The sequence below is a fragment of the Gastrolobium bilobum genome, unplaced genomic scaffold (assembly GCF_033153095.1).
Source record: "Gastrolobium bilobum isolate Gb01-03AN ecotype WA unplaced genomic scaffold, APGP_CSIRO_Gbil_v1 utg5726, whole genome shotgun sequence".
NCBI classification, from domain to species: domain Eukaryota; kingdom Viridiplantae; phylum Streptophyta; class Magnoliopsida; order Fabales; family Fabaceae; genus Gastrolobium; species Gastrolobium bilobum.
In genome coordinates, this window is record NW_026896804.1 from 967,625 (window position 1) to 1,039,713 (window position 72,089).

General features: G+C 33.2%; 2 protein-coding genes across 2 annotated transcripts; both read right to left on the reverse strand.

Annotated features, from left to right (window-relative positions):
* Nucleotides 1–5,435: 5,435 nt before the first annotated feature.
* Nucleotides 5,436–8,995, reverse strand: LOC133302134 (protein HOTHEAD-like). Its single transcript, XM_061501881.1, has 6 exons — nt 8,908–8,995; nt 8,073–8,412; nt 7,649–7,950; nt 7,170–7,537; nt 5,589–6,154; nt 5,436–5,490 (listed from the first exon to the last, which is right to left on the reverse strand). The coding sequence occupies exons 1-6, from the start codon at nt 8,993–8,995 to the stop codon at nt 5,436–5,438; spliced, it is 1,719 nt and encodes a 572-aa protein (XP_061357865.1).
* A 21,143-nt stretch (nt 8,996–30,138) lies between these two features.
* LOC133302095 (DNA-directed RNA polymerase IV subunit 1) lies at nt 30,139–43,627 on the reverse strand (the record flags this gene model as incomplete). Its single annotated transcript, XM_061501823.1, is given in 17 exon segments — nt 30,139–30,814; nt 31,858–31,969; nt 33,213–33,460; nt 34,088–34,225; nt 34,325–34,498; nt 34,598–34,857; nt 35,364–35,494; nt 36,679–36,690; nt 36,745–39,020; nt 39,109–39,204; nt 39,321–39,479; nt 40,148–40,363; nt 40,474–40,527; nt 42,879–43,003; nt 43,108–43,231; nt 43,399–43,596; nt 43,598–43,627. Coding segments are annotated over 17 exon segments (4,524 nt in total), but the record flags the coding sequence as incomplete, so codon positions are not given.
* Between the last annotated feature and the right edge of the window lie 28,462 nt (nt 43,628–72,089).

Below are 72,089 nucleotides of genomic sequence, written 5' to 3' on the forward strand. Positions count from 1 at the left end.
GTGGAGGATACAGGAAAATGAAAGAGTATCGTGAGAATGAACACATCATTAGGTTCTTAAAGGGACTTAATGACCAGTATACGCAAGTGATCATGCTTATTACTCCATTGCCTGATGCCTCTAAGGCATTCTCAATGGTAGTTCAACAGGAAAGACAGTTCCAAGGAGAAAGTCGACCTGTTAATTCTCAAGTGTTTGCTGCAATGACTGATCAAAATTCATACCAGAGAAACCATGGAGGCAGAGGCTTTCGTGGACGAGGAAGAGTCTTCGTAGCTGGACGGAGCCAAAGTAGTAACAAGATCTGCACACATTGTGGCAGAAACAATCATACCATTGAAACCTTCTTCTATGTCCATAGATTTCCTCCTGGATTTAAGTTGAAGATGGCTGCGAATGCACATCACATAAGTCGAGAGCCGTTTTCTGATCGCACCACAGAGTCATCAGACAGCCAATCGGTTTCATTTTCTAATATCAATATCAGAAAATCCTGAATCTTCTTGAAAGGAGCAACAACTCCTTAACTGAGCTAAACACTCATTCTGCCAATTTCACTCAAGTTTCTAGTGTCCAAACTGAAAGCATGCTTAATCCAGGTATCCAAGGTGTCCAATGGATTCTGGATACAGGTGCTACCGATCACGTTACTTGCTTTAAATTTCATTTTTCCTTTATCCAAAGAATTAAACCAGTTTCAATTACTCTTCCAAATGGTCATTTTGTTGTTGCTTCATATTCAGGCACAATTCCTATTTCTCATTCACTGATTTTGTCAAATGTTTTGTACGTACCTGATTTCAAAGCGAACCTTATTTCCATTACCAAATTGTTAAGTCATAATTCATATTATCTGATTTTTCGTCCATCTTTTTGTCTCATCCAGCAGCTCCTTACCCGGGTGACGATTGGTACTGCTGAACAGAAGAATGGACTATATGTGATAACCAACAAGATAAAGAAGAGGAAGAACTGTGTAGATTCAGTTAGGAGTATTGACAGTACTTGTAATAGCACAAATAGCTACAAAAGAAATAACGGTGATCCCACATTGTGGCACCAAAGACTTGGTCATGTATATGAGAATATTTTACATGCAATGTCTCTTCAATTCCCTTTCATTTCCTTTCATCGAGATATTGTATGTGACCCTTGCCACTATGCAAAACAAAGACGTCTTCCTTATAAATACAGTGACAACACATCCTCTAAGATATTTCAGCTTGTACATGATGATATCTGGGGACCATATTCGGAGTCATCCATAGAAGGGCACAGATATTTTCTCACTCTAGTAGACGATTATTCTAGATTCACATGGATAATTCTAATGAGAAACAAGTCTGAAACTCGCCAACATATCCAAAATTTCCATGCTTTCATCGAAAATCAGTTTCAGACTTCATTACAAACTCTTCGAAGTGACAATGGAGCTGAGTTTTTGATGACAGATCTGTACTCAAAGAAAGGAATTATCCACCAACGAACCTGTGTTGAATGCCCCCAACAGAATGGTACCGTGGAACGTAAGCATCAACATGTGCTCAATGTAGCACGAGCTTTGTTATTCCAAGCTCAAATGCCTACCAAGCTATGGTCCTTTGCTGTTACCCATGCTATCCATCTCATAAACAGAACCATATCCCCTATTCTCCTAAACAAGACCCCTTATGAGGCTTTACATGGAGTCTCACCTTCCTTGATTGACCTTCGAGTCTTTGGGTGCTTATGCTATGCATCTACCCTTCAAGCACATTGCACAAAGTTCGATCCTCGTGCACGAAAGGCTGTCTTTCTTGGCTTTAAAGCTGGTGTTAAAGGCTATTTGCTTTATGACTTGAATTCCCATAAGACTTTCCTATCCAGAAATATGGTGTTTTATGAGGCTGTGTTCCCTTTTCACAGCAATCCTACCCATATAGCTGACAGTTCCACTCCATCACCTATCACCACATGTCCTTTGGATTTTGACACTTTCTTTAACCTCACACCATTTGATCCCTCACACAACCTATACACATCACGACCAGCAAGCCTGTCACTATTTCCCCTACTGTACCCATTCCTTCTATTATCCCAAGGTCCATAGCTAGTACTCATACTGCCAACGCTGATGTCCCAGGGTCCATAACAGGTACTGATACTGCTCAAGGTGCTCAGTTACAACATCCTTCTTCTGACCCCTGCACAGCCCTCTACTCACACTGATCTACGCAGGTCTTCACGTCTTAGAACATCACCCAAATATCTTGCAGATTATCACTATAGTCCTTCTACTGTCCACCATGCCAATCTTTGCCATGGTACCTCTCCCAACTCCTCTCAATATCCACTGCATAATGTTTTATCTTACCATAATTGTTCTCCTGCTTTTCGTCATTTTTGTTTGAACATTTCCACATTTGTTGAGCCTAAGTCCTATGGTCAAGCTGTAAAGTCTGGTGACTGGTGCAAGGCAATGGACTCCGAGTTACAGGCTTTGGCTCAAAACCACGCTTGGGACTTGGTTGCTTTGCCTCCTAATAAACATCTCATTGGCTGTAAGTGGGTTTATAAGATCAAGTACAAATCTTATGGATCTATCGAGCGGCTAAAGGCTCGTCTTGTGGCCAAGGGTTTCACACAAATGAAGGACATTGATTTCTTTGATACCTTTAGCCCAGTGGCCAAACTCAGTTCCATCAGAATCTTACTAGCGATTGCTGTTGCTAAGGGATGGTTCTTGCATCAACTTCATGTCAACAACGCCTTTCTTCACGGTGACTTGCATGAGGAGGTGTTCATGGAACCTCCACCAGGTTTGCCACATGTTAAGCCTGGCCAAGTATGTCGTCTCAAGAAATCATTGTATGGCCTTCGTCAAGCCAGTAGACAGTGGCATGCTAAGCTCACTGCCTTTCTCTTCTCGCTTGGCTATCAGCAAGCAAATGCAGATCATTCCATCTTCACACGACAGAAGCATTCCTCCTTCACTATCCTCCTTGTCTACGTTGATGACATTGTCTTGTCGGGTAATGACTTTCCCGAAATATGTCGAGTGAAGCGTTTGTTGGATGCTCAATTTCGCATTAAGGACCTTGGGGAATTGCGTTTCTTCCTTGGTTCGGAGGTATCACGTTCTTCTCAGGGTATCGTTCTCAGTCAACGGAAATATGCCCTGGACATTATTGCTGACTCTGGTCTTCTTGGTAGTAAGCCAGCTCGCACTTATATGGATGCAGCAATCAAACTCAGTGCATCAGAAGGTTGTTTCCTTGCTGATCCTTCTCCTTATAGGCGTTTAATTGACCGGTTGTTGTACCTTACTACCACCAGACCTGATATTTGCCATGCTGTAAATCACCTCAGTCAGTATGTGTCTCAACCGACTGAGGTTCATTTCACTGCTGCCAAGAGAATTGTTCGATACTTAAAGGCTGCTCCTGGGAATGGTTTGTTTTTTCCTTCGGTAAATGATCTCCATGTCAAGGCATTTGCTGATTCGGACTGGGCCACTATCCCAGATACCAGGAAATCGACTTCAGGTCTTTGCATCTTTCTTGGTCCAGCCTTGGTCATGTGGAGATCCAAGAAACAATCCATTGTCAGTCGTTCTTCCTCTGAAGCTGAGTACAGGGCCCTTGCCAGCCTCTCTTGTGAGCTCCAATGGGTTCAATACCTTTTCCATGACTTACAAGTCCCTTGGTCCAAGCCTGCTTCCGTATATTGTGACAGTCGATCGGCCATTTACCTTGCCCATAATGCCACCTTCAATGAACGCTCCAAGCATATCGAAATCGACTGTCATGTTACTCGCAATAAAATTCGTTCAGGCTTGCTGCACTTGCTTCCCATTGCCACTGCTGATCAGGTTGCTGACTTCCTTACTAAGTCGTTGTTCTTTCCTCTATTTACACTCGCTCTCTCCAAGTTGGGCATGCATGATGTATATCGCCCAACTTGTGGGGGGGGGGGGGGTATTGGATGACAAGTTGTATCAGCATCAGAATATGCATACTAAGTCAGTTACACCAGCAGCCACTACATGTAACCCACGTCAGCAAGCAAATGCAGTTCCACTAATTGCGGGTTTAGTTAGATCTAGTTAGTTATGACTCTGTTAGTTTAGCTAGATCTAATCCGATGTATAAATATATGAACACATTTAATATTTACACACTTCTTGATAATGAATTTTTTCATCAGTTTCTAGAACACTTATTTCCACCAGGATACGGTTCCGTATCCTGATGTGTGTTTTTTTTATTCCAGGATACAGCTTTGTATCCTAGTGTTAAAAATTTGCTGCAACTTTTCTCATCTGCAGCGATAGCAGAAACGAGCAACCCTTATATGAAAACATCGATTTTCACGTGAATCAAGGCTTGGTTTCGTGGTGAGTTACGAGAAGATGGCTCTGCTTGCTTGGTTTTATGAGAAGTTTGGATAGGTTCAGGTTTTCTTCATGTGCATTAAATAAAGTAAAAGATATTCTCATGCTACATGAGATAAGTTTTCTTCCTACACATCGTTCGATAATTGTACCACTTTTTTTTTTCCTTTTTTATTTTTTCAGGTGGTAGAACTCACAAATTTATTTCTATGACATGAGATAACTTATCTCCTTTAACATGAGATTAATAAAACCTTTAAATAAATGAGATTCAATTATTATTAATGAAAAAAGAGATAGACACAAATTTCACATGAAATTTTAACATTAGATGATCCATTCCCTTTGCAGAAACTCACTTACCCTGGGTAATTGGAGATTAATTCCGCCGTCTGACCCAATTCGAGCATTTCCTCTCTACCCACCTTTAATTTCTCTGTTATATTGGCCATAACCCATGAGGCCATGATTCTTAATACTTACTGCAAACCTTCCAATCATAACCGCAATTACGCCAAGCACAAATATTACGATTAGAACCCCAACGACGGAACCAAGGGAGTTATGTTGTGAATGCACCATTATCATTTATAGGATTCTTGTGCCACGGTGAGAGGTCGTCTTGAGTGTAATGGGGTGTTTTACGTGTAATTATGTATTAAAATTCAAAGAAGTTTAGTTTCACTTTTTAAGTTTGGTTAAGTTATCATTAAAGTTTGATACTTTGATAAATGAGTTTATATAATAGAGTACTCACACTAACTAATAATTTCATATATTAGTTTATCTTATGATATTTAATAGGGCATACAAAACGGATCCTTTGTATATATCTTTGATTCCGGCTAATAACATGTATAATTAAGAATAAAAAAACAAGTGAATTATACAACCATTCTGATTGAAACAATGAAAAGTAGATTCTTCAATTCTTTTGGCGATGATTGAGAGCAAAGGACAGTATTTCATTCCTCATTAATGATCCCATATTGTGAAGTAACTTGATAACAATCTAAATATCGTTTAGGTAGATTCTCATTTGATGAACCTCAAACAAAACTTATTAGTCTTTTTCATCGCCAGCAAGTCTCTCTCTCAATATTTTTACTCCCATATATCTGGACCAAATAAAGAAAATAAAAGTCAACAACCATTAAAATATCTTAAATCTTAGGAATATGTATATTTATATATTAATGGAACACGTATATTATACCTTCCAAGCATCATAACAGTGGCTTGAGGATTAGTTCCGGGAGAATAATTAAAGGTAGAACCGTCGATAACACGCAGTGCATCCACACCAAGAACCTTATAATCACGATCAACAACTCTCCCAACTTGGCAGCCCCCATGATAGTGCCATATGGTCATTACAGTGTCTCTGCAGAACTGCTCCAGAGTCGTTGAAGCATTCGTGTGTTTAGGTAATAAATTCACCGGGGAACTTGTAGTCATGTTAAGTAACACGGACAACGGCATATTTTGGTATCTGAATGGAGAGAAAGCCTTGGATTCGAGTATTTTCTCAATGGTGCGCATGCCTTGGACACATCTCTCCAAGTCCCTGGGTTCTTGGAAGTAGTTGAAGGTCACCAATGGGTTCTCATTTGGATCACTGTTTCTTAGCTCCAAATAACCCGTTGAAATTGGACCCATGATTTTCTCCAGAATGAATCCCCCTCTGAATGCTGCCTGGTCAAGGCTTTCCATCATCTTTATTGCTTTTGCCAGTGCTTCTTGTGTCCTTTGCTTTGGGGGCACCTTCGAGAATTGACCAATCTGCATTTATAAATTACCATCTAGTTGTGAGGTGTGTTGTTCATGTTAATAAAGTATTTAATTGGGTATCGGTGTATAGTACAAACTAGTAGTGAGTTGTATATAATTGGACTTATCAAATTTAAGATGAATATATATATGGGTTTCTCACATGAATATATATATGGGTTTCTCACTTGTGATAGTAGATAAATTTTTTTACAGCAAGGATATTTACACCAAAATTCACATACATATCTTGGCATTTAAAAAAAAAATTAGAACTCTCGTGCGAATTCTGAATTTTTATGTGTTTCTGCAAAATGTCTCATCTGCAGTCACATAAGAAATATATTTTAAAATTTTTTTGTAAAAAAATTGCTCAGTTAAAGCTGATTGGATAAGTTTTTTCAAAGTAATGTAGTCAAACATGTCACATATGCTAACAAGACTAGTCCCGTCACTGACACTGACGGGACTCGTGCCACGTCAGCGGTAGGCAATCTCATTATCGTAAAACTTCGGAAGGTCATAACTTGTGACTCGGGTATCAAAATCAGATGATTTTTTTTTATTTCACATAAATTTTAGAAATCTACGCAATGAAACCTAATTTAGCATATTTTATCTCCCACAAATATAGTTTGAAAATCTTCTGGATTTAAACGCGTGATTGTGGTACAATTGTACACCAATTCAAATTATGTTTGTGAGAGATAAAATATGTCAAATGAGATGTCATTGCGTAAATCTCGAAAAGTTATGTGAAATAAAAAAAAATCATCTGATTTGGATACCGGAGTCACAAGTTATGGTCTTCTGAAGTTTTATGATAACAAAACTCCCTACGTGGCGCTGACGTGGCACGAGTCCCGTCAGTGTTAGTGACGAGACTAGTCCCGTCAGCATATGTGACATGTTCGACTGCATTACTTTAAAAAAACTTATCCAATCAACTTTAACTGGATAATTCTTTTGCTCAAAAATTTTAAAATGGTGCTTTTCCCGAAATATAACAACACTTCAAATATTATACCTTGGGGGAAAACATTCCAGCGGCAAAGTTTTCACCACTGGCGGCTTCAATATAGCTTCCAAAGTTTGTGATGCCGACAACCTCAATGAGGGATACCTCAACGGGGATAGGAGATGGGACAAAGATAGCATTCATTGGGTTATCTGACATTCCCTGTCCTACCAAGGGTTGGTCCAATACAACGTTAATGTTGTGTTCCCTCAGGTGATGTGCTGCTCCAATTCCACTCAACATCAGAATCTGTGGGCTTCCAAGTGCACCAGCTGACACAATGATCTCGTTCCTTGACCCCTGCTTCAAGTATGCCCTGTGTTCTGCCCCTGATGCATCCCTAAATATTACTCCACATGCCACTGGCCTTGATCCACCTGTTCAATTAATTAATTTCACCACCCACATATATAATATCATTAAATAAGAATAGAATGCAAATTAAACTATATATACACGAAAATGTAGGATCGCTCAAATAAGCACACCTTTGTTTCTAAATAAGATCCTATGCACGGTGGCATGCAAAAGTAGAGTAATTCCATTTGGGTTAGCATATTCCAAAAGATCAGCAGCGGTATGCCTATGACCTTGCTGGTCAAAGATGGTTCCCCCAACCTTAGTCCCAATAATATGATCGTAAGTAAAACCATTGTAAGGCAACACTCCAATTTCCAACAATCCATCCCTCACAGCTGATTGCCACTGCCGCATAAGTGGCTCGAATGTCACCACTCGTTCCACCCATTGGTACGATTCATTTACTAACCTTCCATCCCAACCAGCTTCCCTAAACAACAACAATCAATGCATACATAATGCATAATGTATTATATATAGTTTAATACAAGTCATAGTTCATTCATAAATCATGCATAAAGATTAAAAAAAGAAAAACACATGTTTGCATACGTTACGTAGAGAGGGCTTGCGCGAGTGTAGAAGCCAGCGTTCAAACAGCTTCCACCACCAAGGACGCGAGCTCTTGAGTTAATGACGCCTTCTTGGGAGATGAAACGCTGAGAGGGAGAGGTAGGTGACGTGTCCGACAGCGCAGCACCGAAGGCAGCTAAATTGGTTATGTTGGGGTTTCCATAAGGTGACCCTCCACGTTCAAGCAGCAAAACGCTGTGGTTTTGGGATAGGGTCGTAGCTAAAGGACACCCAGCGGTTCCACCACCAATTACGATGTAGTCGTAGTAGGAGATGTTTGGTGCAGAGGTTGCATTGTGCATAAACGTAAAATTCGGAGCTATATATATATATAAATCAACAACAAAAAACACAGGACAGTCTCAGAATCGGTGGTAACATTTCATAAAGATTCTTAATTTCACTAGTCCTACAATATTTTTTATTTTTTTTTGGCTCGTCCTGATGGAGAAAATAATCAGATACTCAGAACCTTATCAGATGACAAATAGGTCAATTCGTTTGAATGTGAAAAGGGGCAAGACTTAATTACTTGAATTTGAACATCTATTATTTGCGTGACGGAATCAAACTGCTAATTAGTTAGAGCTGACCACAACAGAGAAAAACATATGTGTATATATTTTTGGGTTAAATATGTGTAATATTTTTGAAAGGATTTTTTTTTTTGAAAGGAAAATATGTGTAATTTTAAATACACAAGTTATGTCATATTAGTTCTTAATACTAAAACATACATAACGTTAAAAACTAAAATGACACAACTTGTGTTTTTTAAAAGTACGAAGTGTTAAAAACTTCCCTATATTTTTACCTTTCTCAAAGGCACAAGCACAATGTTTAGGAGAGAAGAAAATCCCAGCAAGTGACACCAGAATCAGCCTCCACAGCGAAACACCCATTGCAGCTGACTTGTGAGACACTACTAAAAACTACAAGTAGTAAGAAGGTGGTCTTAATGGAATTTGGTTTAAACTGTAATGACCCAAACCAACCATTCTTTCTGATTATATAAGGGGAAAGCCCAACAATACCGGCACCTAAATATAAAGATCACTTAACTGTTTTTATCGCCGACACCTTAGTAATTGTTGTGTAGAACCATTGCCCCACAATAATTCAAGAAAATGCAGACTTTGTGATATGTTTATCACGCCCATGCAATCCCTTGTCCCGCCCAACTAATTTTTTAATATAAACTATTCATATTATATTAGATTCGTTTAATGATGTCGAAAGTTCATGAATATGTCATCTTTTACGTACATGGATAGAAGACCTATGATCCAAATTATACTACACCAAAATCAACTCACAGAGTGATCTTAGTGTATATTAGCAATATCATTATGCAGCCTCTCTTCGGTCTTGCACAAGTAGATTTATTTATTTATTTTTGAGATTATCTTCCGATAATTTCATAGGTTTTTCATGGACTAATTCGGAGTTCAGAATGGGTTCATGACTAAGGCTTTAAACCCTTCTCAAAAATGATATTTAGAAAGATCGAACATATGCTCTCATCCCACCTGCTCAGCTCCCATGCACCAATTGAGCTACCATCATTTAGTCTTTAGATTTACAACAACCTCCTGTGGCAATGAATTCCATTCCATTTTTGGATTCAAATAATTATTTCATTTATATTTAGCCACTCACATAATTAATAAATTAAAAAATTAGAACCGTTAAACTTAAATGCATGCAAATCAATCATTAATATTGTGGATAACACTTATTATTCATACCCGCATAAGTTGATATTTCCTTCTCTTAAATAAATATTTAATTACATCGCTCATTCGTTTACATAACTCAAAATTCCTTAATGTTATCAACATTTATGTGAATCCAACTAAGAAATAATAATCGCAGATTCAACGCTCCTATTCCACCACTGTGTTAACAAAAATCATTCATAGAAGTGCAACTTATCATAATATTGCACTCAGCCATTCAGATTTATTAAGAGTAATTTGTTGTTTTATTAACAAAACACAGAATACAAGTATTCAGTTTATTATATGAAAGATCAAATCAAGCAAATATGTCAGCCATAACAATTTGTGATTTTTTAAGCTCCATTTTGTTTTTTTAAGAAAAAATTATTTACAAAAAATTATTTTATTCTTTAAAAAGAAGTCAATTTATCTTAAAAATAATCAATTTTAAAATGTGTAATAAAAGTTATTTTTAAAAAAAAATCCAAATTCACCCTAAGTAATAAAGTTAATTCATATTAAGGGAGTCATAACAATTATTTATCAAATAATTTTATTTGACCAGAAAAATTAATATTATTAAAATCGGCTCGGTCATTGACCCGATCAAGGTATTGGGACACTGGTTCAACCACTGGATCATTAGTTGAACTGCATGACCCGGTAATTATATGCAATTCTATAAACATACTCAAATATATAAAAAAAATGATAAAAATTTGTTTGCCAAAAAAAATGATAAAAATTTCAAATATTTTAATATAAAAAATAATAAATCACACATTTTTATCCAATCAAGGATCAAACAAAAATATAATGATTGTGATACGGGGCTTCAGGTTCAGTAAACGACATCTTTAATTATAAATTAAATCAAAATTCCTGCATAGTACATAATTGAGATAATATTAGTGTTGTACGTACATAACCTATGTAAGTCAATAAGAAAAATACTCAAATATGTCTATTATGATTTTTTTTTTGAAAAAAAAAATTGGGACCGGGTCAGTTCACCGGTTTTCACGAAAATCGGCCGGGTCGCACCGGTTCTGATGCAGGATCGGTTCGTTGCTTTATCCGAACTTGTTATATGATCGGTTTACCGGTTCCCAAGTCGACCCAGCCAAGCTGATTTTATTAACATTGAAAAAAATTATCAAAGATTCTTAGGATTAATTTAATATAGAAGAAATCGAAATATAAAAAAAATAAAAATTGGTCAATACTAAAATGGAAATAATTGAAAAAAAATCAAGATAAGAAGGTATGGAATAGGCATGCAATTGGAACTTACTAAAAATTCGATTTTACTTGTTTCTTAAGCTAGTAATTTTTTATTTTGGTACAATGTAACTAGCTAGTAGTTAGATTAGAATGAATCTAATCAATCAATTGATGGGAGAGATTAAATGAATTAATTAATACTAAATTCATTAACGCATCAGTCCTTTTTAATTCCTAAACTCAAGTAGTTTCTCAACTTAAACTCTAGAAATAAAAGTATAGGAGTCACGCAACAAATTTTGCAAAACTATTGATCTCAATTTCTATTTTTATGATAAAAGCATTGGATCAACTTGCACAGTATAAAAATAATAAGACTTACATCAAATCTTAACCGTTAATTTTCGTACATCTAGCGATTATAATTTATTGAGAATTAATCTTTAATTAATGAGTATAATCCAATAAGTTACAATCGTTACATGTATGGAGATGATCAACGGTTAAATTTGATGTAAAGAACGTTTTTTATTCTTAGACTTCTGCTGCTAATGATTGTGGCATTTATGAATTAGTTTAAGTCATGCAAAAAAAAATTTAATTTTCTATGGAATTGTACGTACCTTTTTATTTTTATTTTAGAAAAGTGTATCTAGTTAATTATATTGTATTAGATTATCACCTTCTTTTGGATTATTATTCCTTATTGATTGTAAATAACCATTGAGAGCATATCTGATTTCAATTCTTTACTAAATATTTTTTTTTAGTTACTAAATATTGTTTCAAATGGGCAAAAAAAAGTCAAGACATCGTTTTTAAATATTAAATGTAAGTACGATATATTTAATAATAATATAAATAGTATAATAGTATTAATAAATAGAAGTCTGAGTTCCACACCCAAAAAAAAAAAATAGAAGTATAAGTTATGTTCAGAGACATAGATGCCAATTTGGTAAAGACATTGTTATTTTGGTAGTTTGAGGAAGTTAGGTGTAACGCCCGACCGCTTCAAGAATCAATGACTATCCCCACACGAGACTTTTCAGTGTACTTTTTTCTCACTCGCACACTTCCCGGGAAAACTTCCCAGGAGGTCACCCACCCAGAATTGCTCCAAGTCAAGCACGCTTAACTGTGGAGTTCTTCCGATCTGGGCTACCGAAAAGCATATGCATCTTGTTAGTATAGGTAGTACCAATTAATTCTTATAAACTATCTCAAACTGTGCAGTCTCATACCTGCACAGTCTTTGAAATCCCTCTCTTTCGGATGTCGATTCGATTCATTCATGCATGTAACCCCCCGCTGGAAGTATGTCAGGAGCCGCTCCTTGTCCGTGCCTCTTTGCACCGGCGATCACTCCCCGCCCTCGTCAGCGCTCAGGATGTTACATTAGGTCTGAACTGAATTCTGTCAATCTAGTTAAATTGTAAGGGAAATTATATGGGTTTAAAGTGACCTTAGATTAGTCTAATTATGATTAGATTAATTATTAAAAGTAGGTCAAAGTTGTATAAAAACGACCAATGAAAATCCTAATAGGTTAAGTTATCAAACTAAGCTTAATTACTAAGTTAGTATGTATCCTACATATGTGAGTCGGTTCTTCTTCTTCATTTTGGCTCCATGGCCAACCTAAGAAGAAGGAAGAGAAGTGGTTAACAAGTTAGATAATTCAATTGGTTAAAAAATCAAAGAAAGTCAACAAAAATGGCTAGTTTAGCTTTTAAGTGTCTTTAGGTGTTTTCCTCTTGTTTCTTTTCTTCATCTCCATGAAATTTCTGCATTTTTCTCCTCCATATCCAGCCATCATTCATGAACTTGGAGAGCTCATTTCATCTATTTATGTTCATAAAACTTATTTCACAAAAAATGATCGTTGAAGCTTAAGAAACAAAATCCTAAACTTTGTTTCTCCAAAGAAGCCTTCAATCTCTTGTTTTTTATTTTTGAAGACCATGACCTAGTATTGTTCATAAGTCCAAAAGTGAGCGTTTCAATGATTTGAAGCTTGGAAAATGATCTATAGGTGATTAGGAGTTCATTTGTGTCAAGAAATTCAAGTTTTACCGGTTAGTTTTTAAGTTATAATTATAGGTTTTCTTGTTGAATATGGATGAACATAGTTATGTTGTACCATATATTTATTATGTGTTTTGATTTGTATTTATGGTATTTAATGGTTGTAGAGTTGAAAGAAACAAGTAAGAATCATTTGAAGTTGTTAAAGATTCACAAACCTTAATAGGATGCAAATATGTTTCCTATTTTATAAAATTTATATCTGGAGTTGTAGGTCTCCAAATTGAGCGTGGTTTGTTCCAAATTAAAGATCTGCATGTCTAATATAACATATCAAAAATTTAAGGCAATCTGAGGATAATTGGAGTTTTCGTGAATTAATTATTACATAATGTTCAGGTTGAAAAATCTAAGTTGTCATTTCAGTTTTGCCTTGAATAATTATCTGAGAAGTTATTTCATGTAATGTTAATGAGGAATCATGATTAGTGCTTCGTAAATTGATGTTTTATGTGGTAAATTGTCATGAAAAAATTGGAAAAATATATAGTAACCCTAATCCTAACAATTCAGCCATGTATGATTTTTAGGAAATAAAAAGTATGATTACGGCTATGTCCATAATCCTAAAGATCATCAATTATATTCAATCAAATTCGAAAATATATTATCAAAATCAAAATTCTTATCAAAGTAATAAAATTAAGAATTTAAATTAGGTTGTATCCAAAATAAAATTAAATTAAATTAGGCAAGTAATAATAAATAGTCAAAAGATAATACATTAAGTCAAATCAAATCATTATTAAAATCAAATATCTCTTCAAAAATCAAAATCAAGAATTACACACGAATTAAGCGGGGATAAAATTAACGTTGTGTCCTGCAACCTAAGAAAGAAAGAAAAAATTATCATTGAACCTATACATATAAACATATCATTACTTCACATTCATAAGAAAATTTACCTAAATGACTAAATCACACTGCAATGGCTTCCTTCATACTTTCCTTTCTCTATGTTATTCTTCCTGTCTAAGAATTCGACATCGACTTTGACGACAACCACGACACAAGCGCAGATCGCATCATCCTCAATATGTCAGATAACAAAAGCTATGAGCGGAAGAGCATGTTCAATGAAGATGCAGGATGTCTTGGTTCTTCTAACAACTGGCTCATTGTCTTACACATGGATGGTTGCCCTTTTTTTTCATCCCTCCTCTAATTCTTTCATTAAGTTGCCACAATTTCCCCATATATTCTTGGCTCCCAAAATCACCCATTCCTATTTTGCCGAAGACTTAAGGAAAATCTTTGTAAACAAATTTGTGTTCATAGATTTTGCCTCGCCTTTGCTCTACTTTCTTGCCATATTATATGGATACCAATGTAATCTTGTCTTTTGTATTGCTCTTGGGTTGAACTTTCTGATGCAAAGTGTTGTTATTGTAACATTGTGTTCTACAACAATTATCTTTATGATTTGGCAACAGACGATTTTGTTGAAGGATGAAATATTTGTCATAAAACTCCAAGAAAGGTCTTAGATGTAAAGCCAACCATTAAGAAAGATGAGGAAGAATACAAAAAATTTTCAAGAGATAATCTTTCAACACAAATATACTTGGTGATATCAAAGGGAAAATTTGAGTTGATGAAGAGGTATATTGGGAATTTCGTCAACTTTAATGGGTGGTAGTAGATGAAACATACACTTTATTATCACTTGGTGTTACACCATACACTTACAGACCAAAGCATTTTATTGTGTATAAACTTAACTTTGGAAAGATCAAGTGGGAAAAGAAGAGGATTTTACCCGATCAAGCTTTATTTGTTGGCACCAAAGAGTCTAAATCAGTGTCTGCGACTTTATTAGGATGTCAAGCGAGCTCCATTTATTTCACAAATGATAAGTTGGAAAAGATGGATTTGAATTGGTTTTAAGATTTTAATAAAAACAACTAATAAAAATCCTAATAGGTCAAAGTAAATGTTAAGTTATCAAACTAAGTTTAATTACTAAATTACTAGATATCATACATGTGCAAGTCGGTTCGTTTCTCCATTTTGGCTCCTTGACCGACCTAAGAAAAAGGAAGAGAAGTGGTTAGCAAGTTAGATATTTCAATTGGTTAAAAAATCAAAGAAAGTCAACAAAAGTGGCTAGTTTAACTTTGAGTAAATACCTTTTTTGGTCCCTGACAAATTTCACGAGTTCCTTTTTGGTCCCCAGCAATAAAAAAAAGATATTTTAGGTCCTCGCGTTTTAAAAAAATGTGCCACGTTAGTCTTTTTGTTAGTTGGGATCCAACTGCCAAACTAACGGGACATACGTGAAACGTTAGTGAGCTGAGTCAATATAATCACAAGCCACGTTGGAGTGATGAACGACGTCATTGTTGAAGACCTCCTAAGCATAATGGAATAAATATTTTGATGATGACAAAGGGTTTACAAGAAGTCTCAAATTGAAGTTGGAGTTTGAAGATACAAGTGGTTAGGTATTTTTAGATATTTTGTTACACACTATATTATATCATATAGTATTCACTAAGCTCCATTGCATGCCAATACATATTATTGCATATCATGCTAATTTCATAATAAATAATAATGATTTCGATTTTGATAAAAATATGTTTTAAAACTATAATAAAACTAAATAATCATATATATGTATATATAAAGAATCAGACCTAAATCTATGTAGCGCTACTTTTCTTATTTTGACATTGGTTGATTAATATATACATATATGTGAACTTTTGTTTTTTTTAAATATATGATATATGAAGTTACAAATTGCTTTGTCCAACGCAAGTACAGTGGTTCAGCTTTCTTTTTAAAAGTCATATAGTATATAATAATACAAAAAGGAAAACTTTACTATTCAATTTCTTCAATACACACAGCGTTCTTTTTGTAACCGAGAGAAAAGAAAAGAGTATCACTTTATCACTTTCAGTTTTCATCTATCATCCGAATACACTTTCACAGGGGTTTATTTCTTTCTACACATTTTTTCGTTTGAAAACACTTTTCTTTGAAGAAGGGTTAAGAAAAATTGTGAGTCAACAACTACATTGAGCGGCGAGCAATTTTTTGAAAATGTTTCTGGCATCAGTTCTTTCTTGGATGCGCGCTGTTATGATTTCTTTCTTGGATGCGCGTTGTTCTGATTTCTTCTTTGGGATGCTGCACTGGTGAGTTTACACAATACATATAATCTGAGTAAACTCAAATCAGTATTACAGAGATACAAAAATTTGGGGCTTTTTACGATATACTCAAGAAACTCAAATCTTTTGTGAATCTTTGATTTAAAGCATTTAATCTGAAATTTCATATGCTTTAGGGATTTTGAGTTGTTTAATCTTAATATTAAATATCTTGAGTTGTTCATTGGTATAAAAATTTATTGTTAAAATTTGGAATCTGATTTTTGTTTGGGATTTATTGTTTAGAAACCTAATCTTGAATTGTTCTAGAAATTTTATTGTTGAAATATTAAATCTGAATTTTCTGTTCTAATTGAATTATATTGTGATTAAAATTCAGATTTCTTTTGATTTATTATTAAAAGATTTATCTAGAACTAATTCTGAATTTTATGTGAAATTTTGAGATAAATTTCAAATCTGATTTTTCTGGTTATAATTGTGATATTCTTTTTAAATCAGATTTCTTGGTGTCCATTGATTAGAAAAATAATTGTGTAATATCCAAGCTCCTTTGTGCGTTAATTTTAGAGATTTTAATACATATGTCATTGGATTAATTTTCTGCATATGGCATAAATTTGTGGAGCTTAGTTTGATATTACCTTGATATATTTGGTGTGATAGGACACTGTAGTTTTGGATTATTTCACTTGTTACAGTTCTGAAAAATTCTGTATTGATTGTTAAAGTGGAGTAGTTGCGTGCTGTAAATCTGTCCTAGGTGTGTGGGTGCAACCGAGTGGGTTGGCGACCTTGTGCTTGGCTTGAGAGTGTGTCTCAAGGCTTGGAGCCTCAAGAATCCACTAGGGAGAGTGGAGGTCTTGTGAGAGGAGTTGGTGAACTCCGTAGGTTCGGCTTGAGAGTATTCTCAGAGCTTGGAGCAGTGTAGGCACTAGGAAGATTTTTGATATCTTGTTTGATTGCATGTGTGACGCGTGTTTGTAAAACAGGTACACTTGTGATAAATAAAATATTTGCAGCTACTTCAGTCTGGACGTAGCACCCTACTTAGGCTTAGTGGGTGTGAACCAGGATATATCGTGTGTCCATTGTCTCTCTGATTTAATTTCTGAATATTTTGTTTAGAGACTGACAGTTACACTAATTCTATTATAATTGCTGCGTTTATACTCTATAAATTGCTAAGGTATGCTTTCTGTTACTACATTGTTCTTAGCATTGCGAAAAACTATTTTGGGCATATAGGGGCTGAAGAAAAATTGTGTAATTGTTTACTGAATTCAAAAAGATTTTGAAAAAGTTTAGAACACCTATTCACCCCCCCCTCTAGGTGTTCCGTAAGAGTCCTGTGTAAGAAGCCACTTGCCCAACAATTGTCAATATGCAAAGGTAATCATCTGTAATTAGAAGCAGACAACGTCGTTTCTGTACAGGAGACATCCTCCACCTTGTTCATAACTTATTTGACACACTCACACAACAAATGACTTCTCCATAGCCCCCCTCCCCTTTGATTTGCTCGTGAGCTACATTTTCGGTGAAGGTTGTGAGGAACGGTGGTTTGTGGGTCAACATCTCCTCTGCACTTGCAAGGATTTGGAAGTAGGATGGTGGTACATCAGAAATACGGTTGTGAGTGTGGACTGGTTTGAACAAGGTACGTGCAACAACTCACTTGTTTATTATCTGTGGTCCCCCTTGTGAATGAGTCATTGATTTATGTTTAATGTGGTCCCCTATGTGTGGTCCCTGCTAAAGATATTGTTAGGGTCTTAAAATTACAGAACTTGTTGCATGTGGTCCCCTTTGGTATTTTACAGATGGTTACCTTTGCATATTAACAACGACGTCATTTAACACTCCAACGTGGCTTGTGATTATAGTGACTAAACTCACTAACGTTCCACGTGTGCCCTGTTAGTTTGGCCATTCGATTCCAACTAACAGAAGGACTAACGTGGCACATTTTTTTAAAACGCAAGGACCTAAGATAGCCTTTTTTATTACTGGGGATCAAAAAAGGCTTCGTGAAATTTGTCAGGGACCAAAAAGGATATTTATTCTTTAACTTTTAAGTGTCTTTAGATATTTTCTTCTTATTTCTTCTCTTTATCTTCAACAAATTTCTACATTTTTTCTACTCCATAACTAGCCACCATTGAAGAACTTTGAGAGCTTATTTCATCTATTTCTATTCACTTTTAGATAAAACATATTTCACAAAAAATGATCGTTGAAGCTTAAGGAACAAAACCCTAAGTTTTGTTTCTCCAAAGAAGCCTTCAGTCTCTTGATTTCTATTCTTGAAGACCACGACCTAGTATTATTCATAGGTCCAAAAGTGAGTGTTTTAATGATTTATAGCTTGGAGAATGATCTCTATGTGATTTGGAGTTCATTCGTGTCAAGAAATTTAAGTTTAATCGGTTAGTTTTTATGTTATAATTTTAGATTTTTGTGTTGAATATGGCAGAACATAGTTATGTTGTACCATATAATTATGATGTTTGATGTGTATTTATGGTATTTAATGGTTGTGATGTTGAAAGAAACAAGTAGGAATCATTTGAGGTTGTTAAAGTTTCACAAACCTTAATAGGAGGCAAATATGTTCCCTGTTTTATAAAATTTATATCTGGAGTTGTAGTACTTCAAATTGAGCGTGGTTTGTTCCAAATTAAAAATCTGCATGTCTAATATAACATTTCAAAAATTTACGGCAATCTGAGGATAATTGGAGTTTTTGTGAATTAATAAGTACATGATGTTCAGGTTGGAAAATCTATGTTGTCATTTCAGTTTTGCCTTGAATAATTGTCTGAGAAGTTATTTCTTGTAATGTTAATGAGGAATTATGATTAGTGCTTCGTAAATTGTTTTTTTGTGGTCAACTGTCATGAGAAATTTGGAAAAATATATAGTAACCCTGATTCTAACAATTCAGCCACGTATGATTTCTAGGAAATCAAAAGAATGATTACAACCATGTCCATAATCCTAACGATCATCAATTATATTCAATCAAATCCGAAAAGATATTATCAAAATTCTTAACAAAGTAATAAAATTAAAAATTTAAATTAGGTTGTATCCAAAATTAAATTAAATTAAATTAGGCAAGTAATAATAAAGAGCCAAAAGATAATACATTAAGTCAAATCAAATCTCATCGCAAATCATTATAAAAATCAAATATCTCTTCAAGAATCAAAATCAAGAATTACACACGAATTAAGCGGGAATAAAACCGCTGCTCATTGTTTTCCATCTTACTCCAATGTTTGAGAATTTACCTCCATTTGCATTTTGAAGAACGACTCTTAATTACCATTTATTTAGGTTTAACTTATCTTTCACTTCTCCCATTTGAAATTTGAAATGACCCCTCTGTATCTGAAGCTTAACCTAGCTTATAGTTTCAAGAAGAACAGCAATCTGCTCCCGCTGTCATTGAAAAGATTGCTCTGGAGCAGCATCTTTCCTTTTTCAAGACTACCATCGATTTCAATACAGTCTTCAGAATGTCTTAGGTTGTGATATAAATTTTTTTATAAATGAGTGGGTGTGGAGGATAATTTATTTATATTTTTGGTATGCAGAATAATTTGAAAAGCATCGATTGGAGAATAATTTTGTTATATTTTGTTATAAATTTTGTTAAACATTTAGTGGCTGTGGAAAATAATTTATTTATTTTTTTGGGTACAAAAATGTAGAATAATTTGACCAGAAACTCTTTTTTCTATGCTTTTTGTTTTTGAAAAAATTTAAGAAATTGAATTACTTATATTTTTGGGAAAGGTTATATTTACAAACTTTTTTTTACAAACTACACTAAGTAAAACTAGCTTGAAGAATGATCTCTATGTGATTTGGAGTTCATTTGTGTCAAGAAATTCAAGTTTAATCAGTTAGTTTTTATGTTATAATTTTAGATTTTTTTGTGGAATATGGCTTAACATAATTAAGTTGTACCATATAGTTATGATGTTTTTTGATGTGTATTTATGGTATTTAATTATTGTGGAGTTGAAAGAAACAAGTATGAATTATTTGAAGTTGTTAAAGATTCACAAACCTTAATGGGAGACAAATATGTTTCCTGTTTTGTAAAATTTATATATGGGGTTGTAGGACTTCAAATTGAGCGTGGTTTGTTCTAAATTAAAGATTTGCATGTCTAATATAACATATCAAAAGTTTAAGGCAATCTAAGGATAATTGGAGTTTTCGTGAATTAATTAGTACATGATGTTCAAGTTGGAAAATCTATGTTTTCATTTTCGTGAATTTTCTGTCCCTGATTTTGGTTTTGAAGGTGGGGAAATCTTAAAATGGAATATATTCATGCAAATATGCGAGTGAAACATGAAACATGGGAAATCTTCCATTTTGAATTTTGGAGCACGACTCTTAATTCTAATTTATTTAGGTTTAGCTTATCTTTCTCTTCTCCCATTAAAAATTAGAAATGACCCCTCTGGAGCTACAGCTTAACCTAGTTTATAGTTTCAATAAGAAAAACAATTTGTTCTCGCTGCCATTGAAAAGATTGCTCTGGAGCAGCCTCTTTTTATTTTCAAGACTACCATCGATTTCAATACAATCTTCAAGATGTGTTAGGTTGTGATATAAATTTTGTTATAAATGACTGGGTGTGGAAGATAATTTATTTACTTTTTTGATATGCAAAATAGTTTGAAAAGTATCGATTGGAGAATAATTTTGTTAGGTTTTGTTATAAATTTTGTTAAACATTTAGTGACTGTGGAAAATAATTTATTTATTTATTTGGGTACAAAAATGCAGAATAATTTGACCAGAAACCCTTTTTTTCTGTGCTTTTTGTTTTTGTAAAATTTTAAAAAATTGAATTACTTATATTTTTGGGGAAGGTTATATTTACAAACTCTTACAAACTACACTAACCAGGACTAGTCCTACACTTTCGAGTAAAGTGAGACCAGTCCTACATAGTGCTTGTAAGAAAAAAAGTTTGTAAATGAATTATTCCCCTATTCATAAAGGGATAAATATTTCTACGGCCACTTTAGATAAGGGTGTCTACAACGACCATTTTTTCACTAAGTATAACTATAATACATAAAAAAATGCATTTTCTCTCTCCGCCAAGTTTTACCCTAATTTTATGATGATTAAATCGATTAAACCATTTTTTAATGGATTAAATCATTTAATCGATTAAATCTTCATGTTAATCGATCAAATGATGGCAAATGTGTGTATAGTTTTGGTACAGGGGGAAAAGTAGTTCATTTGTGTCAAGAAATACAAGTTTAATCGGTTAAATCTTCACGTTAATCGATTTGATGGTTTATAGCTTGGAGAATTATCTCTATGTGATTTGGAGTTCATTTGTGTCAAGAAATTCAAGTTTAATCGGTTAGTTTTTATGTTATAATTTTAGATTTTTTTGTTGAATATGGCTGAACATAGTTATATGGTACCATATAATTATGATGTGTTTTGATGTGTATTTATGATATTTAATGGTTGTGGAGTTGAAAGAAACAAGTAGAAATTATTTGAAGTTGTTAAAGGTTCACAAACCTTAATAGGAGGCAAATATGTTCCCTATTTTGTAAAATTTATATTTGGAGTTGTAGGACTCCAAATTAAGCGTGGTTTATTCCAAATTAAAGATCTACATGTCTAATGTAACATATCAAAAATTTAACAAGATCTGAGGATAATTGAAGTTTTCGTGAATTAATAAGTACATGATGTTTAGGTTGGAATATCTAAGTTGTCATTTCAGTTTTGCCTTGAATAATTGTCTGAGAAGTTATTTCATGTAATGTTAATGAGGAATTATGATTAGTGCTTCGTCACTTGATGTTTTATATGGTCAATTGTCATGAGAAAATTGGAAAAATATATAGTAACCCTAACCCTAACAATTCAGCCATGCATGATTTCTAGGAAATCAAAAGTATGATTACGGCGATGTCCATAATCCTAACGATCATCAATTATATTCAATCAAATCCGAAAAGATATTATCAAAATCAAAATTCTTATCAAAGTAATAAAATTAAGAATTTAAATTAGGTTATATCCAAAATAAAATAAAATTAAAATACGCAAGTAATAATAAAGAGTCAACAGATAATACATTAAGTCAAATCAAATCTCATCACAAATCATTATTAAAATCAAATATCTTCAAGAATCAAAGTCAAGAATTACACACGAATTAAGCGGGGATAAAATTAACGTTGTGTCCTGCAACCTAAGAAAAAAAGAAAAAATTATCATTGAACCTATACATATAAACATATCATTACTTCACATTCATAAGAAAATTTACCTAAATGACTAAATCACACTGCAATGGCTTCCTTCATACTTTCCTTTCTCTACGCTATTCTTCCTGTCTAAGAATCCGACATCGACTTTGACGACAACCACGACACAAGCGCAGATCGCATCATCTTCAGTATGTCCGATAACAAAAGCTATGAGCGGAAGAGCATGTTCAACGAAGATGCATGATGTCTTGGTTCTTCTAACAATTGGCTCATTGTCTTACACATGGATGGTTGCCCTTTTTTTTCATCCCTCCTTTAATTCTTTCATTAAGTTGCCACAATTTCCCCATATATTCTTGGCTCCCAAAATCACCCATTCCTATTTTGCCGAAGACTTAAGGAAAATCTTTGTAAACAAATTTGTGTTCATGGGTTTTGCCTCTCCTTCGCTCTACTTTCTTGCCATATTATATGGATACCAATGTAAGCTTGTCTTTTGTATTGCTTTTGGTATGAACTTTCTGATGCAAAGTGTTGTTATTGTAACATTGTGTTCTGCAACAATTATCTTTATGCTTTGGCAACAGACGATTCTGTTGAAGGATGAAATATTTGTCATAAAACTCCAAGAAAGGTCTTAGATGTAAAGCCAACCATGAAGAAAGATGAGGAAGAATACAAAAAAATTTCAAGAGATAATCTTTCAACCCAAATATACTTGGTGATATCAAAGGGAAAATTTGTGTTGATGAAGAGGTATATTGGAAATTTCTTCAACTTTAATGGGGTGGTAGTAGATGAAACATACACTTTATTATCACTTGGTGTTACACCATACACTTACAGACCAAAGCATTTTATTGTGTATAAACTTAACTTTGGAAAGATCAAGTGAGAAAAGAAAAGGATTTTACCCGATCAAGCTCTATTTGTTGACACCAATGAGTCTAAATAAGTGTCTGCGACTTTATTAGGTGTCAAGCGAGCTCCATTTATTTCACAATTGATAAGTTGGAAAAGATGGATTTGGATTGGTCTTGCGGTTTTAATAAAAACAACCAATAAAAATCCTTATAGGTCAAAGTAAATGTTAAGTTATCAAACTAAGCTTAAATACTAAAGTACTATATATCATACATGTGCAAGTCGGTTCATTCTCTCCATTTTGGCTCCTTGACCGACCTAAGAAGAAGAAAGACAAATGGTTAGCAAGTTAGATAATTCAATTGGTTAAAAAAATAAAGAAAGTCAACAAAAGTGGCTAGTTTAACTTTTAATTGTCTTTAGGTGTTTTCTTCTTATTTCTTCTATTTATCTTCAACCAATTACTACATCTTTTCTCCTCCATAACCAGCCACCATTGAAGAATTTTGAGAGCTTATTTCATCTATTTCTATTCACTTTTAGATAAAACCTATTTCACAAAAAATGTTCGTTGAAGCTTAAGGAACAAAACCCTAAATTTTGCTTCTCCAAAGAAGCCTTCAGTCTTTTGATTTCTATTCTTAAAGACCACGACATAGTATTGTTCATAGGTCCAAAAGTGAGTGTTTTAATGGTTTATAGCTTGGAGAATGATCTCAATGTGATTTGGAGTTCATTTGTGTCAAGAAATTCAAGTTTAATCGGTTAGTTTTTATGTTATAATTTTAGATTTTTTTGTTGAATATGGCTGAACATAGTTATGTTGTACCATATAATTATGATGTGTTTTGATGTGTATTTATGGTATTTAATGGTTGTGGAGTTGAAAGAAACAAGTAGGAATCATTTGAAGTTGTTAAAAATTCACAAACCTTAATAGGAGACAAATATCTTCTCTATTTTGTAAAATTTATATCTGAAGTTGTAGAACTCCAAATTGAGCGTGATTTGTTCCAAATTAAAGATATGCATGTCTAATATAACATATCAAAAATTTAAGGCAATTTGAGGATAATTGGAATTTTCGTGAATTAATTAGTACATGATGTTCAGGTTGGAAAATCTATGTTGTCATTTCAGTTTTGCGTTGAATAATTATCTGAGAAGTTATTTCATGTAATGTTAATGAGGAATCATGATTAGTGCTTCGTAAATTGATGTTTTATGTGGTTAATTATCATGAGAAAATTGGAAAAATATATAGTAACCCAAACCCTAACAATTCAGCCATGTATGATTTCTAGGAAATCAAAAGTATGTTTACGGCCATGTCCATAATCCTAACGATCTTCAATTATATTCAATCAAATCCGAAAAGATATTATCAAAATCAAAGTACTTGTTTGGTTAAAGGTATCTTCACTGCTTTATCATCTCTTACTGGGGGATCATAGTAAACAACTTCCTCTTCATTTGCTGGGTTTTTGAGGTGATGCTTCTTGTAAGCTGCAACAAACACTTGTGCAAAACCAGAAAATATGCTCCCTTATGTTGGAAGGTAAAAATAAGTTCTTGTTCCTGGAAAAAATGTGATTATTGTACATAACATGAGAAGAGCTAGAATCCCAAAACTCATTACCCATTTTTTGTTTTGGATGTAAACTATTATAGTATTATTGATCAACATGACCAGCGTCTGTGTGGTGTAGTACCAATTTAAGAAACTGCTAACTCATTTCCTTCCATCAGGGGAAGTTGTGTCAAATTGATCAATGACAAAGGGAATATTGCATAGTCTAATTCAACATGTGCCTCTACCCAGCAAAGAAAGCCCCAAAATTAAGATGTCAATCTGATTAGAAATTGGGGGAACACATGCTTGGTGCCGAGAAGAGCAACTTGGAGGATGAAATTGTGGCACCCATGTGTTCAGTGTTAATGTCACCCATGCTTCTCCCCGGTCGACAGCACTTCGGTTGTGTGACGCGGATTATGCACAGGTAGGGTGGGGAAAAATAATTTCTAATGTTTACTTTAATCCTAAAACAAAATAAAACTAGTCACAAAAAATATACTTTACTTCACTAAGCATCGTAGTCATTTAGCTAAGCATGCTAGTTATTTACGCAAAACGCAAGCAACAATTGAAGTAAAGAGATAAAAATATACTTTATTTAACTGAGCATAGTAGTTATTTACGCAAAACGCAAACAACAATTGAAGTAAAAGAGAAAAGGGAAATATTACTCTCATGTGACATGAGAGAATTTTTCTCTCATGCACTCACATATCAAGGGTGTAGCCCACTCTTTATTTTTTTCTCTCTCCTCTAAAATGTGAGTGCAAGAGAGAAAAATTCTCTCATGTTACATAAGACTAATATTTCCCAAGATAAAAATATACTTTATTTAACTCAGCATAGTAGTTATTTACCAATCACTATCTTTTGAAGGTTTGTCAACCCTTCCTCTTGTTTTGTGACTTTTGCTAGAGCTCATTGCACAAAGAGGCCATAGCAGGGGAGCCATATTCCAATGTTGATTATGACTATTATACTGAATGATGCAGCATGAATTTCAAAGTGTGGTCTAAGGTGGCGGTCCATTTTCATGGCCTGGATTATAGGAAAGATTCCTGCTTGTGCCATTGGTATCCAACACAAGATACCAGAAGCCCAGATTGGTATCATTTTAATTAAACATTTGACTTCTTCAACTTGCTGAATGTTGCAAAGCCTCCATGAATTTGTGACCAAACCTTCTGCATTAACTTCATTGTCTTGTATCATAGTAGCTTTGTTTAGAAACCTGTGCAAAAATCAAAGCTGCCAAAAAAAGTTAGTCCTTAATTAGATGAGCAGTAAATATTAAAATACATAATTGAGATTGAGGTACATTACCTAAGTTGTTTGGTTAAAGGTATCTTCACTGCATTATCATCTCCTACTAGGGGATCATTGTAAACAACTTCCTCTTCATTTGCTGGGTTTTTGAGGTGACGCTTCTTGTAAGGAGCAACAAACACTTGTGCAATACCAAAAATATGCTCCCTTCTGCTAGAAGGTAAAAATAAGTTCTTGTTCCGGCAAAAAATGTGATTATTGCACATAACATGAGAAGGGCTAGAATCCCAAAACTCGTTACCCAGTTTTTGTTTTGGATGTAAACTATTATAGTATTATTGATCAACATGACTAGTGTTTGTGTGGTGTAGTACCAATTTAAGAAACTGCTAACTTCTTTCCATCCATCAGGGGAAGTTATGTCAAATTGATCAATGACAAAGGGAATACTACATGGTCTAATTCCACCTGTGCCTATACCCAGCAAAGACAGCCCCAAAATTAAGATGACAAGCTGATTAGTAGTTGGGGGAACACATGCTTGGTGCCAAGAAGAGCAACTTGGAGGATGAAATTGTGGCACCCATGTTGTCAGTGTTAATATCACCCATGCTTCTCGCCGGACGACAGCACTGCGGTTGTGTGACGCGGATTATTCACAGGTAGGGTGAAAAAAAATTTATAGTTTGATTTTATCCCCAGATAGTCCAATTTGTAACAGTTATGCTATTCGTAAAACTATATCCAAAGTAATACTAAATATTATTTTCGGGTAGATATTTGATCATTAATTATGGTCAAGGGTTGTCAAGTATGGAGTCTGTACAGGTATGGGACTGTAAAGATCATAAATAGAAAAAATACGTTATGTGTGGCAAGTTACGTAAAGTAAACATAGCTTTGTTATTACCATATTGCATGTTAACAAATCGGCTCGAGACAACATTACATTCTCCAAACAAGACAACCCATAGAAACTAAATAGAGAGATTGTACTCTACACCCTCACTCTCGCACACCAAAAATCACAATCAATCAGACACACCATGAAACGTACTCTAGAAGCTTCCTTATCCCAATGCTGGATCCCAACCTCGCTGACTCTATGTACTTGCACTCACTAATGATTGCTCTATTGGGACATAATTAACTATTATTTTTAATTTTATTAAAAAATTAGTCTACTATAGTCATGTATGATTCCAGTTCCAGATGTATTTCATTAGATTTAATATAGTATATATTTCTCAAATATTTAAAAAGAGGAAAAATTTGATTACGCATTTATTGTTATATGATTTTTTTTAAAATTTAACATGCAATGTTAATTTAATTGATATTTATAATTTAACAAATACATACATATTGTGTTTTTTTTTAAGACCTGATTGTATAAGACCTGATTGAATTTTAATACTATCCAACGTTTGGTACGGTATTGTATAAAATAATATATTGTATAAGATAATATCATCTAGTATTTGATAATGCACTGTATAATACTATATATGATAAAAATAAATATTTTTTCTAAAAATATCCTTTAATAAAGAATTTATATAATTCTTCAAAAAATGTCATATGATATTAATTTTTATAAAAATTTATTGATCAGTGTGTCCAAAATATAAATTAATTTTTGTAAAAATAAAAATATTCAATATTTTAAAAATTAGTATATTGAAAAAATAATTTTTATTTTAATAGATTAATATTAAAATAACATATTAATTTTTGAGAATTACATTGGTCAACGATGTTAATACATCAATTTCTTATCAGGCCTTATCCCTCACCCTTAGGCCGGATTAAGTTATACATCGTTTTGATGTATTAAGGGATTATGCTGTATAAACTTATACTATACGATGGTCACACCAAACAACTAAAATGTCATAATGTATAGTATAAACTTATACTATCATGTCTTAAACGTCACACCAAACAGGCCCTAAGTTCAATAATATAATGGCAAGTCCATTTTTTAACTGTCATATCACTTTTAGTAATTAAATAAATTTCTAAACTAAAAAAAAAAAAAAGAAAGAGAGTAAATACTCTTTTTGGTCCTCAGCAAATTTCATGATGCCCGCTTTAGTTCCTAGCAAATAAAAAAGCTATTCGTGGTCCCTAAGAAATTCAAAATGAACTCATTTAGTTAAAATCGTGGTCCATCATAAATTCAAAAAAGATCCACATTAGTCTTCAAAAGGACTAAAATGGGTCCACTTTGAATTTCTTAGGAACCACGAAAAGTCTTTTTATTTGCTAGGGACTAAAGCGAACATAGTAAAATTTACTGATGACTGAAAAAAATATTTCCTAAAAAAGAAAAAGCAGTTCTGCCCCCTCGCACTCTCATTTATTCAGCTTACCACATGCACGTCCACGTGTATTCTCTCTCTCTCGAAGAGTTCAAACTTCACAAGCCCCATTTGGCCCGTTTAGGGTTTGATTTTCGACCAATTAGTATTTGAGGTCAATAAAAAGCACATATGAAATGGGCAATCAAATAATCGTTCAATCAATTCAGTTTCGTGATCCAATTGTGGTGAAATTTTATCAGTGTGACTTTCTGCCAGTTCAGTGCGTAATTCAATGGAATAACCATGACATCGATATAAGATTTTGTTTGATATGCACTAGAATTGCCAACAAGTAAACATTGAGTACACTCTAACAGCAATTTCATAATGCATCAAAGATGAAATATGAAAAGAAAATAAGAAGAATTAGAAAATGAGGTTGTGGAGTAGATTAAAATGATTTGAGTTAGACGAAGAACAGCAATCACAGACTCCTTTTTTATTTTTTAAATTTGATATTTATTTTAATTACTGAAAGTGATGTAGCAATTAATAGAGATGAATCAAGAAAGTATTAAATGTCAATATAAAATCCCTTTAATAACTAATCTCTTGAATAAACGTAACAGTTTATTAATATGAACTGTATGAAAAATATTTTTATTCAGAATGTATTAAAAAGTTACTTAACGATACAAATTTAGTTTAATTTACACCGAGGTTAATGAGTATATGAACATTGAACGCATAAAGATTGATACAATTATATCGTTCAAAAACTTCTTTTATCCTAAAACGAACACTTTCGGTCAATCTAAGCCTTCAGTAAGGTATTTTAATTACAAGTTACGTAGAACTTGTAAGTAAGATTTAAAAAGAAGATAAACAAGCATAAACAGGTGATCAAATTTTTTTAATGATTTATTTAGAAAGCAAAGTTGCAATAATTTTAACTCGTTTGAATAGAGCATAAAGCAATCTAAGGTTAATGTGAACTGTATTAATATGCTTGTACGCAATATCCCTATTTTCAATCCAACGGTGAACTTTTTATAAAATTCATTGTATAAAAAGTTTTCATCAGTGTCAGATTAATTTCACCAGTGTTAAAAGGATGGCCTCTATATTTACGTTAAATACAAACATAATTAATGTAAAACTTTATAAGCACGGTTTGCATAATATAAACTTCCAATATATTAGTATTTTTAAGTGAAGTACATCCTGCACAAAACACAAATTAACGAAAACTTTTGAGTATGATATGCATGATGTAAATTTTCAATCCAAAGCTGATTTGAGTGAAATACATGCTAATAAGAAATTATCAGCATTGAATTTGTGTGTGTGTGTGTGTGTAGTGATGCAGGAGACAGCAATCGCATTTGAAGGAGGCAGGCTAAACAAATAATACATTAACTGCCACATATTCATCAATACATCTGGTCTGGGGTAAAATCTTTACAAGCTTCTCGTTGCTGCTTCCACTAGATCTTTCTTTGCCTAACGTAATCGGAGGCAAACAAAGTATTAGTGGAAGTAGCAAAAAGAAGCTAAGGTAAGAACCCACTCCATATTTTATCACGAAAAGATAAGCTAGTTGTTAATATTAAAAAAAATGTACTACCATTTGCTTTCAACTTGTATACTCCCTTCTATGCGTCATCTCCTTGTTTCAAAATGTGCGCTGTACAAAATTATCACTTTCATCTTGATTCGCTGCCACTGCTTCTATCAGACGAGATAAATTCATCGAGCTACATTTGAGTTAACTACTACTCAGTCTAGCTTTGAGATAGTATACAACGAAAGAAGGCTCCAAACTATTCACCTTTTAGTTGGATTAATGCCAATGGCATTACTCAAAACCCACAAAAGACAACTGTGCTTCTCTACCATTGATTTGGGACAACCTTTTAAATCAAAGGTAGAAAAACAACCTTGTTTTTTGTGATTGAAGAGTCTTGGCACTGCTATTAACCTTCCAACTGTATATTACCATAATTTCTTCAGAGAAAAACATCACCTCATTTTTTAGTCTATGACTGTCACCAGTTCAAATGCCAGTCACTTATTATGCTTGGACATGCATGCATAAAGATAACTTAAATGTCATCCTTCCCCGACCATTTTTTCTTCTGGCTCTTGGACTTTTCTGGATCAACAATCTCAAGAGCACCAAGAATGCACTTGCGGTAGGAAAAATCTTCAACAGTCCCATCGGTACGTATTATATGGAAACAACGGCTATCCTTATGTTTAGGATGCCATCCAACCTGCGAATAGAAAAGACAAAAAAAAAAAAAAAAAGGCATGGGTAACCACGAGCAAGAGAACTTTATTACACAAAGCATTTAACTAGTAAAATTTTGACATTGGCAAAAGAAGCAAAATTGTCACAATCATCTCTATGTTAAACTTATTAATACGTGAGCGGGTTGCAGTTTAAAGTTAAATAATTTCTTTCTTATAGCTGCTATATCATTAATAGGGGTTTCCTCCAATAAATGTTTTTTTTGGAATGAAATTTTCCTAATAGAAAAGTGAAATAGTAGCTCCTAAATTTCAGTTTAAATATGTTAAAAAAAGAGAAGAAAATGTTCAATTGTACCAAGCAATTTAACTTAACAAACGCAAAACATTTCTCTTCATTCTTCTTATTTTCACAAAACATGGCTGCACCATTTTCATTTTGCTTTTTTAGGGATATTTGGCAGAGTTAACCCAGTGTGAAAACAAATATTTTAGCAACTAAAGTTTTAGAATGAAGAAAAAACAATGCAATATTAGATAAGCTTTTCTACTTTTTATGCAAAATTATCAGGTGGTATGTTCAAAAGATACCGACACAAATAAATTGAAAAATCTCTTGCTGCATCAGGTATCATACCCACATGGGCATCGACAGCACATGGACAAGTGCTACGTGAGATTAGCCCATGCAACACCATTGCAAATGGCCACAAAATTTAGTAGTAAGAAGGAAAAGGAGAAGATTGTAGAAGCCTTATGGGATGCTGGGGAGAGGGGGATTGGTGAGCTTATGCTTGTTTTCGTGACCGCACTAAATTCAACAAGTTCAATAATGTATAGATGTTTACCATGATGTAACATCGACAAAAATCAAATGAACATTTTCAAAGGAATATGTTAAACTGAAGGCAGAGATAATAATTTTCTTCATAGAACATAAATAAAATTTCACGACTTTGAAATTGAAGTGCTCTAGTTAAATAAACATTACCTTTATGCACATGCATGAAGAAACAAAATAAATTTTGGCCTCGCATACAAACCTTCTTCACACAAGCACACATACCTTTATGTCCTGTGGCCCAGGGCCAAGTTTTTCTTTTCTACGAGGATGAAAACGCAAAACCTTCAGCATTGTTACCTTGTCCCACTCACTTAATAGCTGATCAATCGAATACCTACATAGACAACAACCAAAGTAGACAATGATTCTGCAAAACATAGATCTTCAATCATGATAAGGGAACCAAGACAAACAAACACAACTGTTCCCAATAAATATATACCTCAAGCTTAGTAACAATATTCACAAAACAAACAACTACTCGAAAAAAAATTGGATGTAAAGTGACCCGTTAAAACTTTTAAAACTATAAGGACTTACTTGCAAATTCAGTGAAACAATAGGGGCCTAAAAGAATAATTTAACCCTTATTTTAAAAGTCCAATCTCCTGAAACTGGAAGAAGAAAAGGTAAAAACTAAACTTCATTTCAAAATTCAATTATAAAATTGGTTGCCTACCCTGCCCCTAAATTTATGAGTTGAATGGAGAATAAGAAGGATCTACATGGGACAGCCTAGAGGAACATAATAAATAAATAAATGAAACTGCCTTGGTGGTCTGCGAAAGGAAGGAATAATAATAATAATCCTCTATCAATAAATGCATATTCTTTTTTTAAAAAAAAAAAAAAAACCCTCCCAAACCATTTTATCAAGTTCAATTGTATGTTTGAGCCAACTGTATAAACAAATTTATAACCATTCGAAGTTTTTTCCTTGTGCTCCCAACGTAAAATCTATCACTCAACACTCCCTCAGTAAATTATTGATGTTACTAATTAATTTCCAGAGGGAAATAATTAAGATAAATTGATATCAGTATCTCAAAAAAAAAATTGTTATTGATCATACTTAATACAAAACACTGTGATACAGCTACACAGAAAATAAGTTTTTAAAGGACCAATTCTCTCCTAAAAGTTTCAGTTGTTGGGATGAGTCTCAAGGATGGATTTCTATCTCTTAACAAGTTTAATAAAAGATTTCCGTCCAAACAAAGCATGATACTTTAAAAGATTACCCAAGAAGGCAAAGCAGTTGATCTCATTGTACTCAAGGAAAAAATACTCCATGATCTAAATTTTGTTAAAGAATGAAAGAAAGAAAGAAAGAAAAAAACATAATTTAATGAATAATGATGATGCAGCAGAAAATACTTTCGCGCAAGCACCAAAATACAAGAACCCATCATGGCAGGCATACTAATACATACACAACCCTCCAGTTGTGCTATTTAATATAATGCACACTATATATGGTAATATAAACAACACTACATAGAATATACAGTGCTTTATGCCCTTAAATACACAACACATCATATTGACATAGAAAAGTTATATGTGGATTATCTTACTTGTTCAATATGCGCCTTGATGAAACAGTCAGCTTCTGAATATCATTTACAGTCACGAAATTTCTCAAAATGCTTTTCCACTGTTTACTCTCTTTCAAGGCATAACCACCATTTTTATACCTAAACTCAGAACCGCACTTGTCAGATGAATACTTGTGAGAATCAGGGGTATCAATCTTATCATTCAGCTGGTCAAAACTGTCTTCTAGCAGGTTATACACATCTACAGACTTAGCAAGCTCTTGTCCCTGATAAAAGCAAATGTCAGACCATTTTAAATGACAAAGTAATACATGACAACTTGCAAAGTACAAGATAATTTTGTTTATAACCCACAAGCTCTTATAAACCTTTCCTTCCCCAGCACAAACCCAGATAAAATATCCTCAGCTCTAATGCACTTGCATTGTTGCCAGAGAAATAAATAAAATGTTTACTAGAAACAGCGAATTAAGGTGTATGAATTGAAAATGATAATGGAGAAACCAAAGCCATATATCTCTACAACCTCGTGATATAAAAATCAGTGTAAAGCTATTAAAATGCATTACAAATGGCCACATTTGAACGCGGAAACGGTCAATAAGAAAGCCTATAATAAGCACAAAGAGGGTGCTGTATTTTTGTGAGGATTTGCTCAAAAGTTTATGATATAAAGCGAAAAATTTTCATAACTTGAATATGTCAGACATATCAGTTTTCTATTAAAAAAAGACTAAAAGATTTTTTCAGGGCAGGAAAATGTCCTTATACATTAAAACCTTTGCGCAACTGCCTTGGACATTCTTGGGTTCTTTGAAAATAGAATCAATTCAAGATCCATTAAAACATGATTGGAGACAAGAAATTTAACAGATAAAAAACAATAACTTCACCTTCTCTGAATATATGATATCAAACTGTCCACTCGTCCCCATTGAAAGACATTTTCCCCAAGCCAATGCGTCTAGGCTTCCCCGGAGATCATCCACAACTCCAGACTTAGCAGCTTTTATAAAGCAACCACCAGGATTCTGCAATAACATTCCAGCATGAATTATATGGGCTATCATAATCTCATTACATGATAAATCAAGAAGCATTTGACAGGAATGATAAATGTGAAAACTGACAGAAAAGCATGCTTGCACAAAGGGTGATGAAACAGATGCATGTTGTCTTTGCCGTGCCATGCCTTTAGCATTTAATCCCACAAACTCTCCGCAAGCTGAGAGACTATTGGCAACAAGACGCAAATGCTTAGGAAGTATTGACTTGCCAGTATCAGATGTTGCAGATGCCAAATTCTACAGTTAAAACCATATGCTAGTAAATTAAATACATATTGCCATATACTGCAGTTGGAACCTAAAATAAAGGAGGGAAAGTTATTAAACCATACACACATGAAGAAAATATTGCACCCCTGCATCGATTCCATAGGCTGAGCTGAAATGATGAATGTTATCTGGATGACTTCGTGTCCAGTCAATCATATGCATAATCTTGTGACAATGATTTATGAGTACACCCCAGAATGCTCCATTATGACTGTCGGTGGACATCGTAACCCTCAAGTACAGTTCACCAGAAGAACAATTATAAGAATTTGGTACTTTTGACAGATCATTCCAGAGAATTTCAACCTTCGTGATCTCCAGAAATCCTAAAGAGTATTTCAGGAATTCATGATGATAACCGTAAATATGATCATATTTTTACCATAACAAGAAATACATATGCATGCATGTTTTAACCCATATGTCGTAAAACTAGTGGTAAAAATCAATTTTTTATTTTTTATTTTTTATTTTTTTTAAATATCTGACTGATTTTTGGTGACCTGGCCATCTGACTAGGTAGAACTACGTTGATACAACTATGCTTTTAACTTCATTATCCAAAAAAAGAAAAAACAAAATCTTTTAACTCTATTTAACGTCCATCATAGCCAAATGAATTGTAAATTTTTTGTCACAAACATGGAATCATACAAGTTAATACGACCACAAAGAAAAACTATAACTATGCACCAAAACATACTTTGAACTTGAACAACAGTTGAAGAAATGTCCCAGCGTATATCAGCTCATCAAGGTAATTTCTAAAAGGCTAATGTACAAATCATCATTTGAAACTACAAATAGATATTCACATTAGACTATTGCCAACCTTCTATAGCTGTTCCTAGAAGAAAAGGCATCATCAAGTCCCGAACATCATCCAGTTGTATAGAATTCTTAGAGCTTTCAACAATAGTAACAGTGATGCAATCTTCACCCTCCTTTACTTTATCTGTAGAAGTATCTTCACCTTTCTTAGCCATGTAATCTTCACAACACTTCCTGCGATTTCATTGTCTGAGTTAATAGGGATGGTAAAGCTCCAAGCAAGAATAACAATTAATGCAGAAAAAGTTAGAGAGATAATATAAGCAATTTGAATCAACTATTTTGTTAAAAGAAGAAACACATTAGAACAAAGAGAAGATAAATACAAAGACCTCCTTAACTTGTAAATAGAAACAAGCTACAAAAAACAAAGAAAAAGTGAAAAATATCAATGAAGAAAAGCTACCCAATCCCTCAACATATCTGTAAAGGATTATACTGTTTATCACCACTAACAGCTGGCGTCCTTTACATTCCAGCAGGTATTGAGACATGAAGGGGACCCTTGCACAACGTTAGGATTGCCATGTGACCTGGACCTTAAGCATACCACGAACTTTATGACACTAGGTTGCTTTTTTATAAGCCTGAAAAACAGGACCAGTTTTCCCCTATGTAAAAATCTATTTAATCACCCTTGGCTTTGTTCTTTCTTGATCAAAATTGAAACTTATAATTATCTTACCTGTTATATAAAGTCTATGCTGTAAATAGTAAATACACATCTGGTCTACAGAACAATACCGAGCTTAAAAAGTTAAGTTGCAACATGATTGACAACTTTAGTAACAAAGAAACTTCCAAATACCTCTATAATGGTCTCATCGTAATTAAAATATTGAGTACATACTTGATCATCATTATAGATGATCCCCTACTTGTCTACCTTCACTTCTAATTTTCAATCTCTGTTCTCTTCCTTTCTACTATTTAAAAAGTTCTCTGTAGTTCTGTAACAAATTGTATCAAAGCCAGAGAGGTCTTCAGTTATATTTAAAGGAAGTACCAAAATTATAGAAAGTATCAGGGCTTGCATCAAAAGTAGTTGGGTAAATACGTACAACTGTTGACAGTAAGGAAACTAGTAAAACAAATATCATTTTGACTTTGACTTAGCATAGCAGAAGCAACAAAACTGTTCTGGAATCACGACTTAAATAAATTTACAGGAATAACAACTCCAGATGTAGTTTATTGCCTATCTGGATTAACATCCTATGCTCAACAGGCACAGCAAATTAATATAGAACTCTGGGATAGGAGACAGCAGTGGGAATCAGAATGATGTAAAGCATCAATCTTTTTACAGCCTTCATGAACAGTGAAGGCTTCCTCAAGTAACAATAAAAGTTGTTTGAAGCACCAGAACAGAAGAAACTTACTTGCTTGATATTTTCAAACTGGAAAATATGACTTTTGATTTTTTGCTTAGGGAGTCCCATCTCTGGTAAAGAGAGTCAATGATAGAATCCACTTTCAATTTTCTTCTCATTATAATTTCCTTGTCTAAATGAAAATGGCAAACCCAGGGACTGTGTTTTTCTAGGATGCAAGACTGTGGAGTGAATATTATCATGACAGTAGATACAATGTTCGAGAATATCATTCTTTCCAAATAATTCTTAACTTCTAGGGCTGCATACTCAAACCCATTTCTGTGTTTACCAAGTTTCTCAGATAAAAATAAGGACACAGTTTGGGCACCACGTTTTTTCCTTGAACCGCACTCTAGGACGTATTTTAAATTCAGCAAAGGTGATGTTTCAAGCAGACTAACTGGTTGACCCAAAGCGCTGTATGCAGCTTCAGAAATCGCACAAGCAGAAAGTGCTCCAACTGGTTCACCACCTATAGTATATTCTTGAAAACAGCAATCAGAAGATGAGTCCTCCTCAGTATCATAAGAAAACTGAATCAGCTGATTACCATATAAATTTCTGACAGTTCCATCATATGCATCATACAAATCACGCATGAAGAACATAAGTTTGCGTGTCAACGTTCCGGGAAGGTCTGCATTGTCACTAAAAGAGCTATCACGATTTGTCACTGAATGAACAAAACATTCAAATGGATTCAACCCAGTCAGAAAAGAGCTTTCAACCACAGCACATGGAATGTAAGACTTAACAGATTCAAGAGTACCAGAAAACATCTGGATTGAATCAAGCTCCTTCTGACTATTCCAAGCTTCACAAGAAAGTTGATGGGGAATTCTGTATGACAAGCGAACCAGAGAATGTTGCAGGCCAAGGCACATGGAATGTTGTACTAGTTTCAGTAAATTACCTTTGCTTCCAGCCTTAAACATAGCAAGGAAAGTATTGTCCTTAAATGCATATTTGTCAGCTAAACTTTGAATATTGCGAAAAACTTGTCTAAAAGCATCAACTGATGCTTGACTGAGAGCAGCGGATATTTGCCTTTCATAATGCGAACGATCCGCATCAACAGTCATAGCATTTTCATTCTCCTGAAGATGCCCAGACAGAAAATCACAATAATAATCTACCAATAACTGTCTGAAATTACATGCCTGGTCTGCTTCTCGTAAGCCAAAGGAGATCTCCTCCATCATATTTTTCCGTGCATCAGAGTCAGAAGAAAGGTACAAGTCTGAGAGTGAAACACTAAATCCTGTCATTGATAACCATTCACAAAGAGCTTTCTGAGAAGCATACAAGAATTCTAGAGTTTTCCCTTGAAAACGTTCCACAAGACATTGGAAAACATTGTGGTCAGAATCACGCAACCAACCAGAAGCCTCAGAAGAAGATATAAGCTCCCCGTCACTGACAAAAACACCATTTGAAGGAAAATCATAGTCAAACTTAGACGGCAAGAGCGTGCCGAACACTTGCTTGCCACTCCAAAATGAGGTTTTACTTGAAGGAGCTTTTACAATTGCAGCAGGTGTTAATTTTTTACTGCAAAACATTTGAAGCTGCTGCATTTGGTAAACATTTAAAAGGACCCCATCTTCCATCAGCAAATATGCAGCAGTTAAACTATCCTGAGAAAGTGAAAGCAGATTTCTACCACTTTGCCCATTAATCAATTGCTTATCTAAAGCAACCAGCTCATTAAGCTCAACTCTTGCACCAACTGATTGTGGAATATACCCATGAAGGCAATCACCATCAAAATCCCCACGCAGGGGGGAACAACAGAGTGGGTTAATAGATACTACAGAAGATATCGGAAGGACCCTAACCCTGAGAGCAATCATAGAATGTTGGTGAATGGAAGGAGGCCTATTTACCAACACTTTATCCCCATCACCAAGAGGCCTATAAATAATGTCTCCTATTTGTAGATCCTCCTTTTTGTACAGTACAACTGAACGACCCTTTCTGCAGACATTTATTTGTCCCTTCTCTAACAAGTGTAGCTCACAACAATAATGCAATTTTTCTTTATTATGGCTGTTCACATACTCAGAAACCTGCAAACTTTCTGCAATTTGACATGGTATACCAATTTCACCAAGCTCAAGATCTGGATCACCAACAACCACAGACCGGAATGAACTATCATTGCGTTTTCCAAGAACCACATCTTTCATCCATCTCAAACCAGAAGAATTACAACCATTTTCTGCAATCTTTCTTTGTTGGATATCAGTAAAAATATTATGTGGTGTTTTATCAGGATTTAGCTGCATTATAAAAGTAGAATCATAAGCAAAAATCAAACATTTCAACAACATGGCAAAATAAAAAAGGCAAAACGGCTGGGCAGCTTGCCTTAGAGATCCTCAGGCAATCCAACACACGAGAACTTAACTCTTCAGCTGTACCCCTGAAATCAACCAATTTCTTACAAGCCCTGGTCCGGTCATCCTAAAAATATTTAACAAGAAAAAGTATCATAACAAAAATTGGAATTCATGTGACTATACGTGACAGCTTATAAATAAATAAATAGAAAATAAAAGGAGAAAAAGAAATATATTTACATAGCTCAACGATCCTTTTGCTTTGGAAAATGCATAAGGTACTTCTGTCACACGATGACAATTTGGCGTCACCGGAAAGCATTCAAGATTAAGCAAATCCGCTCTTCGAACAAATTTTTCAATAAAGTTTGGATCTACATCACTCAACAAAAGCTGAACCTGAAAATCAAAAGGGGAGATATAGAATAATATCAGTATAACACAAGCAGAAAAGCATGACCACATAATAAAAATGACTCAAAATTAAGTTTAGAATATCATAACAAATTCAGGAACCTTTTGGAATAAATGGTATGCTTATACCAGCAGACCTAGCTTCCCAGTCACTCCAAAAAACATCAAAAAGCATTTCTCAATACAGAGGGTCCAATAAAGTAATTAATACAAACCAAGTAATTAAAAACTAACAAGTTTGAATCCCAATATTTGAGTCAACAATGCATGTATTTGGTTGCAATTAAACCCCATACAAATCAGATAAATAATTGTATCTTTCCTGTCCACTTCAAAGCAAGCAAACAAAGATTTATATGATTTTTTTACCTTTTCGAATTTGCATATGCTAAATCATGTATATACATTTATGTGACACAAATTGAAGCTTCGAAGCAGCATGTTCATTAGAGGCACTAATAAGCATTTAAGCTGGAAACAGCACATATCCCCATTCTTTAATCCTATTTAACATGATACAACTATACAATTATGGAACATACTGGTAACCTTCTAGCAAAGACTAAATTTTAATATAGTGCATATTAATATCATACTATCCAAAGGAAAATAATTCAAAACTGCAACAAGTATGTAAAAGTGGGCAATGCTACCTGAAGAGGTGATAAAACCCTTCTATTTACATAATTTTCTTCTTGTTGAGCATCTCTAGGAATAAAATCCCAGTAATCAGCAGGCAATCTTGGCCCCAAAGTTTTCTTCTTCTTTAAAGTCTTATCATTTATTTCAACAATAATTGCAGTTCTTCTGAAGAGATCATTTGAAGAAACTCTGAATTTCATTGCTGGATAACGACCCATACCATTTCCCTGTTTGATGCGCAAGCTGTCTTAGAATCACAAACAACAGAAGAATAAAAAGGAAAAAAAATTCCTTTTTTCCAGAGTGAACAAACCAAGATGAAGCAATGCAAACTTACAAAACAGTATTTGCAACCATTAAGCTGCTTGATTCCAGAGATTAATTGAGCACCCTATAAGAAGATAACTGAATTATCAATAGGAAGTAGATAACAAGTAATAATGAAAATCCATAATGGCAACCTACATAACAACAACAAAGAAACAATGACCAAAAAACTACAGAATGATTTTCTTGGAATAGCTGGAAGCAAAGACCACAGGTAAGTACGTCAGTATGCAGAATTTCTCAGACAATGTGTGATTGCACTTGAGAATCCCATATAACTTAAAAGTTGGGACATTTTGGGAAGGATTTTTAAAAAATAAAAAATAAAAAGAGTTGCCTTATGATCTAGGCATCCCATCCCAGGATGGAAGGTCCAAACTCTCTATTTCTTTTCATGTCTAATTGTCTACTTTACACATGCTAAACAACTGGTTATTGGTTTAATTTTTACACTCTGCTTGGATTTTATTTTTTAGTGGAACGGAACATAACAGAACAAGAGCAGGAGGGCTGGGAAGGGAAAGAAAGGAATGGAGCAAGGCTACTTTCCCCATCTTTGAAAGATTAATAAGGGGACAGAATCACATGCCATTACCATTGTTTGGGAACTAAATAGTAAATGAATGGAACAGAGAACTATCTTATTTTTCTACTCCATTAAATTTTTTAGTTCCAGTAAAACCATTCCTCGTTAAACCCGACTAGCAAGTGTGGGGTGGAGGAAATCCTTATACCCAGCCTTACCCTTGCATAATTGCAAAGAGACTGTTTCCTGGATTCGAACCCATGACCTTTCAGTCATGAAGGAACAGTTTTAATCACTGCTCCGGTTCACCCAAAATTTTTAGTTCCAGTATTCCCAAAAAATTGAGTCTTTGTGGGGAATTCAAAATTGAATTCTTGTTAAAAATATTTCCAGTTTATGAACAATTAACTATTCAACTAAATAATATTGATCATAGAGTGGCTGATGAGTGAGTACTTAAAAAAGGTTGGATCTTCAATCTATTTGTATAGCCGACAAAGAAACATCTTAAAAAAAAAAAAAAAAAAAAAACCATGTCCATAAACCTACAGATAGGACAGGACACAAAGATAAATAAAATACACGCACAGAGAGAAAGTGAAGGAAAACTTTTATTGTGGAAGAGAGCAGAAACAAAAAAGATTAAATTTGGCTTCTTTTAAATGAATAAAACAAATAGGTTTAACTTTTAGTTCATTCAATTAGTAAAAGTATAAAACAAATATTTGTTTTTCTTTGCCTTTTTCTCAAAGCAAGAGGCAAAACGGAGTAGAATATTGGATGTTAGGTTCCCAAGTTGATTCAACACAGTAACCTGTGATTGAAAGAGATTCCTGTAGCCTACATACCTCTCATATATAATTGAAACAGTCAAGCAATGGCTGAAATCAGCCACTTAGTTCAGGCTATAAATGTCAAAGCTGAAGTTCTTTTCATAAAGTATTTTGAACCTTCAATTAAAACACTGATGCTTGTCCCAAGTCAGTATCATAAAATATGGCTGATCCACCGTGTTTCAACATTAGAATAATGTGAACGCAACATTATATAAATTCTATTATTGCAGGAGATAAGCAAAGATAATGATTTAGATACTCAAAGTGACTCCATCTTTAAGTAGCCAAAAAAAGCATGTGAGAGAACTTGTGCATGCACACTGGTTGGAGTGAACTCTTACTATTCCAGACCAAAGAGCAATGAGATTTGATATGAGGAAAAAAATAGAAAAGCTCAAGTTCATGCATACAGTAAAATCAGAAATAATCATTTTTGTGTAAAATTTTGCTCTGATCCTTGTTCATATTTGTTTCTGATTTACACAGTAAATGAAAAGAGTTTTACACTATCAAAGAGCCACATGCTGCTGCCAATGAAAGAACAAATTCAAAACATTAATTAAAAGTGAAAATCTATAGTTACTGCAACCTAATGAGAAGGGACACCATTTTGGCCACTAAAATTGTCAAAGAGTTTTACATGGACAATGTATCACAATTAAAACTCGTAATTAATGCGCAATGAAAATTACACATGCTGTAATTAATGTTTTACTCATTTTTTTGGCTTATCTAGAGCACTGTTATTAAAAAAGGACCAGATCAACCAATTCAACCAGGAACCAAAGCACCAACCAGTCTGGTCTAGTCAATTCACCCGTTAAGCAACGAAAATTTAATGTGTTATGATTCTGTTCTCAACAGAATCATAACTCCTACAGCTACAGCTGAGCTGTCTCCTGACTGTTCTAACAGCAATGCGAAGCAAATTACACATGCCTAATATAATATATTGAACATTTACAATAGCAGTGGACCAAAACCAAATTCATATTTTAATAAAAAAATCAAATTAACTGAATTAGTATTTGGTAGAAAAGTAAAAGTCCTGACCTTGTTCCGTAATTCACGTCGAATAGATTTACATGCAGGGCAAATCTCGTTCAAAATTTGTGCAATCTCTGTCATAAAATATGGATGGAGTATGGTAAAAGGAAATTTGATCACTCCAAAATGACCTGAAATCAAATACTAATCTTTCAGCATCTTTTCTAGTAAATTTACAATGATCATGACAAAATCTCTAAACACATTTTCCATATAATATGTTGTTCATCCACACCTTCACAATGATTTCTATCGTAAACAGCACCACATGTGGTGCACTCAGAAGATAGATTTGGAAGTCCCAAATCAGAACAAGTGACCTGCCCGGCTGCATTTATCTCCAAGGCAGAGAATTTCTCCTGCATCCAATATATGGTCAATAAATTAGAAGGCAATCAGAAAAGATTTATGATTGATAATCCAATCTGCATAATAGGGATTTCTTAGTTAAAAGGTAAACTCAATTTATGCAACCAAACAAGGATGTGCTTCTCAACCCACCCTCCACTCGGTGTTTATGTGTCACACGGTAAATGCATGCCATTTGATCTAATTTCATTGCTAAAGTAACAGTGAACTAATACACAAAGAATAATTAGAAAGCTCATATAGATATAAGATCAAGAATATACTTAACTATATCTGCCTTTGTTAAAATATCGAACTTTATCTCTGTTATGGAAGAAGATGGCACTTTGTGCGCACGAAAGATGTCATCATCCATGAGAACTTGGTAACCTTGCACTCAGCAGAAAATTTCAAGCAGCCTATTCATTTGCAAAGTATTAATAGAGTATAAACTAAATGAGCTTAAAGAACAGGTTAGTAAATAATGCACACGCATACTGTCTAAACCTGAACTTGTATGTTTGTTAGCTTAGTCTAGGTTGCATGAATATGGTTATAGTACCGGTAGGGGTATGACAAAATTTTAAGAACTAAGGTACGAGTATGGGAGGATATATTATAAAATAAAATAAAATAAAAAATCAAATATTAAACAACAACATAAATACCTTTTTCAAGACATTCTAATAATAAATTATTAGGTCCAGCAAGCAAAATTTACTTAAAGAGGACACAAAATTTTAAAGGGTGAAGCAGCAAGATGTTTCAGTTAATAGCAAGACTTTCCATTTTGCATGGACTGGCTTGTATTTGGGTCATACAAGCTCATTGCTATGCTTAACCAAAGATGTGCCGGAACTATTGATAGAAAGGTTTCCCAAAACAGACGAAAAATCACTGATGTAGCCTGTAGGACACGCCGAATTCCCTTAAGATAGAAATTCTCTGGAGTGTCTTACCAAGTCCATAAGACAAGAAAATTCCAAATTGACAGTATTTAACACAGTAACTTTGGGAGGCAATAATTGTTCGAGGAAAAAACCCTGTCAAAAGACAGTAGTGAAAGAATATAAACTAATACCAATAAAGGGTCGGGCACAGTGATAAGCTTCGCTCCAAGGTTCGCACCAGAAGACGTTCCTTGTCCGAAAATATTAGGATAACCTGAACAAAAAAAGAAGCGTATAAACTAATACTGTACTGTCAAGGGGAACATAAACACAACATTCAGCGTAAAGATTAAATCGGATCAATGGAAGGGGGGAAATTTGATTTCACCAAGTTATCAACCAAAACACACTTCAAGAACACTTGGTTAGGACGGAGACATCAATGTCATACAGGTTGGTTCCATAATCCTAATTAATAAAGATTTCTGATTATAGAATGTGGATTAGCAGTAGAATCTTAAGAAATTTATTAGTTATGAGTGAAAAGTGAAGGCACATTGCCAGAAACTCGATTCTGGAACCTTCCGAAAGCACGATCATGTAACATGCAGAACAAAGATCATGCCTCTGTACAGCGACTACCGCACTCGCAGTCACCGATAAAAAAAAAAAGTGATTGATCGTCCAAAAAACCAATGATGGAAAGGAGAAAGAGCGATTTGAACTCACTTGTGTGAAAAGGGAAAGGGAGAATCGAAAGACGCAGAACACAGTCACTGGTAAAGTGAGCTGCGCCGCGCTGCTTGCAAATGCCCCTTTGAAGCCCCAAAATCGCTTTGAAAGAGAAAAAGCGAATGAGATTGAATTAGTGTTGAATGTGAGAGTGTGACTTAGTAAAGACCAATGAAGAGCGAAATAGATGCGGTCGCTTTCAGAGTAACCACGAGACAAACGCCAAATTCAGAAGGGTAACTTGCCGAAGAAAAAGGTCTGTGTGCTTTTGGGTTCATGTCTCTAGGTATATATAACCCTTGCTTGTGCTTCCTATTTACGTTACTGCCCTCAGCCCCTCACCAAGACCAACAACCTCAGCCCTTATGTTGCTATCTCACCGTGGAGTGGACAATTAATTATCCAAAATCTTCATTATAATATTTTATAATAAAGTAAGATTGAGGATTAATGAAAATACATACAAAGTCACTTCCAACATTTAAAACAAATAAATAAGTGTTTCTTTTTTCTTTCTTTTTTGGATAACATTAAGGGGCGAAGTCCCCAAAGTATTTCTTTTTTTAACCTGAGATAAAATATCTCTTTCAATTTTAAAATATTTTATCATATCTCACGAAATAATATTATCTCTTACAATTTTAAATTCATGTCATTTTAAGATTTCTATAAAGAAATTTTAATTGGTGCTAAGCTAACTAGTTGTTGGAGGATTCAATGACATTCTTTTGAATCAAAATAATTGCTTGATGTTGAATGTTATAACTCATTAAAGTTCGATTTGCAGGTGGATAAAACGAATGAGAAAACTATTGATAAAAATGGTTAGATTAACTTAAAATTTATTATGATATCATTTCTATTATACATTTTTGGGAAAAGTTCACCAATGTCCCTGTAGTTTACTCCAGAATCACTTATGTCCCTGTGGTTTTTTCTTATCACATATGTCCCTGTGGTTTGTAAAAGGGTATGTTTTTTATCACATATGCCCCTGTGGTTTCTTAGTTTTTACAAAGCACAGGAGCATATGTGATCGAAAAAAAACCACAGGGCATAAGTGATTATGGAGTAAACCATAGGAGCATTGGTGAACTTTCTCTACATTTTTTTATGCGCAATAAATTTGGAATACTGAAGAAATAAAGGTTTTTTATTTTATTTTTGCACTGTGGAGAGTGTTTTAAAACCCGGCTCAGATCGGCCTGGTCGACCCGGGACTCGGTGACCCAGTGGGTTTCCCGGTCCGAGCAGGTAGTTGGACCGCTTCTGTAGTCAACCCGGATTGGACCGGTTCACCCGGCCGAAACCCGGTTGACCGGGTGACCCAGGTTAGACCGATTATTCCTTCTTCTTCTTTTTGGTAACTTTTTTTTTTTTTTTGATAAGAACTCTTGAATTATATCATATTTATATTTTATGATAAATATGATTAAAAGTAAGGTGAAAATAATAAGATATTTTAGATTAGTGCAGTTCGTTTATGTAATTTAGTTGCATCTTATAATGATCTCATGAAGTTAAGTAGTGATAAACACTTATGGTCTCATGATCTCATCTCAACAGTGGACACTTTTTTTAGTGTATATTTCATGCATACTATTTGTTATCATGATAACGGTGACACTCTTTTCTTAGTGTATATTTCATGCATGCTATTTGTTATCATGATTTAATTTATCCGTATCATGTCAAGCACAAAAGATGCATTTAACTTATATTACAATTTTAATCCAATATTAGGATATGGTCTAGAGCTAGAAACTTAGAAGTATATAATATTTGCTATCATTGAAAATCAATTTATTTTTTGAAGCTCATTGAAAGTTTTTTTATGTGAATTTTTATTAATATAAGTCGTATTTTTATACTTTTAATATGTGAACAATAAATCCGGTTGAATCAGTGACCCAGTACCTCGACCGGTTACCGATCCGAGTTTTAAAACACTCCTCTGGACAAAATTTTGTGACTTTATTTACTAGAAAACAAATAGCGAAAAATATTTTCGGCATTGTTACTAGAATTAGTTAGCACCAACATTAAAAGTGGAAGGAGAAGCTCTTGATTAGTTGATATTTTTTTCTGAGAAAATATTTTTTTTGTTTAGATAGAATTTAATTGTGTTCATTTTTGTGATCAAATTTAGGTATTTAGTAGATCCTATTTCTATTTCTTATCTTAATTATAGTTCTTTTTAGAAAGAAAAAACTCTTGTTTCTTTTTATGATTCTTTTACAATTTATTATAGGAATTTCTTCTTTCAAATTATGTTCCACTTTCATAATTCAAATTAAAACAAAAGACAGAAAATATTTATTTCATATCTTCATTAAGATAAACTTTCTTAAATTCTTTTCTTACATATTCTGTCACTTTCCTTCTTTCTTCATTTTCCTTCTTTTATATTTGTTGTTTGTGTGAATTTAAATTTGATTTTAAATTATTTTTTCTTTATATTTTAATTTTATTTATTTTTTGTTTTTATTTTAGTATAATTATTCTGAATTTATTTTATTTGTACCTTTCTTCTTTCTTTTTATTTATTTTTCTGCTTTTGCTTTCTGTGTCTTTATTTTATTCACACTAATTTTTTATTTTAATTATAAATTTATTTCTTTATTCTCATTTCATGCAAATTGCATTAAGAATTTTATTTAATGTTGCAGTAATTTATTTTCTCCTAGTCTTTATCTTTTTATTTTTATTTTATAATAATTTTACTTTTATTCAAATCAGCTTTCTATATTTTTATATTTTTTATCTTATTTTAATTTACTTTAATTATAATATCGATCTTTTTATGTTATTTTAACCGTGTTTTATTTCTTTTTGCATCCTTAATAACCTTTTCTTCCATTTATATGGATATCTAGAAAGGGACATTTTTCTTTCTATTTTTATTGTTCACTTTTTGTTTTGATTTATTTTTAATCATTTTTACTTCTCATTTTAAATTAATGTTTTTCAAGGTTTTCAGTTTTATAGACTTTGTTTTTTATTTTTTTTATTTGTTTATCTAATACCAATATCATTTAAAATTGTTACTTTGGATTTGTAATTGGGTTTGGTATACTTTGATTTGTTTACTTACCAATGGTTTGACAGTGAATAATATAACTCGATAAAGTTTAATTTGTATTATTATGGTCGATAAAAGGAAATGAGGAAAGCTTCAATTGAAATGATATAACTCGATAAATACCACCCAATAGTTAAATGAGGAAAACTTGAATAATATAACTCGATTAATACCACGCAATAGTTAAAGGATGACCAAAAGTACAAAACAATCTTAGAAATTTAAAGAATAGTTCAAAACACGTGTATAGGTTCAAATATTTTATAATCAATTTTTCGGCTAATGAAGTCCGAGTTTCTCATTATTTTTATGATTTGCATTAACAAATTATTACATGTATGAGTAATGTCATTCCTAACAACAAGTAGAAATTTGTAAAAGTTGTGCTAGACTTCACTAATGTCATTTTAATGTCATTCTGAATTTGAAGCTAATGTTTCAAAGAGTTATTTTAGATATGCAATAGGGCTTAATATACTTTGCATTGTTTGCTTAATAAGGACATTCTTCTAGAGCCAATGGTAAGAATTGTTATACATAATTAAGACGGGTTCCAAACTAGTTGATCGAAAGGTTCCATGTCAATTTTTTAAACTAGTTGATCGAAAGGTTCCATGTCAATTTTTTAAACTTGATAGAACTTCTTCACATTGAATATTGTAATTCGTTAAAGCCTATAGTTTTTATTATTATGATCGAATAAAGAAATGAGAGATGTTTTTAGTTTTAATTGTAAAATTCTAGAAGAAAAAATTCTTCAAAGATGAACATATTCCATGCAATAGTTATAAATTGTTGACGATACCTACTGAAAATAATTTATTACTCCTTAATAGCCCAATTCCGTATCAAAAAAATAAGTAGAACTATTTTAGTTTAACCATTAATTGGAATTTTGGTAGTTTCTTACTTTCTTTGATAAATTTTGAGGTACAAGCAAATAGAAGAATACATGCACTACAAGCAGTTGAGTTATAAGATAGTTTTTTGTTGGTTAGGTTTTTTTATGTTTTTGGGGACCAATGCAAGGAATTAAAAATTTTGCGATAAACATGGATAGATTAACTCAAGATTTATTATGATACCATTTGTATTAAACATTTTTTTTATGCGTAGTAGATTTGGAATAACAAAAAAATAGAGGTAATTCATTTTTTTCTATTTTTGCGCTCTGAGCAAAATTCTGTAACCTTATTTATTGGGAAAAAATAGCAAAAAATATTTTCAGCATTGATGCTAGGATTAGTTAGGGCCAAAATTAAAAGGAGATGAAGAAGCTCTTGATAATATATTTTTATGAGAAAATATTTTTTTGTTTAGATAGAATTTTATTGTGTTCATATTTGTGATCAAATTTAGATATTTAGTAGATCCTATTTCTATTTCTTATCTTAATTATAGTTCTTTTTAGAAAAAAATTCTTGTTTCTTTTTATGATTCTCTTACAATTTATTATAGGAAATTCTTCCTTCAAATTATGTTCGACTTTCATAATTCAAATTCAAACAAAAGAAATAAAATATTTATTTCATATATTAATTAAGATAAACTTTCTTAAATTCTTTCCTTTCATATTCTGTCATTCCTTCTTTCTTCATTTTTCTTCTTTATTTTTTGTAGTGTCTGATTTTTTTTTCCTTTTTTATTTGTTGTTTTTGTAATTTTAAATTATTTCTTCTTTATATTTAAATTTTATTTATTTTCTGTTTTTATTTTATTGTAATTGTTCTGAATTTATTTTATTTGTCCCTTTCTTCTTTCTTTTTCTTTATTATCCTGCTTTTGCTTTCTGTGTCTTTATTTTATTCACACTAATTTTTTATTTTAATTATAAATTTATTTCTTTACTTTCATTTCATGCTAATTGCATTAAGAATTTTATTTAATGTTGCAGTAATTTATTTTCTCCTACTCTTTATCTTTTTACTTTTTATTTATAATAATTTTTACTTTTATTCAAATTTGCTTTCTATATTTTTATATATATTTTATCTTATTTTTATTTACTTTAATTAAAATATTGATCTTTTTATGTTATTCTTACCGTGTTTTATTTCTTATTGTTTTCTTAATAATTTTTCCTTTCGTGTTTTTTATAACATCTTTCCTTCCATTTATATCAATATCTAGAAAGGGGCATTTTTCTTTCTATTTTTACTGTTCACTTTTTGTTTTGATTTATTGTTAATCATTTTTACTTTTCATTTTAAATTAATGTTTTTCAATATTTTCTTTTTATGGACTTTTTTTTATTTTTTTATTTATTTAATACCAATATCATTTAGAATTGTTACTTTGGGTTTGCAATAGGGTTTGGTATACTTTAATTTGTTTTCTTACTAATGGTTTGATATTGAATAATATAACTCGATAAAGTTTAATTTACATTATTATGGTCGATAAAAGGAAATGAGGAAAACTTCAATTGAAATAATATAACTCAATAAATACCTCGCAAAAGTTAAATGAGGAAAACTTGAATAATATAACTCGATAAATACCACGCAATAGTTAAATGAGGAAATGAGGAAAACTTGAATAATATAATTCGATAAATACCATGCAATAGTTAAAGGATAAATAGAAGATTTACCAAGAAAAAAAGATGAATAGAAGTACAAAACAATCTTAGAAATTTAAAGAATAGTTCAAAATGCGTGTATAGATTCAAATATTTTATAATCAATTTTTCGGCTGATGAAGTCCGAGTTTCTCTTTATTTTTATGATTTGCATTAACAAATTATTGCATGTATGAGTAATGTCATTCCTAACAATAAGTGGAATTTGTAAAAGTTGTGCTAGACTTCAATAATGTCATTTTAATGTCATTCCGAATTTGAAGCTAATGTTTCAAAGAGTTATTTTAGATATGCAATAGGGCTTAATATACTTTGGATTGTTTGCGTAATAAGGACATTCTTCTAGAGCCAATGGTAAGAATTGTTATACATAATTAAGACGGGTTCCAAACTAGTTGATCGAAAGGTTCCATGTCAATTTTTTAAACTTGATAGAACTTCTTCACATTGAATGTTGTAATTCGTTAAAGCTTATAGTTTTCATTATTATGATCGAATAAAGAAATGAGAGATGTTTTTAGTTTTAATTGTAAAAATTCTAGAAGAAAAAATGCTTTAAAGATGAACATATTCTCGTGCGATGGTTATAAATTATTGACGGTACCTAGTGGTAATAATTTATCACTCCTTAATAGCCCAATTCAATATCAAAAAATAAGTAGAATTGTTTTAGTATAACCATTAATTGAAATTTTGGTAGTTTATTTGATAAATTTTGAGGGACAAACAAATCGAAGAATACATGCTCTAGTTGTGTGATAGTTTTTTGTTCAGCAAGGTTTTTGGTGACCAATGCAAGGAACTAAAAAATTTGCGATAAACATGGATAGATTAACTCAAGATTTATGGTACCATTTGTATTGTACATGCTTTTATGCGTAATAGATTTGGGATAACGAAGTAATAGAGTATATTTTTTTTTTTTTTCTATTTGTGCGCTCTGGACAAAATTTCGTAACCTTATTTACTGAAAAAAGAATAGAGAAAATATTTTCGACATTGTTGCTAGGATTAGTTAGCGCCAACATTGAAAGTGGATGGAGAAACTCTTCTTGATTAGTTTTTTTTTTTTTTTTCCTGAGAATTGTTTTTTTGTTTAGATAGAATTTTATTGTGTTCAGATTTGTGATCAAATTAGATATTTAGTATATCCTATTTCTATTTCTTATCTCAAGTATAGTCTTTTTAGAAAAAATATTGTTGTTTCTTTTTATGATTCTCTTACAATTTATTGCAGGAAATTCATCTTTCAAATTATGTTCCACTTTCATAATTCAAATTCAAACAAAAGAAAGAAAATATTTATTTCATATCTTGATTAAGATAAACTTTCTTAAATTTTTTTCTTACATATTCTGTCAGTTTCCTTCTTTCTTCATTTTCCTTCTTTTATATTTTTTGTTTGTGTGAATTTAAATTTTATTTTAAATTATTTTTCTTTATATTTTAATTTTATTTATTTTTTGTTTTTATTTTATTATAATTATTCTGAATTTATTTTATTTGTCCCTTTCTTCTTTCTTTTTATTTATTTTTCTGATTTTGCTTTATGTGTCTTTATTTTATTCACAATAATTTTTTATTTTAATTATAAATTTATTTCTTTATTCTCATTTCATGCTAATTGCATTAAGAATTTTATTTAATGTTGCAATAATTTATTTCCTCCTACTCTTTATCTTTTTATTTTTATTTTATAATAATTTTACTTTTATTCAAATTAGCTTTCTATATTTTTATATTTTTTATCTTATTTTAATTTACTTTAATTATAATATCAATCTTTTTATGTTATTTTAACCGTGTTTTATTTCTTATTGCATCCTTAATAACCTTTCCTTCCATTTATATGGATATCTAGAAAGGGACATTTTTCTTTCTATTTTTATTGTTCACTTTTTGTTTTGATTTATTTTTAATCATTTTTACTTCTCATTTTAAATTAATGTTTTTCAAGGTTTTCAGTGTTATAGACTTTATTTTTATTTTTTTTATTTGTTTATCTAATACCAATATCATTTAAAATTGTTACTTTGGATTTGCAATTGGGTTTGGTATACTTTGATTTGTTTACTTACCAATGGTTTGATAGTGAATAATATAACTCGATAAAGTTTAATTTGTATTATTATGGTTGATAAAAGGAAATGAGGAAAACTTTAATTGAAATAATATAACTCGATAAATACCACGCAATAGTTAAATGAGAAAATGAGGAAAACTTGAATAATATAACTCGATAAATACCACACAATAGTTAAAGGATGAACAAAGGCTTTTTGACCCTTTTGCCCCTCATTAATTAATTAATAACCAATTTGCCCCTGATCAAGAACTATCCACCAACCTGCCCCGTTTTAGTCGACTACCTTGCTGTTTTAGTCGAGCAAATGGTCAATCTTCAGAAAGTGGACTACCGCAAATTTAGTCGACTAAAAAACCATCTTGATCGACTACATTTTTGGGATATTTAGTCGACTAAGTAACGATATTTAGTCGACTAAATGTCGACTGAAATCCTATATTTTCCATGTTTTCGGTCTCATTTCGATTGTTGTTGTTGTGTAAACCTAAATAGCTCCTTTTGTTCATGTGTAATCCTCTCAATCCGATTGTATTTCATCCCACCATCTCTACAGACCTAATATTGTGAAATCATTGTCATTGCCCAATTCCAAACCCCAAAATTCGAACCCAAACCCCCAATTTCAGAACCCAAGTCCCAATTTCGTGAGGAAGATGAGCACAAGTCCAAACATGTATGTGACAATGATCTACTATGATGGAAAGCATTATGAAGGCCCCAATGGTGTTCAATTTGAAGGAAAAACGAAAATGTTGAAAATCAAACGGGGCACTACATACAATGAGTTAAAGGAGAGAATTCAGCAAAAATTGGGTCTGCAAGGCAGCCAATGCGTTCAACGGATGATTGCCAGGGTAGAGACAACAGTTGGTAAGGATGCTATTTACTACATTGGTAACGATATATGTGATGATGAAGATGTCGAATGTGTCATAGATGCAATTGTTGACCGAAAATTTCAAAATTTTATTGAGATATATGTTGAATTAGATTGTGGTCAATCTTCATCTGCACCCATGCATACAAGAAGTGAACCGTATTTTGGTCATGAAGAAAGAGTAATTGATTTATCTGCACCTGCACATGTCATAAGTCAGATAACACTGCGGGAAATAGATGAGGATGAACAGGATGCCGATATGGACAGCGATGAGGACGGTGAACCTGAGAGTGTTATTCCGCTAGGTGACACGTCGGATACTGACGTAGAAGGTGATTTCGACGCTGACACAAGCTCACCATCCCCGGGTTCGCAGGTTATGAGACCACTTCGTGTTGACCCTGTTAGCAGTGGTAAGATTTGTTTTTTAAAGATTTAATTTAGCAATTATTTTTTTTGTTATGAATGGTATTGACGGTGGCATTATAATGCATCCGTAGGTTCTGAGGTCGAGCCATTTTGGAATGAAAGCTCACATTATACCTTCATTAATTGGGCCCACCCTACTGATGAGACAGAGATATTGTATGGTGACGATGATGATCACGGTGGCTGGCAATTAGGGGATCCTTTATATTTGTATCAGGAGTTTCGTAGCAAATCTGAAATGCAACATGCAGTCAAATTATATTGTATGAAGGCTCACCGTACTGCCGTTGTGGCAAAAAGTGATGACCATAGATTTGTGATGAAGTGTCGACACCATAATGATGGATGTCCCTGGTATGTGAGGGCATTGTTGCCGAAGAATGGAAATACTTGGGTGGTTAGTAAATGGGTTAAAGAACACACCTGCCTAAACCAAGGTCTTACCCGGGATCATAGACAGTTGGATTCTGATGTGATATGTGCAACCATTATCAGTATGTATTATTCGATATATCTAACTTCCTAAGGTATGTTTACGTTAATCAGTTTGTATTCTGACTGTTGGCCGGTGTTTTTTTTTTTATATAGGTATGTTAAAAGAAGATCCATCATTGAAGCCAGTTCTTATTCAAGAGAGGGTACAACGTTTGTATGGATACAACATATCTTACAGGAAAGCTTGGAAGGCTAAAATGAAAGCCATTGTCAAGTTATTTGGCGACTGGGATAAATCGTATGCATTCTTGCCTGGTTGGCTGACATACACGACGCATGTTAATGTGGGTTCTGTGTTCAAGATTGATACGGACCAATGTGTTGATGAACGTCGAGTGTATACGGATAAGGCTGTCTTTCACCGAGTATTTTGGACCTTTCACCAGTGCATTGAGGCCTTCAAATATTGTAAACCCATAATCCAAATTGATGGCACGCATTTGTACGGTAAATACAAAGGAACTCTTTTGATTGCAACTTCACAAGATGGAGATGGTTACATTCTCCCTATTGCATTTGCTATTGTTCCTCCGGGTGAGAAATTGGATGATTGGTTGTGGTTTCTTAGCCTCATGCGTTTTCACGTCACGCATAAGCATGGCATTTGTCTAATATCCGATCGTAATCCCAGCATCATCAGGGCTGTAAGAGATCATGTCGGTTGGCAGCCACCATTTGCGTATCATGTGTTTTGTCTACGCCACATCGGAAGCAACTTTAACACTAAGTTCAGAGATGTGGAATTAAAGAAAACCCTGATGAAGCTAGGTACAATCTTCTTTTTAAACAAAAAAATTCACACAATGCAAAAAAATAAACCTTAGTAGATTAGAGTTACAAAACCTACAACAAACGCTTTGATTACAGTTCACAAATTCGGACAACAAACAAATACAAAAAATTCCTAAACCTAAAACACAATGCAAGTTAAGAAACCCTACCTATCCTTCAGATTTCACGATTTGGACCAAATTTGGGGGCAATCCACACGCCTAAGGGAAGGGTTTGGGGCGTTCTTCAGCTGCTCCTGCGGATTTGGGGTTTGGGCCGCCTCCTTAGTCGATTAGGTCATCCTACTCCCCCTCTGCCGAATGGGGGGTTTTTAAAAAACAAATCCGTCGATATTTAGTCGACTAAATATCGTTACTTAGTCGACTAAATATCCCAAAAATGTAGTCGATTAAGATGATTTTTTAGTCGACTAAATTTGCGGTAGTCCACTTTCTAAAGATTGACCATTTGCTCGACTAAAACAGCAAGGTAGTCGACTAAAAGGGGGCAAGTTGGTGGATAGTTCTTGATCAGGGGCAAATTGGTTATTAATTAATTAATTAGGGGCAAAAGGGTCAAAAAGCCGATGAACAAAAGTACAAAACAATCTTAGAAATTTAAAGAATAGTTCAAAACATGTGTGTAGGTTCAAATATTTTATAATCAATTTTTATTAGCTCGAGTTTTTCATTATTTTTATTATTTGCATTAACAAATTATTGCATGTATGAGTAATGTCATTCCTAACAATAAGTAGAAATTTGTAAAAGTTGTGCTAGACTTCACTAATGTCATTTTAATGTCATTCTGAATTTGAAGCTAATGTTTCAAAGAGTTATTTTAGATATGCAATAGGGCTTAATATACTTTGCATTGTTTGCTTAACGAGGACATTCTTCTAGAGCTAATGGTTAGAATTGTTATACATAATTAAGACGGGTTCCAAACTAGTTGATCAAAAGGTTCCATGTCAATTTTTTAAACTAGATAGAACTTCTTCACATTGAATATTGTAATTCGTTAAAGCCTATAGTTTTCATTATTATGATCGAATAAAGAAATGAGAGATGTTTTTAGTTTTAATTGTAAAATTCTAGAAGAAAAAATTCTTTAAAGATGAACATATTACATGCAATAGTTATAAATTGTTGACGGTACCTAGTGAAAAAATTCTTTAAAGATGAACATATTACATGCAATAGTTATAAATTGTTGACGGTACCTAGTGAAATTTTTTTTAAACATTCAACAATTTAAAAAATAACTAAAATAATATTATTTTATTATTCAAAATTATTAAAATAATAATTCTATTTATTATATTCTAAATAAATAATATGATATAGGCCGACCTGTAGGCTTATAGGCCCGACATACACAAAAAAGCCTATGACATGTTTTCTAAATAGATTTTTTAAAAAGCCTTGGCATGTTCTATTTTACTATTTATATTAGGTCAAACCTGGCCTAATATAGGCTAGGTCGTAGGCCCCTGTAGACAGGTCTAGCCTATTTACACCCCTAATTGTGAGGGTATGATCTGTGTTTAAGAAATTGTTTCAATAACACATGAAGTGTTATGCAATGCACACAAAAATAAAAAATGAAATAATACGAAGTTAAAGTATACTATACGAAAATATATGAAAGTAATAAGAACAAATCCAAGACCAGTGTTAGATACTGTGTCCTTAAGATATTTTTGTGCTCTCTATTGTGTCCAAGATTCGTGAACAATTATATCCCATAATAGAACAAATAATCTTTATTCTTGTAACTGTGAATAAGGAAAAATGCATCTACAAATCTCTATCACTCACAACCTATTTCTATTGCACTAGAGTAGAGGATTATAAAAATGCATCTACAAAACCAATAAGGAAAAACTTTTATTAAAATTTTAATTCTCTATTTGTTTATAAAAAATTAAGGTCCCAATTAAAATAACACTCATTTAAAGAAAAATAACATATCCATTCAAAATAACACATCTTTTCAAATCAAACTTTTTATTCATCAAAATAATTAATTTTAAAAATTAATTCCAACAAAATCTTCGCATACACCGTGATTTTAGTCGCTTGCAAGTTAGTGGTTATGAGTTTGCTGGGATAATTTCTTATGCTGGGACATGTAATTTGGATAGTGGTAACAGGGTAAAGTGGTCCAAATGACCCAACATGCACAACAAGAGAAAATGCTAAATAGTGATTGGTTAAAAAGGCCATGGTTGTGGCGAGTGCAAGAATTACATTGTCTTCAGCGATGTCTTCGGAGCACCTTAGAGAAGCCTGCATGCATGGATGCACAATTGATCAGGGAGAGAAACACATCAGTGGCTGAAATTGTGGGTAGGTATTTATACAAAATTTCCTTTTCCATTCTCTCCAAAAGTTGAATAATCAACATCTATATATATATATATATATATAGGGTTTTATAAGAGTTATGTTGTAGGAAAAATGATTGTGTTATGTTATAAAGATTCGTTTTGCGTGCTGAAGTTTTTTTTTTTTTTTTTGCTGCGGGTCCCACAAAATGTTGTGTGTGTAGAAAAAATTTTGTGGTTATGTTAAATGATAGATGATAAATCCATATATATATATATATATATATATATATATGTTATGTTGGCTTCAGTCTTCAGAGGCAAAAAACAAAATCTAGCTATTGTTAATTGTTGGGCGTTGGGGGATGTGGAGTGTGCGGTGCAAAGGGAGATGACTATTTGTTGTTGCGTTTGTCCTTACTTGATTTTGCATGAGTCAAATTGATTCTTTTCTCTGCTTTTTCCGAAACAAAAGGCTCGAAACGACAAGGAAGCTCGAAAAATGGTGTTGGTTAAGTTTTCCGACAACTAGGCTGAGTGGCTTATGCATTTACACTATTCAATCACTGTAATTAGTAATTGATAATAATGCGGGTATTAAAAAATGATTATTTTTTGTGAGAATTCAAAGTATTGCTAAAATTCATTTTTTTTTTAAAAAAGTCTATAATAAATATGAAAAAAAGAGGCACCAGAAAATGATGAAAGTAAGTCTGTTATTTCTATCTTGAAAGATACCACTTTCACAGCAAATATGTTGGGAAAGTGAATTTCTTATTAATATTATTAAAAAATTATTTGATAGACTAAAATATTCTCAGAAATATTAACTCAATTTTTTTGATTTTATGTTTGGTTGATTGTTAATTATTTCTGAAAATATGAGCTAATTTTACAAAACTAACATTTGTCGGAACTAGACGCTCGTGATATTGGGATCATCAAAGCAAAGTAATGTAAAACAAAGAGAAACTAAGTAAAGGTGTCATGAAGAGGAAGAGAAGAACTCACGATTTTGTGAAAATGAGTATCACGGTTAAGACTTTATCAAGATAAGATATTTTAGTCATGAAAATATTAAAGTGAGATTATTTATATCTTATAAATTATGTAAAAAAAATTCACCACGTGAGAATCTAAGAATACTACCCACGTGATGGTATTATTTCATGAGATTCTTATTTACAATTTTAATTCCCAAAAATGTCATTTTAGTTGGGATATTCAAGTGTGATGAGTCCCACATTAGTTGGTAATGGGCTAAATGAAGAGTATATAAGTGGAAGGGACCCATGAACCCAATGCCTTAAGGTTTTGGGTTGAGACATGGTGTCGGATCACTTGATACGGTTGGTGTAGCCTTAGCTTATTGGTGGTGGCCCCCCGCCACGGACTTCCCCCTGGACCCGCCTGACAGTGGTATGAATGTTGGGTATGGCTCATACTTCGCACGTTGATGATGGCCCTAGTTGTCGGGGTCAGCAGAAAGGTAACTGGGGTCCCACTCTTTGGGCTTGGGCCCATGAATAGCTGCTGTTAAGATTTTGTAATCCTATTTATATTTGCCTTGTAAACCGAGAGACTTGTAACGAGTGGCGGTGAGGTGAATATAGTACAGACAAGCTGGACGTAGCCTATATTGGGTGAACCAGGGTAAATCGCTGTGTCAATCTCTCTACTTTTATCTTTTTTCCTGTTTTCTCGATTCTGTTTGATTGTCGGTTTCCAACAATTTTTCCAGAAAATTTTTAAGAATCCTTATACCAAACGTGGATAACTAGGATTTTCAATGTGAGTTTCCTGAGAATCTAAAATTTATCCCCCTACCAAACGACCTTCGAGGGATTTTGGTGAGTGCAATCAATAGAAATTATTTTTATTTCACGATAGTTTGCTTTGTATCTACCCAGGACGTGACTTTACATCATAGTTATTAAAATCGGACCGACTCGAAAACCGGTAAATCGGTCATATAACTGATCCGGTTGAAGCAACAGACCGGCCATGCATCAGAACTGGTGCGACCCGGTCCGACCCGACCGATTTTCATAAAAACCGGTGACCCGGTCGGTTAACTGGTGACCCGGCCCGGTTACAAAAAAAAAACCAAATTTTTGTTTAAAAAAAAAAAAATCATAATAGCCTTTGCTTATTGACTTACATAAGTTATGTACCTACAACACTAATATTATCTCAATCATGTACTATGCATAAAAATTTGAATTAATTTATAGTTAGAGATATCGTTTTATGAACCTAGAGCCCCATATCACGATCGTTATATTTTTGTTTAACTTTTTATTTGATAATAATATGTGATTTATTATTTTTTGTATTAAAATATTTGAAATTTTTATCATTTTTTTATTTTATATTTGAGTATGTTTATAATTTTTTAATACAAATTATAAAATTGAATATAATTACCGGGTCATGCGGTTGAACCAGTGACCCGGTACCTCAACCGGGGCAATGACCGGTCCAATTTTAATAATATTACTTTACACCTATAGAGATGTCTTTTAGAACAGTAGCTACGATCACCACACATGGGATAATCGCTCTAGGGCCACTTCTCACTGCTATAACTGCTCTCAAGGGTTGTATATATATGTACTACTACATTACTTCAGGGATAATTGATTAATCTAAGGATAATTGCTTACTCTTGCAATCTTATTCCTTAGAGCTATGATTATCCCCAAAATACACACCCTTTATTAATATAACCATAGGAATTTAGCTGGAGGTGTTGGTCCTACCATTGCTAGTTATCTTCCTCATTTGCTCTGTAGATACAATTATTAGCTTCTACGCTAGACATTGATATTCACCTCTAATAACTTATAGTATTAGAATTTGTGTGTTTAAATGGTTATAAGTTGATTTTCAACTTTTTTATTTTATTGTAGATAATTTAAAATTATGAAAGGTAAGTGAACATATAAATTATTCACCTTTAAAACCTAATGAAATTTTGTGTAGAATTTGAATTTAAACGACGATGTTTAACGAGAAGAAACTTGTTCATTGAGGGAGATGAGAATGTCCCCTAATTAGAGTTGTAGCCTTCTAGCCATATAGAGAAAATGATCTTCGAATAAATAATTTTTTTACGAGTCCGACAGATTAGTCAGATTTTTAATAAATCAATGAAAGAAAAAAAGAAAGAAAGATGAGAAATGTTATGGACCCTTAATTTGGGCCCTCACTTGGCCCACTCCATTAAAGGACAAGCGCATCGCATATATTTCTCTTATCCCCTACTGTTTCGTGTTTGTCTTCAGAACCCACAATCTAGTCATTTCACAATCAGTAACAAACACTAGTTCCACCCACTACTCATAAGATGAAATATTCTCCATAATTATCTACATATACATGACTCATGTATGCACATTCTCCTTCACGCATAACTATTATCTTCTCTTTATTTGTAGTTGTACTTGTACCACCCGCTGCATTCAGAGGAACAATCTGTTGACACTTGACAATCAGACCACTATATAAAAAAATAAAAAGACCAGACTCAGAAGCAATAAACGAATCTCTTTATCTCAGACTGAACCGGAAGGATATAATAGACTGAATAGTAATAACAGAGAATTTGAGATCAAATTTTAAATAACAAAAAACCTATATTAATCTATCATATCAGGTAATTTCCAAGGGAACATGATGTTCCACACATATCTAGGAGCATTGTAGAAAGTTTCGTTGTCATCATAGCAAAAGCTGAAGAAAATTTCGAAGGGACGCGTTCTCATTGCGAATTGCACAACTCCCGAGCTCACAGTCACAAATCCAATATTGTAAAAATTGATTCTAGGCTCTCAATTGCGCGCATGGGATGATGATACATTGTACAGCCTAGTGTCCTACAATGTTCCATCCTTGTTTTTCCCTTTACCATTTTTTGCAACGGCAGACATATTCTTAGACTCGAATTTTTACTATTGCCCCCACACACACACACACACACAAAACTCAAGTTTGTAACACTAAATGGAGTGTTTGGTAGGAGTTTTTAATCTGGATAGCTATGTAACTTTTATTAGGATTTCTATTTAATTATGTTTGGTACAAGTGTTTAACAAATTTTACCATCAAAATTGTTTTCCCATCCATTGCAATTCATTTGCAAAATAGATAGAAAACAATGTTTTGAAAAACCACATGAAACGGTGGTTTTTGAGATTTAGCTGGGCAACTAAAAAGAGTTCAATTTGCAATGACAAAAATGTCCTATAGTTGAGGTCTCTTTTCTCTTTCTTTCATATAAAAACCAAATAAGCAAAGGGGTGTTGTGGTAATTGAATCCTATTTTTTTACTAATATTTCACTTTCAACTAAACATAAATTTTTTCTAATCTAACAACTTTTTTTATATTTTTTATCAAACTCACTTTTTAATCATTTTTCTAATATTCAAAAACAATTACCTCAACCAAACGCTATCTGATAGTATTATTCAGGTCATGTTATAGGCATCACGAGGCGTCACGAAGCCGATAAAAAATAAAGAACGACAAAATTTTGTTAATTCGAATGTATATATATAAAAACGTCGCTATCCGTCCACTTTACTTTATTTGTCTTTTCTAAAATAATAAAAGTTAAGAAAAACACGTGACTACAGCAATAGTTGCCTTTTCACTTACTTGGATTGAAGGACTTATATAGATGGACATGTTTTGATTAAAGGGCAGTCTATAAATATTGACTGTACGTTTCAAGTTTCCATGAAGCTGTCTGTGTCAAATTGGAACATGAAAATGACTGGTACTACAGCAAACAATCATCAATTGATGGATTTAATCTTAATACATTTTTTAACCCTGTTAAGTGTAATGACATTATTAAAAGAAATTAACTATAATAATCACATTAAAGATTAAACTCTTCAATAATATAAAAATATATAGTTAGAATAAAATAAAACATGTGAAATTAGGAATAAGATATTATGTCTACTTTTTTTTCATTTCTACTCTACATACTCATTTTTAACATAATAAGATCACAAACTCAAGAAAAAAAATGAAAGTCAGTTAAAATTGTGATCAAATTATATTGGAGATAAATAAGTAAAGTAGGAATAAAAAAAGGGTTAAGTTAGTCTCATGCAGTATAAAATAGAGAGTTTCTCCTACTGACCATTTGATATCTGTGCTTATCTTTTTTCTTTTTAAAAATCAATGGAGCCCACATATGTTGAATCTATCACATAAGATGCCATATCTCCTACAGCAGGAGAATAATAATTCCCATAAAAAAAATATTCATAATATCCTATAGTGACAATCCAGAAAATTTTATTTATGGCCGTACATTTAAGGATGGCGTGCTGCCCTGAAAATTATTTTTAAAAAAATAAAAGAATATAAATAAGTAGTCCCTTTGAAATTTTTGGATACTCAACAAATATTATGAGATCCAACTTAATAAAAATCACTCTCCGTTAAATTCGACTAGCGAGTGTGGGGTGGAGGTAATCCTTGTACGCAGCCTTACCCTTGCATAATTGCAAAGAAACTGTTTCCTGGATTCGAACCCATGACTTTTTAGTCATGAAAGATCCAACTTAATCTCTTAGAAAAAATTTAACTCGTGATCCCTGTAAAATTTAAAATAGACCCATGTTAGTCCTTTTGAGGATTAACGTGGATCTTTTTTGAATTTTAGAGGAATTACGATTTCGATCAATTGGATTTATTTTGGAATTCAAAGGGATCGCAAATCGACTTTTTTTTTGAGAGATTAAATTAAGTCCCATAATTTTTGTCCCGGGCCTAAAAAATACTTTACTTTTTTCCCCAATAATTTATATCTGCACTTGCACAGTGGCACAAGTACATGTCCGCCTCTAAATTATCCTATTATGTAAAACTATGATACGAACTTTTAAAATTATGAATCAAACCAAGTAATTACATTTCACGCTTGTTGCTTGTTGCTGGTGACTTTCAATGAAACCAAAGAAATTGTAACTTGTTACCAAAAACAAAAAAAGAAAAGAAATTGTAACTATCAGAATTCAGAAGACATTCACTGAATATATGTTCAAACGGGATATTCACTTAATTGAACCACCTTTCAATATTTATATAATTTTTTTTATTAACATTAATATGAATAATTTCATCTCTTTCACTATGTTGATTGTCGAGGTCACATGTTAACTGATCAAGATAGTATAACGTCAAATAAAATGAGAAAAGCAATTGATATGAGACCAAATACAATATGGACTAGCCAATGTATATCGAGCCTAATCACATACGGTTGATGTGGTGAAGATACTTCTTCTTTTTGGGCTTGAGGCTGCTGATAATAGAATCTGGACTTTGATCCTCTATTAGCGCGATCCTTGAGCCTGGATGGGGGTACTTGCGATGACACTCCGATGCTTAAGTCAGTATCAGTTGCAGGTGTAAGTATATTTATTAGAGTAGCATTAATTTGTTAGGATCCTGATTGTAACTATCACGGTTTGTTACCTTGTATATTAAAATAGATTAGCTTGAATTATGCTTTCTGTTCCTTAGTTTTAGCTGATTTCCTGAAGTAAATAGATTAGCTTGATTTATGCTTTCTGTTCCTTAAGTTTAGCTGATTTCCTGATGTAAATAGATTAGCTTGATTTATGCTTTCTGTTCCTTAAGTTTAGCTGATTTCCTGATGTAACCAATTGTAAATCTTGGTCTATATAATAGACCCAATTTGATATATCATCAAGCTGCGAATGACAGCAACTTCTGTTATGGTATCAAGAGCTTGACGATCAACAAGCCTTCATTTTTTTTTTATTTTTTTTTATTTTTTTTTCATCATGACTTCCGCACCTAAAACCTTCAAGGTTTCTGATTCTAAGTCACCCTTTTACCTGCACCCATCCGACAATCCTGGTGCTGTTCTCACCACGGTCATCCTCCGTGGACAATCCAATTATGAAAATTGGGCTGCTCATACTTCTCTGCCTTCGGTTCCTTCTGAGCCGTCATCAGCATCCATCTCCATGGCAGATTTTACACCAGAAGTTCTACAACATCTCATGTCCTTGGCTGTCTCTTCTGCCCCTCCAGTTGATAAACTTACGGGTAAAATTTTACACCCATCTTGGATCATCGACAGTGGTGCATCCCAACACATGACGGGCACACTCTCCTATCTATCCAATGTGCATTCTATTTCTCCTTGTTCTGTGGGACTGCCGAATGGAGTTCATGATATTGCTACGCAATGTGGCAGCATTAATTTGGGCTCTTCTCTTCATCTCTCCAATGTTCTTTATGTCCCTTCGTTGGCTTGTAATTTGATTTCTGTATCTCAGCTTCTGCGCCAGTCTTGCTTGGCATTGTTTGTTAATTCTGTTTGTTTGATACAGGACCTAAAGCAGAAGAGGACGATTGGAACGGGTGTTGAACGAGAAGGGGTGTATATATTGTGTGCATCATCAGCTTCTGCTCATGTTGCCAGTACGTCAGATTCTGCAGCACTATGGCATCGTCGTCTAGGACATCCATCTTCCCGTTATTTATCTTTGTTACCTTTTATTTCCAATGCAAACAATTTGGCTCCTTGTGACGTTTGTTGTAAAGCCAAACAACCACGAAGTCCTTTTCCTATTAATAATAAACGTTGTTTACATCCTTTTGATTTACTTCACTGTGATATATGGGGGCCATATCATATGGCATCTACAACTGGTGCCCGCTATTTTTTAACTGTAGTCGATGATTTTAGTAGACATGTTTGGATTTTTTTGATGCGCAATAAAACTGAAACTTCCACATGTTTACTTCGGTTTCTCCACTTGGTTCGCACCCAATATGATGCATCTGTTAAGCGAATTCAGAGTGATAATGGGACTGAATTTTTGTCATCTGTAGTCCAAGAGGCTCTCTCATCCTACGGTATTCATCATCAATTATCATGCACTTACACCCCACAGCAAAATGGACGCGTTGAACGTCGTCATCGTCACATCCTCAACGTGGCTCGTGCTTTGCGTTTTGATGGTCACTTACCTATATCTCTTTGGGGAGAATGCATCTTGACCGCTGCTCACCTCATCAACAGGACACCGACTCCACTCCTTGGTGGTCAGTGTCCCTATGAAGTTTTGCATGGCACTCCACCAAAGTATGATCACTTACGGGTCTTTGGGAGTTTATGTTACACTACTGTTTTACCCAAACCACATGACAAGTTCGCTCCTCGCTCCCGTAAGTGTGTGTTTGTTGGCTACCCTTTCAACAAAAAAGGATGGAAGGTCATGGATATCTCCACTCATGAAATATTTGTTTCTCGTGATGTTTTATTTCATGAAACTATTTTTCCATTGGCTGCAACTTCATCTGCACCTTCTGTCCATGTACCGTCACCACAAGCTGTCTTCACCGATTATGATGTGGCACCTGTTACTGCTATTGATACTCCCACAGCGGAGCTTGATGACAGGGGGAGTTCGTCCTCCCCAGTTCCGGGTTCTATTACTTCATCCACGGATGTCCCTGGTTCACCGGTTCCGTTGACAGAACCCAACACTGCATCTGTGGCAGATATTCGTGAACAGCGTGCCAGACGTCCCCCATCTCATTTAAAGGATTATGTATGCAACACAATGACTACACCCTTTCCTCGTCTCTCCACTTCTCCAATCGACTCAGGTATTCAATATTCCATTGATCATTATGTTTCTAATGCATTATTTTCTTCGCACCATCAGATTTTTCTTGCCGCCGTGGATAGTAACCTGGAACCCAAATCATTTAAAGAGGCTATGCAATATCCTCATTGGCAGAAAGCCATGCAAGCCGAAATTGATGCATTGGAAGCCAATCATACTTGGCAAATTCAACCTCTCCCTTCTGGTAAGAAAGCTATTCCATGTAAGTGGGTGTACCGCATCAAGTACAATTCTGATGGAACCATTGAACGCTATAAAGCGCGTCTGGTTATTGCTGGGAACAATCAGATCGAAGGAGAAGATTACACTGAGACTTTTGCACCGGTGGCTAAAATGACAAGTGTGCGTACATTTTTATCTGTAGCTGTAGCTCGAAAATGGAGCATTTTTCAGCTGGATGTTCAAAATGCCTTTCTCCATGGCGATTTGGATGAAGAAGTCTTTATGCGTTTTCCTCCCGGTTTCTCCCAAACCAAGTCTGGTCACGCCTGTAAGCTTCAACGTTCACTTTATGGTCTCAAGCAATCCCCACGAAATTGGTTTGCTAAGCTTCGTAGTTCTCTCCTCAGTTTCGGCTTTGTTCAGTCTCGTGCTGATTATACGTTGTTCACTTACTCGACTGGTTCCCATTATGTTGCTATACTTGTCTATGTAGATGATATTTTGTTGGCAGGTAGTGATCCTTCTCTCTGTGACCGTGTCAAAGCTCATTTACAAACCTGGTTTAAAATCAAAGATCTTGGTCCCCTCAAGTATTTTCTTGGCATTGAATTTGCTCGAAGCAAGACCGGTTTGTTTCTTACTCAACGCAAATTTGCTTTGGATATTCTTAAGGAATGTGGACTTCAAAGTTGTAAACCGGTTGCTTATCCTATGGATCCCAATCACAAGCTTGCTCTTGCTGAAGGACCTCCGTTTGATGATCCTAAACGTTATAGACGTATTGTTGGCCGTCTTGTATATCTCACGATTACACGACCAGAACTTAGTTATGCAGTTCACACACTTTCTCAGTTTTTGCAGCATCCTATGCAGATACATTACGATGCGGCTATTCGTGTTCTTCGGTACATTAAGTCCAATCCTGGCCAAGGACTCCTTCTTCGATCTGACAGTGATCTTCTTCTTCGTGCCTATTGTGATTCGGATTGGGCTAGTTGTCCCTTGACTCGAAAATCAGTCACTGGTTATTTTGTTACTCTTGGACATTCTCCTATTTCTTGGAAAACCAAGAAGCAAAACACAATATCCCGCTCCTCTGCTGAAGCTGAATACCGTGCCATGGCAGCTGCGACTTCTGAGCTTATTTGGTTAAAGTCTTTTCTCAGCTCTCTTGATATTCCTCATGCAGCCCCTATGCAACTGTTTTGTGACAGTCAGTCTGCTATTCATATTGCTTCTAATCCAGTGTTCCATGAGCGTACCAAGCATATCGAGTTAGATTGCCATTTTGTTCGGGACTATCTTCTCAGCAAGACTATTTCTACTCAACATATCCCCACTAGTTCTCAACCCGCAGATATTATGACCAAAGCACTTGGATCCAAACAATTCGATTTTTTGACTTCCAAGTTGGGCATCTCCTCCCTCCATGCTCCACCTTGAGGGGGAGTATTAGAGTAGCATTAATTTGTTAGGATCCTGATTGTAACTATCACGGTTTGTTACCTTGTATATTAAAATAGATTAGCTTGAATTATGCTTTCTGTTCCTTAGTTTTAGCTGATTTCCTGAAGTAAATAGATTAGCTTGATTTATGCTTTCTGTTCCTTAAGTTTAGCTGATTTCCTGATGTAAATAGATTAGCTTGATTTATGCTTTCTGTTCCTTAAGTTTAGCTGATTTCCTGATGTAACCAATTGTAAATCTTGGTCTATATAATAGACCCAATTTGATATATCATCAAGCTGCGAATGACAGCAACTTCTGTTAATATTCTTAATGAATTAGATTATCATACCTAGGCTTGTACCCTTTATTTATATAGTGATTGAGATGCCGCCCTGAGAAGGCGGTATAGCCTCTGATTGGCCGTTTTCGGACTGCAGACTATAGCTTATCTCTTACTGCCAAGCTATCCTGTTAGAGTAGCGGTGAGCTGGTGTTGTCCTTTACTTATTAGTACAAAGGCGGCGGTGGGTTCGTATTAGTTCTTGAGGTAACTTCCTTACTTATGAAGTTATGCTATTTGGGCGACTTCGTGCGCGATGGATACACCGCGTCACATTATGCGTGATGATGGTCATCGCGCTTAGTTCCGGATCCTCATGAGATTGGGCTTCGTCGTAAGTCTCTGGGCCTTCAATGGGCCTATATATTTTATCCCAATTAGCAACATTATTAAAAAAAAAACAAAAACAAGTGTCAAAGTTAAAACCTTCTATTTATTAAAAATTAACATGTATTTTCTGCATTATATGTGCTTTTTATGATTTAAATATAATTTAAAAATAATAATTAAAATTATAAGGAATATATAAATAGTTAACTTAAATATAATTTAAAATATTTAAATTTATAAAGAATATATGTATTACTAATTTAAATAAAGTTAAAAATGACGTGTCATTCTTTAAAAGAAAGTATACTCTAAAATTAAATAATAGTAGCTCAGTTGACATATGAGAATTAAGTAGGTGGGGTGAGAGTATATATTCGATTCTCTCTGGTATTACTTTTGAGAGAGGTTTAAAATTTTAATTCTAGACCCGTCCCGAATCAAACTAATCGTGAAGTGATAAATCGATGAAATATTTCAAAAAATAAATAGAGAGAGTATACTTTAATGTATATTATCAAACATCCGTATATTGCACAAATATTTATAAATTTACGTAAAATCGAAAATAAAATTATATGGAAATGATATTTAAGAGAAAAAGATATTTAAAATTTCAAATGAGATATGTATAATTTATTTAAATTTAATTAAAATGTACATTGAAATACAAAAATATTTAAGATTATAAAAAGTATGTATAATTAATTCTAATTGTTTTAAATTTGAAATTTTAAAATGAATAAATTCAGAATAATATATGTAATTTTTTATGATAAAGTAAACTAAGAGATTAAATCACTCTCGAGATAGTATACTCTGATTCAACATAGAGTATACTTCAAATACACCCCCATGTGATTTACTATAAAATCAATTTACCTAAACTGTTTTTTTTTAATAATTTACTTTCTCTATATTTTTTTTTTATGTCCAAATCCATCCTGAATTATGATCTATCAGTATAAAGAAGTCTTTTGATATTCATCCATCACAGCGTATATATAATCCAGGTTTCCCCCCTCTATTTTTAATAATTTAAAAAAGACGATTGCCTAGCCTTCCTCTGTTTTATATAGGAAAACATATGGCTTAAAGTTTCGGTTATTCCAAACCCTAAATTTTGCAATTATTTATGCCTTAGTACCTTTCTTTCATCGTTAAACAAAAAAGTCTCTACCAAACTTTAAATTGAACTTGAGCAAGTTAGGCACAAATTTGTTATGAGAAATGTTTTTCTCAAGTTACATAAATTTTTTTATCTCATGTCATAGACACACCGCAATCCGAGCTAATATTTTTTTTTCTTTTTTTTTCTTTTAACCGTGAGACCCACAATTATGTCTCTATATGAGATAATACTATCTCATGTAGCATGAGAAAATCATTGCCCATTTGTTATTTACAAAATGAATAGTTGATAAATTAGACAGAAATTAAGAAAAAAAGATACTGTTATACCATTACCAACCCATTTACTTATATATATATATATATATATATATATATATATATATATATATATATATTAGAATTTTTTTTATAAAGATTAAAAAGTTATTTCTTTAAAATTAAGTTGAATTTTAACAAGTTTTAAAAAATTAAAAAATAACTATTTTCTCAGAATTAATCTTCTCCAATAGACTCTTATCTTGTAAATTACACGGAACAAGTTAGGTGGACCCGAATTTACTCAAATATACTTTAAAACTAATTTAAGTATAAAAATTGTTAAGGTAACTGTGTAAATGTAAACAATGTTACTCACAGTCACTGACTTAATTTTACTCAGATGAATGTAACTTTACTGAGTTGAGTAAACAATATTTCTCAACTGAATGTAATGGTCACAGACTTCCTATCTTTTAGGGGTTATTTTGGGAAACTAAATTTTTTTAAATTTTATATTTTCGAATATTATCGTAAACTGAATGTAAAATTATATTTTTAAAAATCAAAATTTTCGAATAATATTTTTTTTCTCCTCTACTGAACACTACCTTGAGCACATCAAATTAGAGCACTGAAATTTTTGTCGTAAAGCTCTTGTCTTGAGCATATGCTCCTATTTTGCCATTTGCCCATCAGTATAATTATATTCGGTTGGAGAACATTTGCACTTTTACTTTTCAATGATTCTTTGTTCTCTCATACTCTTTTTCTGACACAGACTCACACCAAAATAGAAATATACATTTAAGTGATGCACAGAAAATGGACCCACTCGGTTCTCCCCCATTTACTCTCATGACAACTTTTTTATTTTTATTTTTATTTTTTCCTGAGATGTTAAAATTCAATATTAGAGATATTCTACACTGCAACACAATCGGCGGCCACACCTTTTGGAAAGTCGTATAAAGCTAAACTTTTTTTATGAATAAAGAATGTAAAGAAATCTTACATCTCGGATTTGCAAATACGCTAGAATCTTTTGAAAAAAAAAATAAAAATTAATGAAACCGATTAAGATTTCAGACACCGTTGATATCTATTTAATTTTACTTTTTTTGAAATATGTCAATTTCATTTTTCATACATGGAAAACAAGAAGGGACCAAAAAGGGAAAAACCTAGGAACATAATTAGCTTGGAAACTTTGTCAAATTTGACTGGCAGACTGGTTGGATATCTATAATATTAATTTATAGGAGTGTAAGTTATATTTTATATCTTGACCTTTGATTTCATTTATAATTAACGACTTTAATATTATTTTTTTGGTACCAAACGACTTTAATTTATTAATAACATAGATGATTAAAAACTAATGTATCAATAATTAAAAATGAAAATAAGTAGTTTGATCCTATTTTATATAAGTACATGTGTGTACAAACGAGTATTTGACCCACCACCTAACTTAATATTCATTGTCTCACGTTATAAGAATCTTTTAGGGGCGTTTGGTTTAAGTTTTCTTATGAAAAGCCTAAGCATTACATATTGACATTTTTTAAATACAACATTTGGTTCAATGTTTTTAAAACATTCTCCAGCCAACTGATTTGGCTATACTTACACAATTCTTTGCAAAAAATAACAATAAACACATACCAACAGGCAACAATGCCACTTTGAAAGTGAAATTGTATGATAACTAGGCAAATAAGATACATAGAAGGAAGGATTTGACTTAACTAATCTTATATTATGAGTGTGCTTTTTGAAAACTTTATGCAACTTCAATTACAGGTGTTAGAAATTCTAAATTTCTAACTCTGCAAAATCAAAAGTTAGTCTCTGGCTTTTGTATAAAAATTCAGTTATACCATAGTGCAGTTCATTGATTTTCCAAAAAATTTGTATTGATATTTAAAAATTAATAAGGGATTATTTTTGTAATTTTAGATCATTTACTCATCAATATTCTATCATTAATCAAATATAGACTTCAAAAACTTTAATCAATTTGTTTGGTAATATTTTACCCAACCAAATAATTTTTTTTTAACTTTTCCTATCTAACTCACTTTTTCTGTAGATCCCTGGTAATTACATTTCCCTGATAAAAAAAATTTCACCTGTATCACATTCTCTTAAAATTAACCATTTACTTTTATTCCACAGACCATTCACATAAGTTATATGAGTAAAAATATATTCTTAATTTCAATTATTGAT

Excerpts from the sequence above, each read along its gene's own strand:
- LOC133302134 (XM_061501881.1), bottom strand. The coding sequence starts at position 8,995 with ATGGGTGTTTCGCTGTGGAGGCTGATTCTGGTGTCACTTGCTGGGATT. Across the intron at positions 7,951-8,072 it reads GCAAGCCCTCTCTACGTAAC|GGAAGCTGGTTGGGATGGAA; the intron begins GTATGCAAACAT and ends GTTGTTGTTTAG. Across the intron at positions 6,155-7,169 it reads CTGGAATGTTTTCCCCCAAG|ATTGGTCAATTCTCGAAGGT; the intron begins GTATAATATTTG and ends TTATAAATGCAG.